This window comes from Prosopis cineraria, unplaced genomic scaffold, assembly GCF_029017545.1.
Source record: "Prosopis cineraria cultivar Desert tree isolate PC_DT_omini unplaced genomic scaffold, ASM2901754v1 PC7, whole genome shotgun sequence".
NCBI classification, from domain to species: domain Eukaryota; kingdom Viridiplantae; phylum Streptophyta; class Magnoliopsida; order Fabales; family Fabaceae; genus Prosopis; species Prosopis cineraria.
In genome coordinates, this window is record NW_026555338.1 from 24,553,607 (window position 1) to 24,625,695 (window position 72,089).

The 72,089-nt window shown below is 30.2% G+C and overlaps 4 protein-coding genes and 1 pseudogene across 17 annotated transcripts in view; all 5 read left to right on the forward strand.

Moving 5' to 3' along the window:
* The first annotated feature begins 5,384 nt into the window (after positions 1–5,384).
* LOC129315836 (E3 ubiquitin protein ligase RIN2) lies at positions 5,385–48,856 on the forward strand. Of its 3 annotated transcripts, none has more exons than XM_054959926.1 (13): positions 5,385–5,522; positions 6,001–6,429; positions 7,888–7,965; positions 9,822–9,908; positions 10,016–10,137; positions 10,724–10,820; positions 11,349–11,454; positions 13,602–13,771; positions 13,871–14,008; positions 14,102–14,169; positions 14,251–14,478; positions 16,183–16,558; positions 48,757–48,856. In XM_054959926.1, exons 2-13 carry the CDS (start codon positions 6,184–6,186, stop codon positions 48,811–48,813), a joined length of 1,773 nt encoding a protein of 590 aa, XP_054815901.1. In that variant the 5' UTR covers positions 5,385–5,522; positions 6,001–6,183; the 3' UTR covers positions 48,814–48,856. The 3 variants fall into 3 exon arrangements, with proteins under 3 accessions (XP_054815901.1, XP_054815900.1, XP_054815902.1); XM_054959925.1 differs by lacking the exon at positions 48,757–48,856 and adding an exon at positions 18,215–18,764; XM_054959927.1 differs by lacking the exon at positions 48,757–48,856 and adding an exon at positions 18,215–18,764 and having other exon boundaries at positions 13,602–13,759.
* On the forward strand, positions 21,816–24,802 carry LOC129315838 (probable RNA 3'-terminal phosphate cyclase-like protein). 5 transcript variants are annotated; one of them, XM_054959936.1, is made up of 7 exons: positions 21,846–21,924; positions 22,110–22,331; positions 22,428–22,577; positions 23,247–23,425; positions 23,526–23,701; positions 23,832–24,048; positions 24,414–24,802. In XM_054959936.1, exons 2-7 carry the CDS (start codon positions 22,127–22,129, stop codon positions 24,621–24,623), a joined length of 1,137 nt encoding a protein of 378 aa, XP_054815911.1. In that variant the 5' UTR covers positions 21,846–21,924; positions 22,110–22,126; the 3' UTR covers positions 24,624–24,802. The 5 variants fall into 5 exon arrangements, with proteins under 5 accessions (XP_054815912.1, XP_054815914.1, XP_054815911.1 ...); XM_054959938.1 differs by having other exon boundaries at positions 22,110–22,267; XM_054959940.1 differs by having other exon boundaries at positions 22,110–22,202.
* On the forward strand, positions 39,829–43,940 carry LOC129315837 (UPF0481 protein At3g47200-like). Of its 7 annotated transcripts, XM_054959933.1 has the most exons (5): positions 39,829–39,969; positions 40,228–40,345; positions 40,677–40,744; positions 41,852–41,955; positions 42,565–43,940. In XM_054959933.1, exons 4-5 carry the CDS (start codon positions 41,902–41,904, stop codon positions 43,810–43,812), a joined length of 1,302 nt encoding a protein of 433 aa, XP_054815908.1. In that variant the 5' UTR covers positions 39,829–39,969; positions 40,228–40,345; positions 40,677–40,744; positions 41,852–41,901; the 3' UTR covers positions 43,813–43,940. The 7 variants fall into 7 exon arrangements, with proteins under 7 accessions (XP_054815908.1, XP_054815904.1, XP_054815903.1 ...); XM_054959929.1 differs by having other exon boundaries at positions 40,228–40,744; XM_054959928.1 differs by having other exon boundaries at positions 39,834–40,585.
* A 6,241-nt stretch (positions 48,857–55,097) lies between the features above and the next one.
* Positions 55,098–58,031, forward strand: LOC129315839 (probable RNA 3'-terminal phosphate cyclase-like protein; annotated as a pseudogene).
* Positions 58,032–70,974: 12,943 nt separating this feature from the next.
* LOC129316408 (UPF0481 protein At3g47200-like) overlaps positions 70,975–72,089 on the forward strand; it is a 3,053-nt gene continuing 1,938 nt past the window's right edge. Inside the window, exon 1 of one of the 2 annotated variants that reach the window (XM_054960821.1) lies at positions 70,975–71,354. Coding sequence is in view for 1 of the 2 variants with exons in the window: in XM_054960822.1 (XP_054816797.1) it covers positions 71,280–71,354 (75 nt within the window). In the remaining variant the exon portion in view is untranslated. The remainder of the gene's footprint in view (positions 71,355–72,089) is intronic. The other variant, XM_054960822.1, reaches the window with a different exon arrangement.

Genomic DNA, 72,089 nt, shown 5'->3' on the forward strand with positions numbered 1-72,089 from the left:
ATATTAAAAACTAATATTAAATTTGGATCATTTATGTTAAATTTAAACTGTCTTGTGATCAGATTTAATAAAATATTTTATAAGTTATTATCTCAATATTTTTTGGATGGTGCAGATTTAATAGTAAAATTATAAAATTTTTAATAATAAATTTAAACTATTCATATTAAATTTAGATTGTTCAAATTGGTAATCAAATTAAATTCAAATAGTCCAGATCTTTTACGAGGGAGCCATTGAGAGAGGGAGGGGCAAAGGAGGGAGGGTGGAGAGGAGAGAAGCTGACTCCATAATCATGACTGTATTTAAGCCTTTTATTATTATTTTTTAAGAAGTGTGGAGATGATAATATAAAACAAGTTAAATGAATTAGCTTAAATAAGCATAAAATATAGTAGGTCTAAACTTATAAAAATAATACTCACTCCGTTAAAAAATATAAGGCATTTTTAACCGAATCTCACCTCAATAAAGTAGTTACTTATTTTCAAACTAACCCTATCTTTATATATTTATTCCTATCAAATTAAACACCCTAAAATAAATAAAGTAATTTATTTAATAGGGGTACTTTAAAAAAAGCAATGATTACACATCAAAAGATTAAAAATATCTTATATTTTTTAACATCCAATTCCTCAAAATATGCCTTATATTTTTGAACGGAGGGAGTAGATAATTTGAAAGCTCGAACCTATTTAAATAAGCCAAAACTAATTTGATTAGACTTGACTATATAATTTCTTTAACATAAATTTGGACTTATTTAGATTCACCCAAATAAATCTAATCCAAATCGATCCGTCCTGCCTCGGTTATCAACTCTAAAAGTGAAGGGGCTAAAGCTTGGATGAAGCGAGAGAAAGGGAAACTAGTTCTTAAGCATATACAAGCGAAGTCAACCCAAATTGCAATTTTCTTCTTAATAGAAGGCACGGACGAGAGCAACATTTTCACATAGTTCTTTAGAACCAAATTAATGAGAGGATGATGAATATGCCCTGATGGGAAAAACTCATGAAACTGCATTTAATTTAAGTTTAACTTTAAAAGGAAAAAAAATAGTATGGTGTTCCTTGCATTACATTGACGCTAAATAAGTTGAGTTATAGAGGCTCATTATAGCTATAACATACTTCTAGATTCAAAGAATATCGATAATGGAATTTGAACACATGGTCATGTGAGTTGTGAGATAAATCCTCACCAACTGAAACAATATTTATTGATATAAAATACAATTTTTTTATAAATGAAGATTTATACACTCATGATATTTTTCTTAAGATGAAAATGATGGTTTATTTATGAATATGGAAACGGTCATCAATGATATGATACTTTAATTTAGAAAACAAATTTTAAAATTTAAAATCACAATAACTTGAAAAAAATTATCTTATGTAAATATTATCTATTGAATATGATATGAGACACATAATTGAATATTATATTTGTTGGCTAGATTTTCAGTGAAGGGGTTAGAGCATTATGACCTTTTGAATGTGTGTTAAGCGTGTTAAAGAAGCAAGTTCTCAAAAGAGTGAGCTACGATTAGACTATTACACAAGTTCCTAAAGTCCTTTATTACAATTTTTTTGGAGAGTAATAACGTGCCAGAACAATAAAGTGGTGTACCGTGCTAAGTGTGAAGCTCAATAACATTACTAATATCTTGAGTATAATTAGGTGATCCGTGAAGATGGAGGGGAAAATACAATTGTAAAACCAGCCTAGGGAGCTGAGTTTATACGAGAAAAATAAATCATGATAGACAAGATTAAGTGAGGTAGGGTCAAGAGTAGTGTGTTTGTGTTGGGCAAGATTGGTGTAACTTTAACAATGTCGAAAAAGCCTTTGTTATGAACTCGTTGGCTATTTACAGAGAAATAGCAACGGTGTGCTCTTTTTAAATTCAATTTTGACACTTTCAGAAGCAGGTAATTGTTCATGCCTTTGAATTCTTGAGTTGCACTTCATCGTGAGTGTGTTGAATGTGAATGTACCGATAATCTTGAGGAGTGGTCAGAGTAGGTGCGACCTCGTCAATCATTTTCTCAAAACGTGTTGCTCTACTTACTCGTACGTACGAAGCTGGTTTGCTAATGGGTCGAACATACTCCCTTGATGACGTTGGCTTCAACGAATTATCTTGCTTGGGTCAAGGATGCTAATTTTAGTTCAAACAATACTATTAATAAATGATAGCATTCATTTATCAAATTGGGTTAAGTTGATTTAAGTTTTTTTCCCATTAAAAAATTACTCATTTTTTGAAAAAAAATATATTTTATAAAATTCTATGATATTCGTTTAACCTTCTAAAATAATTATAAATTGAGAAAAACGAATTTTCTCTTTAAGAAGCTATTTGAACAGCTTATAAAAATAATATGGTATGATAAACAAGAAAAATGTCATAAAAATATGGAGATTATTGGAGATATTATAATATTTTTAAATAACTAACAAATAATTTATTTTTTTATGAAAGGGGCAAAAATACCCGCAAATTAGGAATATTTTTTGTTTATATCAATGAAAAATTAGTCAACTTTTACTTAAGTGTTAGCTAAACGATCAATATTTAAGAAAGTTGATAAATTGGTCACTTTTGTGCTAATTTTGATAATGTTATGGGTATTTTTATTCTTGGTCGACGATTTCATAGATATTTTTCCCCTTTATTAGTTCACACCAGCAAAGATTGACTCGTAGCATGCATAGTCAGCATTTAACGGCGTTAGGTCAAAGTTAATGGTTTAATCACTTTTACATTCACTCATATAATATTATGGGTATTTATACCTTTTTTTTACTTTAAAATACTAGGTGTCCTTGACTGATCACTTTATAGGCATTTTTGCCCTTTTATCCCTAAAAAAATATCACAAAGTCTTAACACCACTAAATAATAGTATTCAAGTTTTATTACTGTAATTAAATGTAAAATACTTTCTGTTTTTTTAATAATTTTTCTATAAAATAAAAATATTTTAAAAAAATTTCTAATGATAAAAGTGCATGTTTAGTCTTCTAATTTGATCTCTTAATTTTATAAAGTGTCTTGTTATCCTTCAAATTTTAATGTTGTTAATTTCATTAATGAAAAATGCTGATGTTGTAACTTTAAATTATGATAGAGAATTCACAAATTATTGTTTTTAGTCCCAATAATTGTCATTTTTAAAATTAAATTAATATTTTAGCCTTTGTTATCTGAGGATGTTTTGTTTGCCTTTACAATTACAATGTAAGTATTTTGTGTTAAAAAAAACTAACCGTTTTAGGATGAGAGAAATGGAAATATATTTTATAAAATTAATAGATCAAGTTATAATTTTATGAAGTAACTAACAAATTATTTATTACACTTTAGATCTGGTAATACTATAGGCTTTGAATTTATTAATGTTGAATCATGTATTTTGATGATTATAAAACTAAGAAAAATGAATTTGTTACTTGTACATATCAATCTTACATTTATTAAGTATCAAAACCTTCAAAAACATGATGAATAAGAGAAGACTTAGACTTTACATGTTTAATTCTTTTATTTATTCTATTAGTTATTATCGTGAAAACTATTGAAAATCACAATTTGAAAGATAATTATGCATCCATTAGAACTTGTCATGGGCTCACAAGTCTTAGATTTTCATTGTCAAATACTTAAAATACATCCGTGCCTAAATGTCTAATTCACACTTGTTTTGGTATGAGCCTATGTAGGAATCAGCCTACCATAATGTATTCTAAGATTTAGTGAATCTTCTTTAAGCTTAATTTGTTTGAATTAGACTCTAGAAATTTAGCTCAACACTATTGGTCAATTCACACTTGTCTTGGACTAGACTCAAGCATGTTTGAGCCTTCACAAGTATTTTAAGCTTAGTTAGATCACACTTAACTCAGGTTTGAGTTTATGCTTGAATAAGGCCATTGCACTCAGGCTTGCTTTTGTGACTTAATTTTTACTTGAGTTAGATCTTGTCCATGTTTGAATTGTCCTAAAGTGTCAATGTGAAATGTGCTTTAAAGTAATCTATACATGATACTCTAGTAATCTACACCTGAATGAGTTCTAACATTTAATTTCTTTCAAGCCTAATTTAAAGAGCCTTTAGCCTGAACAAGCTAATTTAAACTTTTTTTTAGAAGTGACTCAAGTGTGTTTAACTATCAGAGAGTACATTTTCAATTCATGCTTGATCCAGTCTATACTCACGTGTGTTTGAGCTCACAGTGAAAGCAAACACACTTAAATTTTCTAGTCTTCATGCTTGAAGTATTTAGAAGTGAACCAAACTTTTGTGCCTAAAGTCAACCCACGTGTGTATCTTTACTAATCCATGTGTGAATCACTCTTTGACAAGCATTTAGTGCTATTCATAGAAAAAAGTATTTTTTTTGGTAAATTGCACTTCTACATGTTTCTAACGACTATACTTCTCTAGTCAAATTTATGGGGTAGAGAGAGAAGAAAAATTTGATCTTATTCATAAACATTTGTCAATTTTCAATGCTTTTCTTTATATTTTTGCCCTTATTGAATGCTTTAAATAAAAACATCAGTAATGAAATTTAAAAATATTTATTAGGGATAAAGGTGAAAACTTATTAAATTTCAAGACAAAGTTAATGAGGTTTAAGGTTTTTCTTAATTTTGGTGAAACATACTAGAAATAACTTATAAATAAAATCGGAAGAAGAAATCCTTATCCTCAGTGTTTCTAGCATTTCTTTTGACACCAAATAATAAATAGGATTTCATTTAAATTAATGGGTAATTATAGAAGTACATTAAGTATCATAACATTCAATTCTTACCAATTTACTATTAGTTTATATGAAATTTTCTCTCACATGATATAAAAGTATTAAATATATTATCTATTTTTTTGTGAGAGTTTTCTTGAATAAGTCAAATTGTTTATATCATCTATTTGAAAGAGAATACTTTAAGAAAACACCTTCATCTCATTCTTAAGTGAATTAGAAAAAGTGTTTTTTGTTTTTGTATAGAGAAAAGATTTCTCTGTAAAGATAAAAATTGTGAGAAAAAGATTTTTTTGTAATCAAAAGAGTTTATCCTTTTATGCAAGATATTCGCTAATATAATAAAAGACTTACAGTGATTTATAAATATTTGAATCAAACTAGTAATTATACTGCAATGGCAAGTACTTCCCGAAATTTGTGTTTTTTTATGAAGAAATCTCATAAGTGTTGTAAAGACATGATGTAGGTGATGTTAGTTTGAAGATATTTAATTAATTTATTAAGATAAGATTAACTTAAAAATCCCAAATTTTTTGGACAGGAGCAACTATTAATTAATAATTATTGTCATTTCCTATCTATCGGTCTACCACTTTCCCGCAAAAAACTTAACACGCCATATAAAAGCTGTCCCTTGCGCGATTGCGCCTTCACACTCATTTTTCCAACCTCTGACTATCTTAATTCTTAAATTCTGGTGCGAATGGCTATCATTGCTTCTTCCTAGATCGAATCAGGTTCTTTTCTTTTTCCCTTGATTTTCTGATTCATTCCTCAGTACAAGGAAGCAACGTGTTCCCCCCCCTTGCGTCAATTTTTCTTTGCACGTTGAATTAAAAACTAATTTCATCTTTTGTCTTGTAAATTCTGAATCTTTTGGAGTTTAATTTCACGGGTTTTGGCATTCCTGTCGGTTTTAGCGGTTTCGAAGATTTATCGATGGGTTTTTTCCCAAATGATCATCTCGTCACTCTAGTTGCTTCTTTGAATACGTAATCAAAGTTCGGACCTGTAATGGAGTTCTTCTATAACATCGTTATATTGATGCTTCTTCTTCCGTGGGTGTGGATTTAAAGGGGGAAACGTTAAGGAATCAACTTCTTCTTCTTCTTTTTTTCCCCTCTCTGGGCTTTTTAAAGTTTCAATTCTGTGTCAGTACTCATTTTTGTAGCCCCTTGATACGATTCACTCACTCCTCTTTTTTTTTTTTGACAGAATGTCCAATTTCGTCCTGGAGGCCTATGGTGATTAACATTGGAGTTAGTGATGGTGGCATATTAAGCTGACTTTAAGCTTTTCGCTATTGAACCATGTCTAAATTGGGCAAATGGCTGCTATGATAAACTCAGATGAAAATCCAGGAGATCAGTGTTGGCTGAGGGGCTGAGAGCAGTACTAATGTCTTCGAGGTTTATAGTAATTTCGGCTGTTTTTACAGCTTTAAGTTTCGCGGGTGTGGAATATGGTTCGGAGTTGTCATTCAGTAAACTGAAATCCGAAGGCATAATTGGGAAGAATTTGATTCACTTGGATAAGGAGAATGCCAATCATGTCGTTGAGTTGGTTTTGGGGTCGTACACCACCACATGGTTACTTGCAAATTTTTTGATCAATGCATTTATCCTACTCAATCTTTGTCTCAAGGTAAATTTGCAGTTTGAACAGATCAACTATTTTTAAATGGTCATACATTATGCGGCAGATGTGAATTTTATTTATATGTTCTGCACTTCTGCATGAGATGATTTCTTCTTCTCCATGGCGATAAGCCAGTGATATGTTTCCTGTAACATATTGATACTTTGCCGAGTTGGCAGTTTAATTTGGCATTGGATTATGCACACAACTTATTGATCATTAAAATCCAATGCTATAAACGTTTCCAATCTATCAGGGTACAAATTTCTTGGGTCCTAATAGAATCCGTCCTTTTTGTTTAAATTTTGAGAGTCCCAGAAGAATGTGATGGTTAATTGGTATCACTTGTTATTTTGCTGCCTGCAAACTAGAGTTTTATTGGCAAATTAGTGCTGGTAATGCTTTACTCAGCAGTGCATCTATGTTCCTTTCTCCTTGTGTTTGACATATGCAACAACAACAACAAGTCTTATCCCACTAGATGGGATTAGCTACTTGAATTATATGACGTCATTGTATTTTATCATTTATCAAGCTTTTAGAAATATTATTAATTAAGAGGTCTTGGTCAACAACTTTTATAAGTGTTCTTTTTGGCCTTCCTCTGCCCCTTTTAAAAAGGCTCAAAATTATCCGTTCCACTTTTTTCACTGGTAGGTCCCACAGCCTTTTTTGTATGTATCTAAACTATCTTAAATGATTTTATACCATTTTCTCCTTAATAGGTGTTAGTGTTACACTCATTTTTTCTTGTATGTGCTCATTTTGGATTTTATTTTTATGTGTATATCTGCACATTTATCTCAATATTCTCATCTTTGCTATTCTAACTTTGTACTTTTGCTATCTCATTAAAGCTCAACATTAACTACCATGTAACATAGCTGGTTTTATAGCAGTTTGATAAAATTTTCTTTTAAATTATTTGGTATCTTACGATCGCTAATAACTCCTTTATCTTTTTTCCAATTAAATCATCCAGCTTGTATTCCATACGCAATATCCTTATCAATTTCCCTATTATGTTGAACAATAGCTCTCAAATGTCTAAACTTTTCCACTTGAGGTATAATTTGATCTTCCAATATCACTTTGAAATTACTATTGATTGACCTCTTATCAAAACTATAATGCAGATATTCCGTTTTACTCCAACTGAGATGGAAGCCTTTTGACTCCAATGCTTTCCTCCATAACTCAAATTTACAGTTAATCTTTTCTCTTGTCTCTGTAATAAGAATTGTATCATCCGTGAAAAGCATGCATTTGGAGATTTCCTCTTGAATATACTTAGTCAAAACATATAGAATTAGGTCAAACAAATAAAGACTCAAAGATAATCGCTGATGTAGTCCAATCCTTATAGGAAAGTCCATAATTTAATCCATGATCTTGTAGATCACCATAATTCTTTTGGTTAATATTGTACCTAAATAACGTTATTCTTCCTGTCTCCACTTGCAGACTGTATTTTTCTCCGAGTTGTATCCTGCTGAAATTCGGAAGCTGGTTGAATGTCTCATTAATTATGTCATGTACAAGGTTAATTTCTTTTTCTATGGATTTTAGTAATTTTTATTGGAGGTGTATGCGGGTTTGAATTGGAATCTGGTTGAGCATCTCGTTAAGCATGTCATTTTCTAGGTTAACATTTGTTCTATATGGATTTTGATGTGCTTTGCTTCTAAATTTTATTGTGCATTAACAGCTGATGTTTTTCAATGAAAATTATTGCATTCACACTCTTTCTTTTGGATTTTCAGATGTTTATACAGTCTGGTTTGAAATTACATTGAACTGGCACTCTTCTTTCAGTGATGAAAACTTTTTTATTTATGACTTGGCTTCAGAGATTCATTTTTGTTAAATAAAGGTAAACCCTGATGAAGGCAGGAGGTGTCCTTTTTGATCTCCTCGAAAATGGTTGTTATTTTAATAAGAAAACTGCCATAATCATATAGACTGTTTTAGAATTGATAAAGAGGTAAGGGCCCTAGGGTAATTCTTATGGCAATTTGGTTGAGAAGTTGGGAGTTTTATGTAGTTCTATAAATGAGTTGACTCTAGAACGTTGTCTGTGCTGGGAAGCATTTTGAAGATTTTTTCCTTCAGCTGGGATTGGGTTCAAAAAAAAGCATCTTAAGAATGAATGCTTTTTAAATTGAAGAGGTGAGATTGAAATATTGCATGAAATTTGGGTTCGAGATGTATTTTCTAAGCATTTGAAAAGCTACGATATTGTGTTTCAATAACATCAAGTTCATATTGAAAAAAGTTCTTATAGGTTCTTTAGTGAATGTTTTGTTCCTAGTTTCATTTTGATTTAGATTTCAATTCAGAAAGCAGTTAGAACAATAGTGTAAGAAATGTTATGACATGATAAAATAATCTGAAGGAACCCTTTTCCCTACTCTAGACTAGGGCATGCTTATAAATTTCAAGTTTAATACCTGTGATTCCTAACACCTCTAAAACTTGCTTGAAATTTCGCTCTCAACTTCCTTATCTTTGAGGATTATTAAACCGATGAGCAACTTAGAGTCATTATTGGAATATTATATGTACCTTGCATTAGCAATATATGAAATAGAATTGTATTTGAATTCTCTCAGGATTTGTTTTTGGGGTATAATTTTCCTGCAGTTGGACTTTAAATCAGTTAGTAGTTGGGGTGTCATAAACATTTGTCACTTACATTCCCGTTTGCTAGAAGCTGCCATTTTAGTTATTTGCTTTTTTTTTTTTTTGAATCTGAAGAACTACCTAGCTCCTTGACCAAAATCAAAAGCAAATTTACCACAACTGGGAAGATAATTGCCCATATGTAATGTTTCTAGGACTTTAGATTTCCTTCATTCTGATGGGCTCAAATTGTAGATGATCACTGACAATGTAAGTGTCTTTAGGACTGATGGCTTCTGAAATGTGTTGAGAAATAGCAAATACATGGCCAAATCTAATATAAGCATATTTTACTTGTGGATTGGTTGGAAATGATGGTAGCAATCAATGAAGATCTAGAGGACTATTGCTGAATTTTAGTTTCCTTTTGCCGGGATGTCTGACATTCTAGTTACTAAACTGGGATAAGATAAAAAGAATTGCTTTTCCAGAATGTGTCCCTTTTTTTTTGTTTTTGTTTTTTTGTTTTTTTTGCAGAATCTTCAGATTTTTGATTATCATCTCATAATGTTGAAATTGTTTTTTGATGCGAAATTACTACAACCCTTTTGTTTTTGAAATGGAAGGAGAAGTTTTTAAGCAGCCAGTATTGACAAAATACGATGTTGACTTTAAAAATGCTATTGTAATTTGGAGATTTTATGTTCAATGATCCTGACCCTGTTTAATTATTATTATTATTATTATTTATTTATGTTTAATTGGTGATTGAACAGGGGACATTTCTACCAATGATAGTGCCTCCAACAATATATCAGGCCGGTCTGTGGTCTAGTTGGATGATAGTGCTATGTTCTTTAAAGGTATATGATGCCAAAATGGATCATATGAGAAAAGATCTGTTGCATTTTGATGCAAACAAAATCAATCCATGTTACTTATTCTGACAGTTCCTCCTCATATTGCATAGATGTTTCAAACTTTGGCCAGAGATCGTTTAGAGCGATTGAATGCATCTCCATCTGCCAGGCCTTGGACTTATGGCCGTGTATATTCAGCATTATTGTTGGTTTTCTTGGTTGATTTATTTTGGTACTGCTCGCTGTTTTTATTCCATTGTTGTATTTTATCTTTACTGTTAACTTGATCATCATTATCATTGTTATCATGATTGTTATTTTTATCATGAAATTTTATTGACCATAGATGTGATATAAGATTTGGCTGGCTAATATGCTTGTCGAATCAGAATTTCATTCTGTATATAGTAAAGCCTCATCTTAGAAAACTCATGAACGAGCTCTCAAAAAATTAGATGTATCTCAAAAAGGTTATATATGAATTTTGAAACATTTTTTCTGTATTCAAATCTAGGGTTGTAAATTGGATGCAAAAACACTCAAGTAAACCATTTTTTTTTTTTTTAGTATCCTAAGGGGCTCTTATTTACCTCGGCGATTCTATGGAGACAGAATGCAATTTTTCTGACTAGCTTCCATTGAGTCTCTCCTTCCCTGCACAAGTCTTTCTTCTCTTCATTTCTGGAAGCTGGATTCTTCTCATGATTGCTATTGTCAACTTTGGGTTTCTCTGACCGTCAAATCTGTGTGGTTTTTAGGATGACACCTTTTCTATGTATAAATGCTTCTGTTTTTCCTCCACCTTTTAATGTTGCCAGGATAAGGCTATGTCTGATGATATATAAAACGCACCCATCCTCTATGCTTCTGTTGCTATTCTATGAGCCTGTCAGTATTGCTTGTGAGACCCTACAGGTACAAGACTCTTTACAAGTTTGAGGGTGCACTTTAATGGTGTGTTTGGATTAATGGGGATTTGGATACACAAAAATTTATGAATTTAGATTTGATTCAAATCCAAATTCATTTCAAATTATAATTCTTTTGTAATTTGAAATTTCTTTTACAGTTTAGTCATTTGAAATTCTAATAATTCAAGCATTTCATTTTTTTCACGTTTTCACTGTTGATACTCATATGACTCTTGTATCTGTTCTTATCTCTTGTCGATTAAAAAATAGAAATAAACTCATCTTTTCCAATTTCTCATTTTCATTTTGAATCTCAAGTCTCAACTCATCTCTCCTTTTCATTTGAAATTTGTTAATCTACTCAAAGAAAGGATTTTAAATGCATGGATTTGAAACATGAGATTTGAAATGCAAGATCTCAAATTTAAAGTCCAAATCTAAATCCATCAATCCAAACATTACCTAAAAGTGTAGTTTCTAGTGTGATTTTGATACTTGGTTAAATGATATTGTTGTGTGATATGAGTTGTAGGCTATTTTGTTACATGGATTTCAATTGCTTGATATATGGCTCCATCATTCAGCATGCAATAACACTGATAGTGGAAGGTCAAAACTGTTTGACACTTTAGCAGCAGGTACCATGGATATTATTTTTCACGTATTAATGTGGTTGTATTAATTGCAGTCAACACAGTTGGGTGGTAATGAGGATTTTGCCTCTTTAATTTTCCAATAAAAAAGTACTTATTCACGTGGAGAATACAATTCCAGCAAGGGATGACAGTTAATCCTCTGAATACTCTGGATTTAAGAGTAATTTTATGTATGGATCTAGTTGCATTAATTGCAATTAACACAGTTGGGTGTTAGTCAAGAATTTCTCTCTATTCTTCCAATAGAAAGCGTCTAGTCATGTGGATAAAACAATCTAATATGGGAGGACAACTAATCCTCTGAGTAGTCTGAATTTAATACTAAATATTCATTGACTTAAAACAGTATCTCAATCCCTTTGTAAAATCGCAAATAATACCTTCCTAGAACACATATACTGAAAACAATAGGGAAGCCAGAAAGTAGTTCTGTTCTGATGAAGATTTGATGGTAGAAGCTTTGTTAAAAAAACTCTTAATTTGATTATTACCCAAGACACCACAAACCTGTGATTACAGTGTAAACCAAAGAAATTTATGTTCCTTATTCTGCCCAAAACCATTGAAATCTAAAAGTTAAAAAAAAAAAAAAAAACTGCACATCACTTGAACACACCCAATGCTCATTAAAAATACCAGACAATGTAATCTCAATCTGCCATGCCACTTCCCTTTGCTGAAAAAAGATGTTTTATAAAAAAAATTTGAAGTCTACCAGACAGCGTAATCCAAATCTTCCATGCCGTTTTAATGTGCTGAAAGAAAAAAGAGGTTATTTTTTATTATTTGAAGTCTGATAGCACATCACAGAACATATGGAGATGCAGCCGTTTTAGGCCTTCGGATCTGAAACAAAGCATCTGTATTAATTATATCTAATATTATGGTCCAAGCAAAAGCCTTTACCTTTTAGAAGGTTCCTGAGTATTATAAAAAGAATCTTTTAATGTGGGAGGCCAGATTTCTAGAAAGGCTTGTTCTCAGCACTTAGGCTTTTCCTTTTCTGTTATGTATTCTCTCTAAAAATGGAAACGTTTGGATAAAAAATTGAAATGTTATCTCCCTCTTCTTCCCTTCTTGAGGAAACTTGATAGAATACCTATTATGGTGGGATAACGGACAGTTTGGGAAGTTAGAGAAATAGTAGGAATAAATATTAATTTTAAGTAATTTTTGATATTTTCTATTTAATATATTATTTAGGCTGTTACCTGTTTTGTTGAGTGGCCCTTAAGTTTAGGAGTAATGGGTTATGGTATTTGGTGATTGAGTTAGTATTTATTTATTTATTTATTTTTCAGGCAGTTATGCCCCATTATCTGAGTTAGGGATTAATGGGAGTATTTTCAGGAGTTATTAATCATTTTTCTGTCGATAAATATTGAGGCAACGTGTAGAAATCATCAGGAAATACAATAATTACTTATTTATATTAGTAGAGATTCTCCTTAGCTTTGTTAGTTGTGCGAGTTTAAGATTCTTGTTCATCTTCTACTGAAGATTTTCCTTCTCTTTATTAATTTAGGAAGTTAGATTTTGATTTCATATTTTAATAAATTTTTATGTTCCATTTTTCTCTTTATATCTTGGATCCTATCAAAACTTTTATCATGTCTGTGTTTGTCCTGTAAGTTTTATCTAGTGTGGTAGTTTTTTCCAGTAGTATTAAGTTGTGATCTTTTGTATCATGAGTCATTCTTTTACGATCATAAATGCTAAAATGCAACTCAAGTTTGTCTTCATGAACGTTATAAGCCTAGTTTTTAAAATACTGTTACAGTATGGTTGCATGTTGAAAAGAAAATTGGTTCAATAATTAATTAGTGTGATTCCATAATTACTTCTTCTTTTTTTAATATTTTGGAGTCATGTGTAACCCTGCATGTGCTTCACTTGACGGGGATGTCTGGGTGGTAGATGTTTTCTTTTTTTATTTATTCACATTGATGTCATCTCAAGATTGGCCGTGTTTAGTTAATGCTCTGCTAAAATTATTTCACCAAGAAAGCAAAAAACATTACTGCTGACGTTGTATTTTTCTTATATTGCAGCCTGATTCACCTTTCTCTTGCATGCTTGTGTCATTTTAATTGAAACTTAGATTTCCTAACTTACAACTTTGACTGCAGGATCATTAATGGAATGGAAGTGGAGTCTTATTCGGAATTTGGGATTCTTACTTGACATGGCAACTTCTTTTACAGCTCTTGGCCACTACTTGCATATTTGGTGGCTTCATGGCATAGCTTTCCATCTTGTGGATGCAGTGCTATTTCTAAACATACGAGTAAATATTTGTGTAAATATTTTATTCGTTCTCTGCATGGATTGGACTGTCCATTCAAATTTGATTTTTAGATTTGCAGGAAATTTTATTATATGATCTTATTTTCAACAGACACTGCTAAGTGCGATTATAAATCGCGTAAGAGCCTATATCAGGTTAAGGACAGCTTTAGGTGCACTACATGCAGCTCTTCCTGATGCAACAACTGAAGAGCTACTAGCATATGATGATGAATGTGCTATTTGTAGGGTATGCAAGACTGCTAGTTTTCTAGCTACTTTTCACTAGTTGACTTTAGAGATTGAAATGCTTTGAATAATCTTATAATTGTTCTTTTGGCAGGAGCCCATGGCCAAGGCTAAAAAGTTAAACTGCAAACACCTTTTCCATCTTGCGTGTTTAAGATCCTGGTATGATACTTTTTTATGCATTTTTGTTCTTCTGTTTGAGTGAATCTTAATCTGATACTATCAACCTCTAATTGATTCCAGGTTAGATCAAGGGTTGGCAGAGATGTATACTTGTCCGACATGTCGAAAGCCACTCTTTGTTGGTCGGCCTCAAAATGAAGCAAGCTTCAATATGCGGGAAACATCAAGTGAAGAACCACATGTAAGCCAAATAGGTTCAGGGCTTGATCAGCCAAACGCTGGTAGACATGCTATGGCTGCTGGATTATTTCCCAACCAGACGCCAAATATGGAAGGCATTTCTTGGAGGTTCAAATTTTTATACAATGCTTTTTGCTTCTGTCTATTTTTAGTTTCCAGTTGTTAATTTTATGTGTTTATCAGAATGGCATTTTTAAAGTTCAAAACACTATATTGGGACCTAAAGTATGCTTAATGTTTCTTATTGGTCTCTAAAGCTTTTGTTATTCCAGATAAATTTGGACAATGTTCTGAATAAATCATGAATAATACTCCCTCTGTTCAATATTATAATACATTTTTTTAAAAGTATCATGTCTAAAAATATAAGGCATTGTGGGTCTTTCAATATGCAATTGATAAGGTTTTTCCAAAAATATCCTTAATTAGAGGGTGTAATTAATAAAATTTTCTGATTGAGATGCCTTATTAAATAAAGGTAAATATGGTAGAGTGTGTAATTTTAAAGACAATTAACTAACTTATTGGAGGAGTATAATGTGGTTAAAAGTACATTATAATATTGAACAGATAGAGTACCTCTCTTGACTGATTTATGTTAACAATATCACGTGTGTGTCTCCCTAGGGTAAAAGGACCAAGAGCTGAAAAACAGTTAAGCTTATGAAAAAGAACTCTAATTGGTGGCATTGGGGAAATACTCCTTTCGTCTCATTTTATAAGACATTTTTTTAGTAAAATTGTGAATGCTGATGAAGCCAATTAAATACAGTTTGGAATCTTAATTTTCTGTAAACTTTCAAAAATACCCTTCATTTAATAAGGGAGATAGAGAGAAAGAATATATTTAAGGAGAGAAATAATAATTGGAATATTCTTCATTAATGAATTGTTATTTTTCTCAAAATCTCTTATGCTATGGGACGTCAAATCACTCCAAAAAACATCATGTAAAATGGGATGGAGGTAGTATTATTTTGCTGCTGAACTCTGCTTTTTCTGGACAAATCTGTTGCGCCTGAGAATTGTCGAAGGGCTGCCATCAAATAATGGTTCAAATCTCATACCCCATAAAGTATGGGTTTGAATCTACTGCTAACATATGAGTGGATAATTTGTAAGTATCTCAAGTGTTCTTTGAGCTATGAGTCTTGTCCTTACCTTGATAAGCCTTTGATCCAAACTTTACCCAAAAAAAAAAAAATGAAGGGCCAATTCTATAGTTGGACAGATCCACACCTCACAATGTAACTGAGATGATTGTTTCTCTGAACTCTGAAAATCATACATTGTGGAGCCTATGGTCTGTATTGTCTATTCCTAACGAGGACAACTGCCCTAATAAAAGTTCACTTTGGAGCGTCATCTTTTGCACATGAGAGGAAAATTATGAGCTGTTCATTTTCAAATGAAAAACTGTGGGAAGAACTGCATAGTACATGAGCCAGAATTGTCCAATGTCCACACACACACACACGATGATGATGACAGCAAGTAGCCTTATGTTACTTGGTGAGGTCGGCTTAATGTCCATATATGTATATATAAGCCCTAAATGTCATTTTTTTGTCCAGATCCAAAAAATGTTTGAATGCACAATGTTTTAGTTTTCACTAATGGAAAATGATTTGTTCAAGATGACTAAATACACTGATAATATCATAATATGAGCAACTGAAACTTCAAACTTTCTATGATACATTTTCCCCCTAAAATTAGTTGAAAATTTATGCGTTTTGTTGTGGTTCACAAAAATGGCATTTTGATGAATTGATTCACCTTTTTGGTTTGGCTTTACATTCTCCTATAAAGGGGTGCAGCAGGACTGGACTCAACTTGGTTGCATTCTTGGCCGAATCAAGGTGTTGATGGCGCTGGTCCCTCTACTGCAATCAGATCAGTTGGATTGGGAAGAGTTCAAATGATGATGAGACATCTTGCATCTGTTGGAGAAAATGCTCAGAATGCCCTTGAAGATACTGCTTGGAGCCTTTGGCCTATGAATACTTCTCAGGCTTCTGGAAGTGGTTCACGGGTTCCTCCGAATGGGAGGTTACCTGGAGGGTCTGATAATCTACATATGAGGAATGCCCCACGTTTTGCAAATGATAATCTGGCAAATATACTGGCTATGGCTGAGACTGTTCGGGAGGTTCTACCTCATATACCAGATGACATAATTTTCCAGGTATGGTTTGTCTCAAGATAAAGTGTTTTAGTATTCAAAATTATTACTCCCTCTTTCCTTATATAGAAGGTGTTTTTAATCAAATCTCACATACTAATAAAAGTTATTTAATTGAAAGCACATAAAACCATAACAATTTAACAATTTTGGCTCTAATAATGTCACAATTAACATTCATGGTAGTATGTAAAGCACATAATTAATATGTCTTCCTTTTTTCAAGGCAATAAGGGAAAAATTGTCTAATTATTCAAAAAAAGCATGACATCCCTTGTATTTAAGGACAAAACAAGCTTCTAAAAAAACACCTTATATATTGGGATGAATGGAGTTGGTTGTAAGTAATTTTAAGATTTGGGTTTGGAATGCTTGATGGCAATTGAGTGCAGTTTATAATCCAGCTTTCCACTTTGTTTTGGTTGTGAACAGGCTACGAGTGGCCCACTTTGTGTAAAATTTGCCTAATACCCAGATCGTTCTATAGATCTTCTGAATTTCATCCTCTTAATGAGATCATCAAGTATTATTGAGGTCAATTAGGTTGGCACATGTTTGATGTGACGAAGAGACCTATTCTGGGAAACCATGTAATGATAATTTAACTCTTTGTTTTGATGGGAAGAGAGTATGGGAGGAAAGAGAACCAGGAGAGAAAACATGAAAGAAAACATATTTTCACTTGTCTGGAAAAGGAGAGAAAATTAGTGGGAAGGAAAAGTAGGGAGAGAAAATAAGGTGTGGGTCCCACCACCCTTGCCTTGAAATTTTCTCTCCACATGTGTAGAGATGTTGGAAGACAGCATTTCCTGTGGTGCCCTCCCTGCTTCTCGACCTCTCCCACTTTCAGACCTTTGCACCTTCGTTTGCTCCAGCGTCGTTCTGATTATCTATAGTTCATTGTCTGGTTGTCAAACAGTGCAAACCAATCTGATTTACTTTAATATTTTGCGGGACTGCATGCTAATAATATATATATTTATATTTTACCGAATTATTTGATTTTAAAATATAAAAAATATGAAAATATATTTTTTAATTAAGACGGGAGGGGCTTCCCCTCCCCTTCATCATGCCTTAATCAAACATGGGCATGCCTTAATCAAACATGGGCAGGGAAACCCCCAACCCCCAACCAACCATAGGCTCTGTAACTACCATACTTGTAGGCACTGTCTTTGATGGGGTTCATATGCGTCTCTGTTATTTAAGTATTGTAATTGGAATTTTTTTCGTACTTGTCTTTGTATTAGGAAACTCTTCTCTCAACTTTTTCATCATGTCTAATGTTATTTTATTTTAAGCAGGTTGGTCTTATGTATTTCTTGGAGTCTGAAAAACTTGAGTTGTATTCTTTACAGCTTGTGAACAGCGCTGCATGCTTAGATTTGATATTGATATTGATGATGATGATTGAGTTTCCTGTATTTTTACTAAAATGAAATAAAAAAGGATGGTAAGATGGCATTTGTCCTGTGAAACTCTAATTATGGTGTACTTACACTGTGGAATATTTAATGCACGATAAGTTTGTGCATTTGCTCGAATGTTTCATGTTTAATGGAATCAGTAGTTCTTGGCATTCTTGTTTATGTTAAGAATTAAGATTATTGCTTGTCTGGATATGTTTTAGAATCTAAAGCTTTAGAGATACTACAGGACTTGCAGCGGACAAATTCTGTGTCAGTTACAGTGAATAATCTTCTCCAAATGTGATGTATAGTTTGATATATGGAATAGGATCGGAGAGAGAAAGTCAGGGAGGTGGGTCCCAGTTTTTCTCTCTCATGACTTTTGTGTTGTCTTTCCCTCTCATGCGGCGAGATTATAAATTTGCTGGAGATAGTTGAGGCAAGATATTTCTGCACGCAAGCATTTGGAGAATTTGAAGTCAATCTTTTGAAATTAATTCAGATGAAATAATGAGGGAGAGAGAGAGAAAAAATGTGGGACCTATTTGCATCTCTGTGTTATTTCTCTATTTAATTCAAGTGAAGTTCAATTAAAAAAATCTCTAGGATGCTTGTAACTTTAGGTTTTTGAGTTACCAATGTCCTTGGAAATTTATAGGTTACATTTTTTGTATATAGGGTCAGCAAATATACTCAAGAAAGATTGCATGAGTATAGGTTCTGTTTCCTCCTCTTCTTGCATTAATTAATAAAAATGATTGTGATTTTTCCATGATGCCTAATTGGGTGTCATTTAATTTAATTATATTATATAAGAGAAATTATATTTGATCATGTTAATGTTGGTTTAATTGCCAAATGGATACATGTATGGAAGATATATTTATGAACTCTGGATGAAAATATTGAAATATTGGTTTTGATATGGGAAAGAAAAAGAAAGGCTCCTTGTGTGGTACAAGGCAAAGCAAATACTCACTCCATTGTTCTATCTATAAGAAATTTCTTAGAATTTTTTTTTATTTTTAAGTATAAGATGTTAGTATATTTTTTTAATAAATGGATCATTATATTTTTAATTATATCGGAAAGGAACAAAAAAAAAGGATTCATAAATTCATTTTAAAAAAAGAGATTTGTTTATTATTTATAATAATTAGTTGTAAAGGTAGAATATTGTTATGCTTTTAAGTGAATAATTAATTTTTATTGATTTATATAATTCAATTAAAAGGGATGGAGAGAGTAAAAGATAAAAAGAAATCAATGTTTATATTCTTTTTAGATTATAATATAAAGTATTTTTTAAAAATTTTATTTATTTAAAATTATAGGGTATTGGATAATTTTTACATTTGTATTTTTTAACCATACTCATACTTTATTTATTACTCTTTTTTTTTAAATCATGCATTAAAATTTTAATTATTATTATTAAGGTTTTTATGTAAAGTATTTAATGGGGGTATAAATAAAAAGACATGAATATTTTTAAAAATTTAAAATTTTAAATAATATTATTTGTAAATAGTAAATTAATTAAGTATGACTTATATTGTAATTTGTAGGAAGTATTTTATAAGGATTGGTATGGTGGAAGGAAAAGGAGCTAAGTGTCTTGCATGGTTTTTAGTGCATTTAAGGTCTCTATAGTGAGAGTGATATTTTGTTCCATAGTTGGCTTTAAAGAGTTGTCATGCTTGTGTCACAGTACACATCACAGCAAGAGGTTTCTCTCACCATGCCATGTCTCGCAGCAAATACAACAAAGTGGACTATATTCAATTTGCCATCATTTGATGTATGCTTGTGCTGGATTCTTTTGCAATGTTTCTGTATTTCTTTTATGTATATTTTAAATTTTTATTTGAACTTAAATACTTTTTTAAAAAGATTTTTTTAGGATCTCAGTTTTAACTATTTTTGAATTCAAGCCCTTGTCTATTGTGATGACCTAAAATAGTGTTTTATTTCATTTTCATTATTTGATTTTGGTGACTTAGGAGGTTAAACATATAGCTTAGTTTCTTTATCCTTCAAGTACTTGGAGTAAGTTAAATCCTTCTTTGTTATGCATGAAACTTAGCAGTAACATTTCTAAAAAAACAACTGTGTTAATGATCTTCTAATTAGGGTTATGCCAAGTAATAGAACCACTTAAATATGGCATATTTTAATTTTCTCTTCACACTAAAATTAATTTTTAAATGTTTATTTATTTATAATTTTTTTAATAAATGATGATATTTATAAGCTATAAAATATAATATTTTATCAATTCATTTGATATCCGTGCAAAGCATGGGCCACATACTAATTATTCTTAAATTAAAATTACTTCCATGCATGTCCACATTGCATATCTTTTAATACTTAATGGAACAATATTGTATCACTGTAACTTTAAAATGATCATGGTGTTTTGTGAAAAGTTTAAGGGTAAAAATATAACTTAATTCTTTTTTTTAATAAATGCCATGAGGACTTTTCATCTTATATAGTTATCGAAAATTTTATTTTATTTTAGATAACCATATATTTATCTTTAATATTCTCATGCAAGCTCTGTGAATTTTTGTTTTTTAACTAAAAGAGTTTGGAAGTTAAATCATAAAATTCTCATAAGTTGTTAAAAAGATTGGTTGAGTATCTTTCCTAAATTTAGAATGATAGCTGTGTAGAAATTTAAAAGGGTTTTCTCTTTAGGTTGTATATATTCTTCCTTGTAAATTCCTTTGTGAATGATGGTATCATTTTCCATTTAAAAAATAAATTTAAAAGGGGATGAAATTTCTTTTTTTGCTAAAAAAAAGGGGATGGCATTTTTGTTTAGTTTGAGACCAAAAGATTCTAAAATTTTAATAATGGAATAAGTCATTTAGTAATTTGATATTGTTATTTCAAAATTTGGTATTAATATTTTAAAATTTGACACTACATTTTTTTTTTTGGGTCAAAATTTGACACTGAAACATCAAAGCTCGACAAATCGTTTGTTATTTGATATTTCAGAATTTGATAAATAAACAACTTTGAAATATTATTGTCAAATTTTGACATATTGGAATATTAATGTCAAATTTCCAAATTTCAGTGTTAAATTACATTCAGAAAAGAAAAATCTTAAAATTTTGTAATATCAATATAAAATTAATTAACTTTTTTTTGTATAAGAATAACCTTTATTTTTTTTTACTGAAATTTCAAAAATTTTTGTCCTAAATTAAACTTAAATATCATTTTATTCTTTACATATTTAAATTAGTAACTAAAATTATATTTTCTCTTATAAAAAATTCTTGCAAGAATTTGATACATTACGTCATTCATGTTTCATGCAATAAAAGTACATTAATTCAATTAAATAAAATATTATATATTATTATTTTTAACGACTTTATTTTTGAAATAGAATGTCTTCTTAATTTCTTACATTTTCTCTTTATTATTATCAACAACATAATGAATTTACATTTATAGTCATCTGAATTGCATGTTTTTTATTTGATGGAATATGAACAGTGTGGTGCATTGGATTTATATAATATTTTACTTGTATAATATATATAAATGCGTCAAAAGGAGTTGGATCTAACAAAAACATTAGTGTTTCATAAGATAACTAAATAATGTTTGAATCCATTTGTAAGAGTTGTTTGCCGACCTGCTTCTCAATAGAAGAACTTCTTAGAGCAATTAAAAAAAAAAACATTCATATAATATTAATATAATTAATATAAATATAAAATATACTTGGTTGTAGTTGTCGGGTCATCTTGATGCTGGCGGGCCGGATCCTGGAGACCCTGTTAGGGCTAATGCTATGTATAAGTTTACATGGTTGTTTAGCAGAAGAAGCTCGCAGTCGCGCGAAGAGCTAAACCGTTCTTTGCCTCATCACAGTTTACCACACCGATTGGCCGTTGCTCGTCGCTTGCGTCAGTCGAAGAGAAAGTGGTGAGAGGGGTAGAGGGAAGGAACCAGTGCTTCCACCATTAGTTTTCAAAATCTTGATAGTGGTCAAGGAATTGGCATTGAATTGAAAAAAGTTTTGGCATTTATTCCTGATCGAATCTGTGACGCACATAAACGAGAATTTTACCATTCACTCCCACCTCTAACACTGAAGTTTGCAATTGTAGAGAGTGTGGAATAGAGAATGGGGGAGACGGATTACAAGAGGTTGAAGGGATGTCAGAGCTTCAGGCAACGATTAGTTCTTGCCACCCTCTCAGGTACTTCGGTTATTATCGAGGATATTCGCGCAGACGAGACTTTCCCAGGTCTTCAGAAACACGAGGTCTCTTTTCTTCGTTTGCTAGAGAAAATCTGCGATGGTTGCTATGTCGAAATCAATGAACCTGGTAATTTCATCTTTCCTGTTTTCTTGTAAGATTTATTTTTTTGAAATTCTGGAAATTGGTCTTGTGGGGTCTGAATTCGGTTTTATTTATGGATAGCTACTAAATTGAAGTACAAGCCTGGGGTTATTATGGGTGGGAAGAATCTTGCGCATGACTGTGGTGTTAGTCGTTCCATTGGTTACTTCTTGGAGCCACTGTTAATTCTTGCTTTATTCGGAAAGAAGTCCCTCGAGATTAGACTCAAAGGTAATTTCTTGTGCCTTTTTAAACATGATGCATTTTACTGAATGACTATAAAATGACCCAAACCGAAGAGAAATAGTGGAGCATATGCATAACTTATATTGGTAAACTTTTGGCAATTGAGTGCCATTTGATGTTAAATTCATTGGAGATAAGTTGGGTCAATTATTTTTCCCCCTTTGGTAATCTTGCGATATTATCTCTGATGAGTGATCGCACATAGTTCTAAAGTTATCATGAGGTTGTAGGATAACTGAGGAAATTATGTTTGTTAATTTGATTGGTAAACTTTTTGGTAATTGAGTGCCAGTTGATGCTAATTCATTAGATAAGTAAGGTAATTTGATATATATTTGTATACAGTAATCTTGTGAAATTATGGCCTATGAGTGCATAATTGTTATTGGGCGCTAGCCGGACTTGGACTGGTGTAGTTATGGAAAGTAGCTATTAGTTTCAGTTCCTCTGGCTCTTGATGATGGTTGCACGATATGCTGTTATGTTTGTACTATGAGTTGGTAACCTCTAAATTACAGGGATAAATGTTAACTAGATTTTTTTTTTTTGGGAAAAAATAAATATATGAACTAAGTGATATACAAGAGTCAAAGCAACAATAATGGGATAGCCAGATGATCTGTTAGTTACAACTGTTCAATATTATGTTATCAGGAATTACAAATGATTCTAAGGATCCATCAGTTGATTCCTTCCGTTCTACCACTTTGCACATACTGAAACGCTTTGGAGTCCCTGCTGAACGGTTGGATCTTAAAATAGAGTCTCGTGGAGTTCCTCCAGAGGGTGGTGGGGAAGTTGTTCTGTCTGTTCCTATTGTTCAGAGTCTAACTGTGAGTATCTGAATTCATTGCTAATTTAAATGATTTATGATTATATGATCTTATAAATTTAGTAAGTTTTATTTGTGATCTTACATGTTCTTCCTAGCAGGCAGTTTCCTGGACTGATGAGGGCATGGTTAAGAGGATTAGAGGAGTTACATTTTCCGCCAGAGTGTCTTCTCAGTTTGAAAATAGCATGATTCATGCTGCCCGTGGAATCTTCAATCGTCTGCTTCCAGATGTACACATCTTTACAGATCACAAAGCTGGTTCACAGGCTGGAAAGTATGATTTCTTTGATTCAGTATATACTTTAATTTTACAATTTGTTTATATATTTGTTAGGCATTTGGGGAATCCCAAGTTTGATTGCATAACCTTGTCTTTGTTGGGCGATCTCCTCTTAATAACATAGGTCACCTGGATATGGCATTTCACTTGTTGCGGAAACTACTTCTGGTTGCTTCATTTCTGTTGACACTTCTGTTTCTCGTGATCATGCTGAAGAAACTCCCGACTTCACAGATGATGAGAAGAAAGAACTGATACCCCCAGAAGACATTGGTCAGCAAACTGCTTATGCTTTACTCCAGGAGATCCAGCAGGGCGGAGTAGTGGATTCAACGCATCAGGTCTTATTTCTTAATTAAACTGGCCCTTTTCACTCTCGATGGCCAATCTTTTTTATTTTCCTTTGCTTTAAGAAGTTCCGAGGAATGAAACATTTGAATGGTTAGTTGTTAATAGAGTTCAATGACATTGTGAGATCTTTGCAGCCAATCTCACTGAATGGAATATGGCCGCTTCTTGTTATTGCTTTGAGAAGTCTTGTTTCTGTAGTTTAATGCATGTTTAGCCAAAGTAAGCCTAGCTCCTAGATAATTGCTTTTCCTTGATGCTGGAAAAAGTATACAAGGTTCCACTCTCATTTTATTTTCTTGTTCCATTTGCTCGGACCAATCTCTTTCTTTCTGTAATATTGTTCTTTGGTATGCAGGGCTTGCTATTTCTTCTCTGCGCGCTATGCCCCCAAGATGTTTCCAAGATTCGTGTCGGACAGCTATCACAGCATGGGATAGAAACACTGAGAAACATAAGGGAGTTTTTGAATTTAAAGTTCGTCATAAAGCCAGATCCAAAGACTCACACAGTAATTCTTAAATGTATCGGTTCTGGCTTGAAGAACCTTTCAAGGAAGCTGTCTTGAAGGTGATGAGTCTATTCTATGCATTAGTATAACGTGCCGATTTTTGTTTTCTACGAGCTCCTAGGACTTATGCTAGAGCATTTTTGACCAACTTACTATAGTTCCTTTTTCTATTGGTAGTTCACATTTTTTGGCTGCAATATATCAATCCAATTGATCAAAATATCTTCTATTGATGATTTTTTCTTGGCCACCCTCTTTAGTTGTACTCATCAAAAAGTGATGAGAAAATTTTCTTGGCTAGGAAAAATTATGAAGTTGACATTTACCCTTGGTTGAAAAAAAATAGAGATGAAGCAAAACTAGGAGGGAAAACTCTTAAAAATGGTAAAAAAAAAACAATTGTTTTTTTTTTGAAATCTCTCCTTAGTTTTCTCTCCGCCCTATTTTTTTCCACCTTTTCTCTCCATCCAAATCAATACTTGAGTTTTGGCCAAAAAAAAAAAATCAATACTTGAGAAGATTTTTTTTTTAAATGGATTTAAATGACTTACTATTCTATTCTAAGCAATGTTTTAAAAATTAAACCAAATGATGAACCAAAAAAGTCAATGAGTCACAATTTTTATGATTTAACTGGTTAAATTGGTGAGAGGATAATTTAATAAAAAATATTTATACACATTAAAAAAGAAGGTCAAAATGGTTCAATTGTTTTGGGTCTCAAAGAATTGCTTGGGTTAAAGCGGGTTAACTTAGATCAATTAGAATGAGCCAAATGTTTTGATAGGTTGTGTATTCCTCCCGGGCACTTCTGTTGGCAAGTAAAATAGTCTAATATGATCTGTATAGTGCTTTATCTTGACATCTGTGTTAGGCTCTAAAGTTTGTGTGTTAAAACACTGAAAGAAATCGCATGAGAGCTCAAAAAATGGAGGTCACCGTGATGGTTAATGGGAAAGGCAATATCGTATGGCTCTTCAATAACAAAGATAGGAAGTGGATTCTCAAGTTAAACTAAATCATACCCTACAGCAGCAATCAACCATGGTTGTGATAGTTTAGCATCACTATGAATATCATTAGCAAAATTACAGAACCTCATGAAGAGCTCAATGATAAAACTAGCATCCACTAACATCAGTTTCGCAAGTTCTTCACTGAGTTTGATGTTCTCGAAGTAAGATGCACGAACTTTTGGCTCTGAATGTTTTGCAAAGCCAACCAATTCATCTAAGCTTGACTTGGCTCTTTGTGTGAATGCTTTGAACAAAATTTGTTTGTGTCCATCATCTCCTGCAACCTCAGATCACCATAATGAAAAGGGCCAATCGAAATAAGTTTTGGAGTATAAGCCTCTTCATTCAAACGACGAATCTTATGGGGCATCTTGTAAATACAGCATGTTGGCAGCAAGCGACCATCTTTCCTATCTTGTATCACTGTTTTGACATCAACCATCAATTCATCTTCCATCTACATATCAAGTTTTGATTATTCTAAAAGCAATCAGCATAAATACAAATGGTTTTCTCTGTGAACTTCAAAAAGAAAGTAAGGAAGTTATTAAGAAATGGCTTTGACAATGAACAGAAGTACAGGATACATACCTGTTGATCCAAATGAGTAGAGGATAAATATGTGGAATTAGGCTTCGAGAGGATTGGTTGCATTTCCACCATTTCAGAGGTGGAACTGGAGCTTGGAGGGTGGGGCGCCAAATTGAAAAAAAAAAAAAAAAAAAAGCTCCCTTCATTAAAAAATATAATGCATTTTTTAGGAGTCGGGTGTTTTAAAATGTAAATATTACAAGGTGTAGTTAATTTTTTTTCTAAAATACCCTTAATAAAGAAATATATTGTTTTAATTTATTCAAATAAAACACCCTACTAAATAAGGATAAATATAAAAATATGATGTTAGTTTGAATACATATAACTAATTTATTGGGAGTTGAGATTCGATTAAAAATATTTTAAATGCTTAAACTGTGGGAGCATAATTTTCAACAAACTAACAATATCTATTATTTTATTTAGTATGTTAATAGTGAATAAATAAAATATCAAGTAATATGTTAATAGCTTAATACTAAATTATGTACTGTGTGAAAAATGTAAGGGGAGCTACTGGGAAAAAAAAAATAATATAGTGGCTTGGGGCATTAAAGGGTCTTAGGAGTTAGCCCCCTCCACCATAAACCTGGTCTGCGTCTGTAATTTTTTCTTTGTGCTTTATGTCCTCAATCTATCAACAAAAAATTAGAGTGCAAATTGTCAACTTGTTAGTTACTTATATACATGAAGCTATTTTGATCTTCTAATTATAAGATTCTTTTGATTGCCGTGCAATATTGAATAAAGTAACTTCAAGCTATGAGCGAAAGTAATAAATTTTATTTTAGTCATTTAATTTTACTCTGTTCCACGTGAGTCCTTTAAATAATAAAGTGTGTGAGAAAAAGGGAGAACAAAATTATCAATCTCTATAATTTTATTAAATTTTACTTTTATGTAATTTTTTAAATATTTTTAATCCCTGTAATTTTAGAAAGATTGGGAGATATTTGTTTTTAGGTCCCTATAAGGATTAAAAATAGGAAAAATGACAATACAATTTTTTTAAAATATATAAATGACAATTTGATTCCTCAAAATGATATAATTTCTCTGGAGGCTCTAAAGACTTTTTTATCATTAATAAATTTATATAAATTATCAAATTATACTTGTTGAAAATAAATGATTAATAATTTTTTTTCTTATATTTGCAACTTTTATTTTTATATTCACAATAATATAATAGTAAATAAGGAATTTAACATGTGAAGTTGTCATTTGCCATTGCATTGTTGCGAATCATTTATTTTCAACAAGGACAATTTAATAATTTATATAAATTTATTAATGACAGAAAAGTCTCCAAAAACTTTAAAAAAAATTATAGCATTTTGAGAGATCAAATCATTATTTATATGTTTCAAATAAATTTTATTTTTATTTTTCTTAAAAATATTAAAAATATATATATAGACTAAAATAAAACTTGATAAAATTATAGAGATTTATAATTATGTTTTCTCTAAAAAAACTTTCAAGCGCTACTACTGAAAGTGCTTGGTTCAACTAGCTTAGGATATAGAACCATATAATGGGCCAAAAAAAAAAAAACTTTTTAAACATTCGGATCCCTCCTATTCTAATTATATTGCAAAGTTAGAAAAAAATATAAAATAAAGATATATTTTTTTTAGATTATAATATAGGATATTGATAACTACTTCACAATTATAAAAAAATATTAGGTGAAACTAATTTTATTCTCATTAAATATTATATACAAGTGCCTTAATTATAACAATTAAAATTCTAATACATTATTTTTTTAAAAAAGAGTAATAAATGAAGGATATAGTTAAAAAAATAATTATAAAAATTATCATATACTTTATATTTTGAATCAAGTATAATTTTTAAAAGATGTTATATTGTGCTACGAGAAAGGAGTGGAATTTATGTTATTATTTCAATTCGGCCCCTTTTTATTATACAAAGTTACTGGCAGACGGTACTTTTAATTTTGATGCCCATCTCAGTTTATAAGGTGCTTTTTTAAATAAAATTATTTATATACACACATTAATAAAATTCATAAAATATAAATTATAATATTAATTTTTAATAAAAAATTTATTTAAAGTGTGAAATAATAAAAAAATAATATTAAAATAATTATTATTAACGATAACTTATACTCCTTCTGTTTTTGAATATAGGATAATTTCAATCAACTTGCATAATTTAAAAAATTAGTTAATCATAATATTTATATTTAAAATTGAAAAGTTTAGACTACAATGTCTATGTAATTAATGTTTATTTTTTCTCAGATCTAATGAGACTATTCATTGTGAGGGGTAATTTAAAAAAATATAATTAATGTTTTTTGAAATTGTAGTTTTGCTTCTAATAAAAAAACAACAAAGAAACAGAAGTTAATTTATGTTACACTTAATAAATTAAAAAATGTAAAATATTTTTAATTAAATTTTATTTTTAATAAAGTAATTAATTATCTTGAAATTAACATCCTCTTTTATATTTATACTTATTTAATATTTTATTTTATTTTAAAATAAATATAAAGTGATTTATTTATCATAAATAATTTAAAAATATATTAATTATATTTTAAAATATTAAAAAGGTTTAAGGTGTATTTTTATTTTTAAATTTTATTTCGAGGAGTAATTTTATCCCTATACTAATAAGTGTGACAATTTTATTCTTGAATTATTTTTTTAAGGAGCAAAAAGCTTTCTACAAGGTGCTTAGCACTCCCTAAAAAAATAATTCAAGGGTAAAATTATGTCACTTATCAATATAGGGATAAAATTGTTTATTGAAAAAAAATTTGGAGATAAAAAAAACTCTTTTCATTCAAAAGTGTAAGGTATTTTTTGAGGAGTTAGATGTTAAAAAATGTAAGATATTTTTAGTCTTTTGAGGTGTAATCATTGCTTTTATTTTAAAAGTGCCCCTATTGATAATGAATTTATATTTATTGTAGGATATTTAATAAGGATAAATATAAAAATATAGGGTTAATTAAAAGTAGGTAATTATTTTATTAGGGGTGAAATTTGGTTAACAATGTCTTATATTTTTAAACGAAGAGAGTACACTTTAGCCCTATTAAAAATACTTCTCATTTTTTAGCAAACGCTTTTTAAAAAATGTCTATATTTTTTAACCAAGAGAATATTTTTTTAATATAAGGCTATAGAAGAAGACAAAATCAAGTCATATCTAAAATCATAAGGTTGATGCAATAAGGAGATGAGTTATCTAAAACCATAATATCAAAGCTATCTCCAAATGTCTGTGGACTAGCAAGTTAGCACATTTATTCACTTTTCTGTAAATGTGATTGAAAGTGATTTTTCAATTTTTCATAGTGAAATTCTTAATTATCTTGATATATTCAGAGAGAGGGTGTATGTTAAAGTGGTTATGATCAATGAAGGATAAGGTTTCTATAAAATTAGAATAAACATTAATTTTAGAGAACTTAATGTTCCAACAAAACTTAAGGGCCTCTTTGATAACTTAAGACAGAAGTGCGGGAAATTAATCGATGGGAGGAGAGAGCCATTCGGCAAGCTTTTTGTGAGTACGTAATGTTTTTTCAGACCTTGCTGCTTGTGTGTGTCCTGTTTATTGTATTTGTGTGTATGCATGTTTTTGATGCCACCTATATACTATTTTCTTTTTTGTCACTTTCTTGCTAGCCCTTGCTTAATTGTATGAACTAAGTGTGTGTTTTATACGTATACAATTGTATATTTCTATATATACATATATATTTTGGTGAATATACACAGATGCACCTATATATATATATTAGTATATTTTAATGCTTGAAGTAGTTTTTTTCCCTGTGTAGGCTTGATTAGATGGCTTGACTTTGATGATTTGGAACAAGCTTGGAAAAGTTGGTGGGAATATGGCCATTGAATTGGATTTGGTGTCAGGAAGCAATGGCTTAACAAGAATATATAATAAGACAACACGACTCACTTGTTTAAATGGCTTTTTAAGAAATTCTTGCAGGCTCACAAATATCAAAGGCCACAAACTACATTTACAAATTAAGATCAAACCATGCCCAAAGTGTTGTGTGAAGTGATGCTAGATGTAAGACATTTGTTGTGCACGTGACATATACAGATATGCCCTTGAGCACTAACTAGGACACTTAACGAGAGATGGATCACACGTCTTAAGTAAATTTAATAAGTGTGTGTATGAGGTTGCTTGGAGGAATAGCTCTCAAGATGCAATGCTGAAGAAAATGATTGGTTAAAATCCTTGTACCAAATCAAGGAAATAAAATCGGGCATCATGCTATATGAAGATGGCTTTAACACTTGGCATGAGTAGCAGTCAACTAAGTGACACTGAACCCAAACTTATTGTTCGTAAAAAACAAACAATCAATCAAGGCGGAGTGTTGCGAGGTGTGTCAGAGACGCATGGTCTCAACAGAATGGAAGAACCTGACTTTTAATCAAACACGGGGAATCCGGACTCTCTTACCATAGTTCACCCAGATGTAAAAATGCAAAGTGAAGAACACTAATGTAGATGCAGAAAAACAGAGATGTATTAATTAAAGAAATAGGTGGCGGGCTATGCTGACCGTACAACGAAAAGTAAAAACTAAAACTACATGATAAAAAAGTAAAATAAAATAGCAGATGCGGAATTTGAGACTGATAGTTTGTTAATGCTGATGATGATCTGATAATGATTGTTGAGAGAGAACTCCTCTATTTATAGATGATTCTGGCTTGGTGCCCAAGTCCCATGATTTGCCACTTTCCTTGAATTTCGAAAGCATTTCCTCCATCTTGTTCACTCATTATGGGTAATGGTCTTGACTTAATGGTTAAAACTTTATAAATATTCTATTTTTTTTCATATAATTATTTAAAGCTAATTAAATTAAGTTGGGCCAGGACCTCCATGTTCACAATTTGGATGCAAATACTTATGATAAATGAATTCTTCACACAATTTGATCAAGTGGTGTAAGATAAAAGATATGACTCTGAGGCTCACTATAAATAATCAAGAAAGATAGTTCAACAATATTTGTCTTGTTCCAACGTGAATGGGATAAACAAACTGTTGCTCATATAAAAGAAGTAGATGAGTCTAGAGTTGTATATGAGTATGTCATAACAATTAGTAAGAAAGTAAACTGGAAAGTAAGTGATGATATCAATGACCAATCTATTTCCTGTAACTGTCGTAAGTTTTGAACGATGGAGGATTTTATGTTGTCATGCACTGAGGATTTATTATCGTGTGATAGTGAGGATGCTCCCAATCAATATATTACATAAATCTATTCCAAAAGTGAGTCCTTGTGAAATAAGACCCTCTAAAAAGTAACTCACGTACAAGTATGCCACCCCCATGCTCATCCTTTACATGTGACTGAACTCCCCTTTATTTTCCTCCCTCTAAAGATTTGAAATTAAACTTACTTTTTTCAATCATAAAACGTGACGTAATTCATTGGTTTCTTCAAGTAACCCCTGATCAACAATGAATGTGCTCTTATTTGCCAAATGCCAAAAAGCCCTTGGCCCCTTCTATGACCCACTCAACAGGCTCCTCTCTAATTCATTCTTCCACTTTCAGTCGCTCGTGCCCTTTCTCCTCTCATTTCCTTCCAGCCAACCATCCCATTTTTAAAAAGATGAACTATTAGGATTTACTGTGAAATTGAACGACTCTGATTGCCAATTTAAATCGACGCCGTTGGAGTTAATATGAGTATCAACCATGGGATCAAATAATAAAAAGTGGACGGTTGACATTTAGACTAGGATAAAAACCAGGATATTCACACTAGAAGACATCCTGATCCCTCCATGGGAGCATAATAAAAAATTAGCCACCTCCAATTTGCAAAATGATATTGGTAGGAATAAGTCAAGCGCTCAATAAAAGTTTACAACTTGACTTACTTTAGATTCAATCCAACTTATTTATCAAATAAGTTTAGGCCAAATTCAAACTTTTAATTAGGTTTGTTTAATTAAATAGGCTAATTAGGTTTATTTAATTAAATAGGCTAGGCTTATTTTTTTTAAGGCCTACCCTAAGCCTAACAAGCCAGCCTATTTAATCAATATATTTTTTTTATTTCTAGTTATTTTTTCAATCATATTGGATTTATTGATTAATTTTAGTGATATTATTTTATTGTTACTCCCTCTATTTAAAAATATAAGGCATTTTTTAAAAAGTTGAATGTTAAAAAATGTAAAACATTTTTATTCTTTTGAGAGATAATTATTATCTTTTTTTTAAAGTACCTATTTAATAATGACTTTATATTTATTGTAGGGTATTTAATAGGGGTAAATATGAAAAGATAGGGTTAGTTTGAAGGTAGATAGCTACTTTATTGGGGTGAGATTCAACTAAAAATTTCTTATATTTTTAAACGGAGAAAGTATATGATATTGTAGTTGGTAAGTTTTTTCAATTATTATATATTTTAATTGATAAATTAAGTTATATATTATATATTATAATAGTTTTAAGGTATATTTAAGATGTTTAAAGTAAAATGTAAACCTATTTAAGAGACTTACTTTTAAATAGGTTTTTAGGTAGGACAGGCTTTAAGTACGCTTAGGCTTGAACTAAGAAAAAAGCATTATACAAGCCTCAAATTGGGCTCAAACTTCTAATTTACTATATAGGCTCAAGCCTATTTTATCAAAATCTAATTCAACTTAACTTATTTTCATCCTTAATTTTAACATAAGGCAGGGAAGAGAGAAGTTTTTTTAATTATATTTATAATTAACACCAATAGTTTATTGCAAGTTTTTTATGCTCCATTAAATAAAAAAAATATTATTAATATTTATATTTAATAAAAATAAAGTTAAAATTTTATTAAATTTTATAATTTTTCTTGATTCTCGTTAATAAGGATACATATCACCCACTCCTGATTTCGGGGCCATTGGACATACCATCACCATTGATTCTTGTTACTTACCGCTGCTAACAATAGCAATAATTTTCCAAGTCTCATTTCTTTTTCTTGCATAGTTGCTGTCACTCTCAACATGGACATAAATGATAGCTAACAAAAGAATTGGGTGAATGAAAGAAAAGTCATGTTTGAATGGGGTGGATTTCTCTCCTTTCATTTTTTTTTTTCAATGTCTCTCCATTATAAACCTAAATCATTCGAATTAAATATATATTTTTAAAAATTATCAAATTTTAAATTTTAAATTTAATTTAATGATTTAGATCTGGCCTGAATTTTTCTCTCTCTCCTTTGCAGGTGAGAAAATTTAAGTCCCTGTTCGGATGGAACCACAGAAAAGGAGGGAATGTAACATGACTTTAGAAAAGTGATTTTTAAACTCAAAATATGCCACATTGGATGCCTTTTGCTATGTAAACATTTTTTTCATTTATTTGAAAATGCATTAGTTGTTTTTTTTTTTAAAAAATTGAAATTAACTAAGCATTATTTCATTGTTATGCATGTCATAAAATGATTATATGTGGTAAACTAAACATGATGTGATGAAAATTAGGGTCTTAAATGACAGAAATGGCAGCTAATAAAAGAATTAGGGTCTTAGTTAATACTTTTTAACAATCAACATTGAAATTTTAATGGCAATGACAAAAATACATCATTTTAATTATTTTAAAGATAAAATTATTTTGACTAATAATTTAAGATGCTAGGTGTTCATTATAAAATACTTTATGAGTAGAAATATACTTTTACACAAAAAGTATGATATAATTATTTAAATAGAATGCTTATATTTAACTTGATTTAGTGTACTATAAGATATGAGTACAAGGAACTAGTTTATTTTTTTTATTAAAAATATAAAATATTTTTAATTGAATCTCACTTTTAATAAAGTAGTTACTTATCTTTAAATTAATTCTATCCTTTCATATTTATTGCTATTAAATAGGGTGTTTCACCTAAAATAAATATAAATGATTTATTCATAAAGGCACTTTTGGGGAAAAAAAGAAGAAGATAAATATTGCACTTTAAAAGACTATAAATATCTTATATTTTTTAATATTCAAGCTCTTAAAAAATATATTATATTTTTAAATAAAGGGAATATTATTTTAGAAAAAAATGACAATTAGGTTCCATAACACTAAATTAGTAATAATTAAGTTCTTGACAAATTTTTTTAAAAATTAGTTAAAAATATAAGTCTAGATAATTATAAATTTAAGAGTTTTAATTATAAGGCTAAAATATATTTAGTCCTATAATTTTATATAAAATTTTAATTTAATCCTTTAATTTTGTAAAGTATCTTTTTAATCCTTTAATCCTAACATCATTAGTTTCAAATGATTATTTTTTATGTCAATCATTATTATTTTTTAAAAAAATTAAACTTTATATTTCAACACTTGATAATATTCTATCAATATTTAAAAGTTAAATATAAAAATTTGTGGGATAAAACTAACAATATTAAGGTTAAAAAACTAAAAAAAATACTTTATAAAATTAAAAAATTAAAATAAAATATTTTATAAAATTAAAGAATTAAATGTGTACTTTAACCTAATTATAAATAAATATTTAAATATTAAATGTAACTTTTGAATTGTAATATAAAATTTTGTTTGTAATTATTTGAATTAATATTTATAATTTATTTTATAAAAAAATTTGTTGAGGACCTGTCAATCATTGATGTAAAATTCTAGGATCTACTTGTCATGAATTTAAAATTTTGGGATCTAACTACCATTCTCCTATAATTTTATAAAGACAAAAAAACTGAAGAAATTCAGGAAGAAAAATAGAACGAAAGAAAGAAGGGAGATTTTCTCAATGACTAAATTTATAAGTTTTTTTTTAATTCCTCATAAGCCCTAATAATGAATACCTAAAATGTAACTTGTAGATTTATACTGTTTTAGTAAATAGTAATAAATATAGAGGCATTGTATTATTTGTTTTATCTTTTTTTTGGCCAAAATATTATTTGCTTTATCGAACAATGTTTTGTGGTTGTCAAGCATCAAATGATTTATAAATTTATTATATATAAGTTACTCCATCTCTTTTTAAATATAAAAAAAATAATCAATTTATAGATGTAGTTTAAAAAAATTAGTCAAATATAATAATTATATGTGAGATTAAAAAATGGGATTAAATTACATCTATAATTAATGAAAAAAATTTATATAAAGAAAAAGATATTGATTTATAATGGATAAATATAATTAAGAAAAATGTGATAAATACTTCTTAAAATTTATAATTTCGTTTATAAATAAAAATAAAAAAAACATTCTCTCATATATTTTAAAATGGAGGGAGTTTAAGCAAAGCCAATGATGCATCTTTAGATTATTTAGCCAAATAATTTGACAGTTGGATGTAGCAATGACCAAATCAAACAATTAAATTAGGGGAACCAAAAAAAGGTTACGCAATTGAGACAGACTTTAATAACTAAAATCATGGTTATTAAATTTTTGAGTTAACTCTTTGAGTTTAATATTTTTATATTTTTAATTTATAAAATTATATTAACTCATTTATATATTCGAACTAAATATAAATTCAGTTAAACTCTTGAGTTTACCTCCGAGTTTATTGTTTTTAAGTTTTTAACTTATAAAATTGTGTCAATTAATTTATAAATTTAGGCTAGATGCAATCTTAGTCAAATTTATCAAGCTTATCAAATTTTTTTTTTGAGTTGATTGAGTTAATTATATATTATAAAAAATTCAGTTCATAAAAGTTATAGAACCTAGTTCAAAAGAAAAAAACTTGAAACATAAAAAATAATATTAATAAAAAAGAAAATAAAAATATAAAAAATAAGTTTTCTTATTTTAAAATTTTTATATCTTGTATATAATAATTTATCAATATAAATGGGTTTAATTTCAATTACCTTTATTTTTAATATATTTAAATTAAATTACGACTATATTATAATGGATATTTATTAATAAAAGTAAATTCTTACAAGTTTACGGTTTGAGCTTACGATATAAATTTACATTGTTTATCACAAATTTACTTAAACTTATAAGTTTAACAATCTTGACAATAGTTGGTATAATTAATGGCCCAATTAAGCATAAAAGTTTAGATTAAATGCACCGAATGGTCCTCCATACCATACAAAATTACTAGTTGTTTGGCAAACTTAACCAACAATATACAGCATGATCTAGGCTTCTTAATTAATTACAAGTTAGAACCAATGCATTTTTAAACAGAAAATGAAACAAGAAGCCAAGAAAAATATCAAAGCAACAGAAATCAACTATACGGCCATCCAGTTTTCAACCAGCCCTACTTAGGATAAATGAAAGCATTAAAATCAATTAGCAAAAAAAAAATCATTAAGATCCAAAACATCTTAAAATGAATGATATGAAATAATAATAATATAATTAGTCCCTCTTGTGATAAAATAAAATTAAAATCTTTGATGAGAGATATATATATATATTTAATGTCTGTGATTGTTTTCGAATAATAAAAAATAATAAAATAAAAGGAAAACAATATTATTCAATATTCAAGGGCAGGTAAATGAACGCAAAGTCAAAGTCGTACAAGAAATGAAAGTGAATAAATAAAAGAGACGAGGATACTTTCATGACGAGACGTGGCACATGATCAAAGCAAAAAATCAAGAAAACCGACAACATTTTAATATTTTTCAACGCATCAAAATCTTTTCAGCAAGAAGACCGCAGATCCCGCGGTCCAGCTAGATTTTCCTCCTTGATCTTTCAAAGATAATGGATATACAGATAGCAAATGAGACAGGAGAACCCTGGAATCACTCACAGCGTGGATCACGATTCACGATAAGATAAGAGAAATATTTTAAAAATCTCACTTAACACAATTAATTCTTTTCATATGCATTAACAGTTAAATTTAGAAGAATCATTATTGCTAGATTCATTAATAAATGTGTTGTCATTTTTTTAAACTTTAATTATTAATAAATATAAAAATAATTAATTATATTGAATTGAATTGATATGTAATTTTCTCAATTAAAATTTAAATTTTTACTGTCTTCATTCAAAAAATATAAGATATTTTTAATAAAATTTTGCCCCTTAATAAAATAATTACCTGCTTTTAAACTAACCTTATCTTTTTATATTTACCTCTATTAAATACCCTACAATAAATATAAAATCATTCATTAATAAAGGCACTTTAAAAAAATAATAATTATATTTTAAAATATTAAAAATATTTTATATTTTTTAATATCTAACTTTTTAAAAATATCTTATATTTTTAAATAGTGGAAGTATTTTGTATAAGATTATTTTTAATAAAAGAATATCAATGTTGATAGTAAGTTATCAGCTTCTCTTATTACTAGCCACGTGGAGTTGAGGTGACATTAGCTAATAATAATAAAATAAAATATTAATAAATTTTTTTAATGCAATTATTAGTGTACGCATAATGTCGCGTGAGTTTTTAACGTTCTTTTTTAATATAATATGATAACTTTTACTAATATAAATTTATATAAGGGGTTTTGTGTAAATACCTTGAAGTTCAATTTTTTTTTGTATATTTTAACCAAGTCTCTGAAATTTGTAGGGGTTTGAATTGATATTTACAACTTATTTTTTTTTTTAAAATATAAATATTATTAATTATTTTTTTAAAACTTTTTTATATTTTAGGCTTATTATTTTGATGTTTTTAATGTAAGATGAATTAATATATATATATATATATAAAAGAGGAACGATTCAAAATTTCAAATCCTTATAATATATCATATATAAATATATATAATATTTATATATTTAAAAGGTCAATTATAATATTTATGTGAAGGGTATCAATTGTTGTAAATTTTAATTTTACATTAATGATTTTATCTTTTAAATATAACCTTTGAAAGATTAGTACAAAAGTGTTCTACATCTCATGTTTTTCCTCCACACACCCACACCCACGCCAACCAATTTAATATTTTAATTCGATGGCATCATCCATTTTTTATTTAAACATTGCCCTAAGATCACAGCTATAAATATTTTTTAAAACTTGATTGGATATTGAACTAAAAAAGTCAACGATTTATAGTTCGCATGGTTTAATCAGGTTAAACTAATGATCGAACCAATAACTTAATAATTAAATTAAAAAAACCATATGTATAAGAAATAAATATGAAATTATTACTTAATTTAAAAATAAAGTTAAATATTTTAAGTTTACCATAACTTAACAAGTTATATGATATAATATAACATCAAATGATTAAAAAAATTAGTTATTTTATAAAAAAATTAATAAAAAAGAAAAAAGGTATTTTTTTAACAGTTTGCTTTTTAAAAACCAAACTTAGTTCCAAGTTTGACCAAGTCATTAGCCTAATTGACTTTTAGATGATTTGTTTTACTTGACCAAGTCGTTAGCCTGACCGGTCGATGGTTCAACTGATATGATTGGCTGGTTTAATTTAATTTTTTAATCATTGCTTTATATAATGAAAAATATTACCTTTAAAAAATGTAAAGCATTTTTTACCAAATCTCACCCTCCAATAAAGTAGTTACCTACTTTTAAATTAACTTTATTTTTTTATATCTATCTTTATTAAATACCCTATAATAAATGTAAAGTCATTATCAATATGAATACTTTTGAAAAAAAAGGCAATGATTGCACCTCGAAAGATTAAAAATGCCTTACATTTTTAAACACTCAACTCCTCAAAAAATGCTTTATATTTTTTAATAGATGGGGTATTTAAGAACTCCTAGAAATTTTTTATATCAAGAAAAGGTTTCAAAAATATAAAAATTTACTGCACTCCCCAAATACTTATATGAAAATAAGATTTAGTGAGAAAAAGACTTAATTAGCCTGTTAGTTATTTAACTCAAGTTAAATCTATTACAACTTGTTATAAATTTTTAACTTATAGCTTAGCTTGTAAAATCCATTAGCTTACTTGGTAAGAAAACATAGCATTTCATTATGTTGAAAAAAGTAGCGTTATGAGAATTGTTGGGGATTTAACAAATGATATTACATATTATTTAATAAGTTAAGCACCAATTTATATTTTTTCTTTATTTCTATTAAGGGCAATTTAATAATTTATCTTACAAAATTATTTTCGTTTCAATCTTAACAATTTATTATATATTTTTTAATTCAGTCACATCTATGGTTTTAATATTAATATGCTCTCCCTTGATAATATTAGAATCTAGAAAAGCCAGCTCAGCTGTGTTCTTATATTATTCCATTTAAACCTTGCACCATCTACATGAAGTCGCGTTCGCTACGTCAGCATTTCAATTAATCCTTAAATTATAAGCCTAAAATTATTTGAAATTTTAAACTTGGTACATTTTATTTTTAAATATTTAAAATCATGACAATCTTTGTTTACAAATAATTTTGATTGTTAATTGATTATAAAGATATAAAAAATAATTTAAATAATTACAGAAAATAACTGAAAGAATAAAAAAGGATATAAAAATTATAATTTGTCTTTTTTATATTATTTTTAGATTTTTTTCTATGTTAACAGAGATTGTCTAGTTTGATGGAATTCATTCTTCTTTGTTTTTATTTGCCAACTCCTTGGTGGACAAAAAAATATAAAAGGACCCCAGATTCCAGTCTCAAGTATCAGCTAAGCTGCTTTGGTGAAGAAGATCAGATCTTACATTCTCAGATTCTTTTCCAAGAAATGAAGTCGCAATGCATGACCATGTTTGATATTACTGAAGAACAGGAGGAAATTCATCAACAACCTCCCCAACAAGTAAGATTGCTGCAGTTTGATGCCTATATATGTATGGTATTATAGATTCTTTAGCATTTCAATTAATTTTTACTTACCAAAAGATTTGTGAGAGATTACAAGAAATCTGCGCTATCGAATGATCAAGTGTACATGTAGTTGCCCTCTAGTTTCTTCTCAGTTTGGATCTCATCTCAAGCTTATGTTCCTCTTTCCTCCTCTTTTTTTTTTTTTTTTTTAATGCAAAGTTGATGATTGCTCTTCTAAATCAAAATATAGTTGGCAGATCATGTGATCACGGACAGGGAAGCAATGATTCAGCGAAACCAAGGGGGTGTCTTGTTACCTAGATGCTGTTTCTAGCTACAAGGTGCCTTGTACGATCCGTGATCAATATGTAAACGCTTATTCCTCAAATTTTATTTCATTTGGCCCCATTCATAATGATGATAATAGACTACCAGATATGCAAAGGCACAAAGAAATCTTCTTTGCAAGAGTTGCCCCTAAATCTCAGAAAAGCTTGAGTGATTTGGTTAATTAGTTATTTCGCCATATCTTCAATGCAACAAGTTCGTGATTCTTACTCAAAGGACATCCACCTCAATTACATGGAACTTGTAGAACATGAGAGAAAGTATGGCGATAGGATTCACATCCCTCCTATTAATTCCTCTTATTTTGTTATATACGTAACTGCATATTGTTTTCTAAATCAAATTTGATAGATGGAAGAAGATGATGTGATGGTTGACATTGAAGCATTGATTCAACGTAGTGAAGAGATGATCATTTGGTAACAGACTGTTGTATTTAGCGTTTCATTCAGTTTCAAATTAGCTTATTTGACGCTTTTTGTTTTTTTTTTTTTGTTTTTACAAATGATTTCCCCCTTTTTTTTTTGAATTTTTTAGTCTATTTTTAATTTGCTTTTGATATTTGTGTTGTATGTATTCAGTAAACTGAAGTGAATTATAAGTTTTTGTTTAAATATTCTGAAGTGGTGCTAAAGAGTGCTGTAGGAGAAATATCAGTGATGGAAAAATTGAAGTGTATGAGACCTAATTCATTCATTTTACCCATTCTATTTTTTCCCTATATGTATTAATGAATTATTTATTGAAAAGGAAGTTAGACTTGAATTCAAAGGGTGTCAATATTTAATCACTTATTTATGTAAACGATCGAAGTAGTTTGATGTTCCAATAACTTTTGCCAGTGAGAAGTTGAAATAATTGATGACACTGTTTTATTTATTTAATGACAATAATGAATTGCAAAATAAAATGTGCCGAAGTTTCACAACTCTAGGATCCGGAAAGAAATTGCAATTATACATAATTTAATTATTAGACTTTTTCCACTCAAATTCAAATGATTTTGTACTATTAATTTCACTTTTCAAAATACCCTTTAAATATTCTTTCTCAAGAATATTACTTCCTTGCTACGCGGAAGCAAATTTTTTCAGGATAAAAAAATAAAAAGAAAATTTCTTCTAGATTGTGGGGGGATGAACTACATGTTATATATTCTGTAATAGAACATCAAGAAAATTCATGACCAAAAAAAAAAAAAACAAAGAAAGAACATCAAGAAAATTAAGACTTGCAATTTCAGATATATTTAGAAAAACAAAGGTTGCATAACTTCTCGTCACTCCACATTAAAAACACAAATCAATTTGGAAGAACAAAGTTGCTGAATCTTCCACTATCTTCCAATCGTGTGAATTCTTTGCTTTTGAGTTTATTTGCTTTTTCTCTTGGTTGCAGCTTGTAAGATTACAAAAGCATACGTGCATGTCTGCTTTCAAAATTATTAGCTTGTTAGACAATTATATCGTACTAGCTATATATAAGAATATATTGAACTCTACAAATTGAAAATTTGCACTTCACAGTAGCAGTATATAGGAAGCGCTTGCTCGCGCATACTGGGATTCATTCAAAGATGGAAGACATGAAGAAGACAGGCTTGAAGAAGAAAGACTTGACCTCTGCTCAGGTAAGATTGCTAATATTTGATGCCTATATGTGCTATTAGCCTATTTTAGCCTTTAATTTGTTTTTTTTAAAATTATATCACTCGGTATCCTAAAAAAATTGGGGCTATTACTACCATCTGTCCAAACCAGTAAGGAGCCACATTGAGTTGGGTGGGCAAATGCACCCTGTCGTTTTTGGGGAATATTAAAATTTTAGTTATAAATTTAAATATTTTGCATTTGGCCTTGAAATTTTAACTATTTACCCTTAAGTAGTTTTAATATTTTGCACCCTGCCCTTGTGTTCTAAGATATTACACCCTTTCATCTAGGGGTCTTGGCTCTGCCATTGGCCAGACAAACCTGAACCCCCATATGGAAACATTATTACCACCAATGGCCTCATGGGTAGTTGAGAATGCATTCGATATTTTTGTTTAATGTGACTGCTTTTCAGGACTTGAAATTACTTATCAAAATAAGCTGAAAACATATTTTCTTCTTACAACCCCTCATGTTTAATTCAGTTTCTTCCAATCACTTTCTTTTTTGTTAAGCTTAAACAAACAGGTCCTTGATTAATTTGCATACCTAATTGCTCATTTCTTTCAAAATCAAATTTGATATAGATGGAAGATGATGTGATGATTGACATTGAAACACTGATTCGAGATAGTGGAGATGGTCTTTTGTCACCAGACTGGTGTATCTCTAGCGTGTGTCATACGATGCGTGATCTAAGACCAGACGCCTACACCCCAAAATTTGTTTCAATTGGTCCCTTTCATTACCGTACGAATAAGAGGCTGCGAGATATGGAAAGGCACAAGCAAGTCTTCTTCAAAAGATTTACACAAAGAACAAAGACAAGCCTGAATGATTTGGTTAGTTTTGTGAAACGTTCAGTGCCGAAAGTGCGTGCTTGTTACTCAGAGAACATCAACTTCGGTGACATGGAACTTGTGAAATTGATATTAGTGGATGCTGCTTTCATCATTGAATTTTTGTACAGGTTCTATAAGAGAGAGGACATGTTGAATGATGCTAAGCTGTCACAGCTTCCACTTTTGGAAACTATACCTCTAGATTTGGTTTTACTTGAAAATCAATTACCATTCTTTGTTCTTGAAGAGCTATTCAATATAGCGTTTCCTCTTGGCCTTCGTGGTAATCTCCCTTCATTTCTTGAGCTTGCTTATGAGTTATTTTGTCCGATGTTTGACCTTGAGAAGCCAAAGCATGATCCTCATGAGAGGATCAAGCATTTTACAGATTTGGTAAGGTTTTTGTTCGGACAAAGAGAACCACCAACATTGAAACCATTTTCTTCGACTACTGAAGTTCTTTTATACACTGCAAAGGAGTTGCAAGAATTTGGAGTAAAGTTCAAGGCCAGTAAAAGCAAGAGCATCTTAGACATCAAGTTTTCAAGGGGTGTTCTTGAGCTTCCATGTTTTGTGGTGAAGGATCTCGTGACTAAAGCTTTGTTTCTAAATATGGTTGCTTTTGAACAGCTCCATTGTCCTCGTGCCTCTTACATTACAAACTACATTAGTGAGTGGAATTGCCTTATCATCACAAAGGAAGATGTGAACGTTCTCGTTGATGAGAATATAATCCATAGCTTCAAACCTGATACCGAGGTTGTTGCATTATTTAGAATAATGCAAAAGAATTCCTTTCAATCAGTGATGATTTCTGAATATATTGATCTTTTCAAAAGGTTAAATGGATTCTGCAAAAATCCTTTGCGTCAGAATAAAGCAACTCTGAAACATGATTATTGCAGGACACCATGGCAAATCGTGGCCTCTATTGCTGGAATCATACTCCTTGTCCTCACCATTGTTCAGACCATATTTTCTATCTTCAAGTAGCTAGTTTGGGGTAGATTTGAAGAAGCTTGTACATTTTCAAGTGTTGTGTTATCAAAATATGTTATCATTCAGTGTACTACTTATAAAACATCTACGAATGATAGAGTTCTCAAACTCAAAATTAGACATGGCAGGTTTTGTTAATTAGTTTTTTTTTTTTTTTTTTGCCTTATTGGTTCTTCAACTTTACCGAATATCAATGACGCATTATAAATTACACAGACTTTTGTGGTGCTAACGTCAAACCAAGCATACCTTTAAACCTCCCGACTTGTGAAGATTTTTCATCATAAAACTTTGCGGGGCATATTATTCTTCCTTTTCATTTTTGTACTAGTGATTCCACAAAATGTGTCTATATATAGCTCCTTGCCCTTAAAAATGACTACATATACCAAACAAGACTATTTGTGGTATCTTCGTCAATAATGGAAGGGAAAAACTTATCGATGTCCTCAGTAAGTTTGCACCGACGATGTCTTTTCCCCCCTTTCAAAGAGATCAATAAGATGTCTTTTCCACATTTTATTGATGTCTTTTATGTTTGCCATTATTTTATAAAGTGTCTCAATCAATGGTGAATAATTAAATGGTTTATTTATTAGGAATATTTAAAAAAAAACTCATTAATTACATATTTAAAAACTAAAAAGTTTCTAATATCTTTTAAACACCTAATCTCATAAAAAATGGAGTACATAAAAAGGGAAAAAGTCATTACAAAGATAAAGTCACCAATGAAGAACTGATCAGTAAAGCACTAACGACGTAGTGCCTAAAACTTTTAACTTAAAAATCATGATCCTATATATTGTTTCATGAACCGACATAGCTTAGTAAGTAATAATCAAGGATTATTTAAAATAACCTTTGCATGAAGAGGAACATCTCACTACAAAACAATGTTGCTTTTGAGGCATTTTTTTTTTCCTGCTATGGAGACGTTTTAAAACACTCTTAAAGGTGATTGCGGTGTTTTTCAAAAACGCCACAAAACAAGCGTGACCACTACTTTGGTGTCATTTTCCTAAAATGCCAAAAACCACAAAAGACACCTCCTAAGGGAGCCTTTTTTTTTTTTTTTTCAAACTGAAACAACGCCTCTAAAGAAGTCGTTGAGCAATGATATATTTGAGATAATTTTTTTCTGCAAATGCCTTACAAGGGGCATTTATGAGCAAACCCCTCAAAGGAGGCGTTTGAAGAAAACGCCTCCACACCTACAGAAGATGTGTTTATTTGTAAATAACCCATTCAAAATGTTCTTCAAAATTTTTTTAATTTTATTTTTTAATTTTTCAAAATATGAATTTAATATTCAATAAATAAATTTGACTTCAATCATTTTTAATATTTAATTTACATAATTGAAATTAATATTCAATACAAATCATTTAATTATTTTCAGTGTCGTTCATTTTATTTTATTTATAAGAATTAAATTATCTTGTTATTAAATAATGAAAAACAATAATTAATGTTAACATGATGATAAAATTACAAATGTTAACTATTAAAAACATGAAAATAAACAAATTAATATGGTACGATGATGCTGACTCTTTGTAGACAGAGGCTCCGCTAGGTAATTGGCAACCTTGAAAGCCTTCTTGATGGAGAAGAGAAAGAAGAAAGCATTGTAAAGACATTTCAAATGTAGAAAGTGCACGATTATGAGAAGAGGACGACAATATTTACAAAAAAATGATGTAATAAATGCCTCCACATGAGGCGTTTGAAATGCCTTCTTTAAGGGCATTTTTAGCTACAAAATCAATGCCTCCATAAATGCCCCCTGTGGCGACGTTTCATAATAAATGCCTCCTGTGTAAGCATCTCTTGTTCAAACGCCCCGACAGAAAGCGTTTCCCATAAAAATGCCCTAACAAAGAGTGTTCCTTTCAATTAAATGCTTCACTATATTAATTTTTTATATTTTTCTTAATTATTTTTATTTATTTTATTTTAAATTATTTAAATACAGTATATAAATGAAAATATATTAATATAATAACATATATATGAAACAAAGTCCACCATAATATTAACCACGCATGATAAAAATACATAAGTCTTAACAAACACGTTAATTAAATCTACCATAACAAGAGTCACAAAATTTTAGTTAAGAATATTCAAATCGTACAAACAACATTATCTTAAGAGCAGCCTAGGATACTCATTGCCCATGATCACCAGGGGATGGATTCGAAGATTGACCACCTTGATTCCTCCTCATGAACTCATACAACTCTTCAATCTAACTTTGCATCCAATCCGCCTTCTGTTGTAATGTGGCAATCGTTTCTTTTTGAGTCATATTCTCCTATTCTAATTGTGCCATCTTTGCATTCAGGGCATATATATCCTCCACCGAATTTTACCCTCAAAAAGCAAGAAGCAATCTAGTCATCATGGATAAGGTGGAGCCTATACATAAGCCGCAAACACGTCCAAGATGCTCAGAGCCAATCACTTGTGTATAAATTTCATATGACATGTTGTCTGCTTCCTGTTCATCACACAACCCTACCTGCAATTGCTTTCTCACGTATTTGATCATGTAATATATTAGCATTTAAAGTTTAGTACTTTGGTGATGGAGATGCAATTGTTATAATAATTAAAAATTTGCACCATACTATTCTAGCTTGTGCAACTAAAAGTATAGTGCCATCCTTGTGAATATAGGTTGCCACAAATAGATCTATACAATTTAACTATTTTTCACCAATTATTTCCTGTAAATATAAAAATTGAAATTATTATGTCAAATTAAACATGTAATTTATCATAAACTTGTATGAATTAATATAAATATAACTAATCAACTCCTTCTTTTTCCTAGCATTGGTTTTATGAGATTTATATCCTAATGACAATAAATTCTTCACATTCAAATATTTATTTATAAACAATATTTTATTTATTTATAACTTAAATTTTTACCTAAATTTAATCTAATATTACATTTAACCAAAATCACTTAAAATTAAAAAATTGAATATCATAAAAATAAAAAATACTCATGCAACAGGAAAAAAATAACTACATGGAAAATAACTAACACATGGAAACAATTTAAATTTTTTTGAGCAAGCACATACCTATACTAAAATAAATAACTACATGAAAAAAATTAAATTTAACCATAAAAATTTTACTAACCTAGACTCACAAGCTTTCTTCATAGATATTTTGAGTAGGATATTTCAATAATCTGCAAATATCTAACACAAAAAATTTAAAAAAAAATACATCACAAATAAAATTTTAACCAAAAAAAAAAGAACAAAAGGTGTTTTAGTATTCAAAATTATTACTCCCTCTATCCTTATATATATAAGGCATTTTTAATCAAATCTCGTATACTAATAAAAGTTATTTAATTAAAAGCACATAAAATCATAACAATTTAATAATTTTACCTCTAATAATATCACAATTAATATTCATCGTAGTAGGTAAAGCACATAATTAATATCTATTCCTTTTTTCAAGCCAATAAAGGAAAAATTGCCTGAATTATTCCAAAATAGCATGACATTCCTTATTTTTAAGGATAAAATAAGTTTTTAGAAAATACTTTATATATAGAGATGTAGGGATGAAGGGAGTAGTTTGTAAATAATTTTGTTTAAGATTTGTGTTTGGAATGCTTGATGGCAATTGAGTGCAGTTTATAATCCAGCTTTCCCCTTTGTTTTGGTTGTGAACAGGCTACGTGTGGCCCACTTGTGTAAAATTTACCCAATAACCATATCGGTCTATAGATCTTCTGAATTTCATCCTCTCAACAAGATCATCAAGCATTATTGAAGTCAATTAGGTTGGCGCATGCTTGATGTGACGAAGAGACCTATTCTGGGAAACCATGTAATGATGATTTAACTTTTTGTTTAGATGGGAAGAAAGTATGGGAAGAAAGAAAACCAGGAGAGAAAGCATGAAAGAAAACATATTTTCACTTGTCTGGAAAGGGAGAGAAAATTAGATAAAAGGAAAAGTATGATAGAAAATAAGGTGTGCGTCTCGCAATCCTTGTCTTAGAATTTTCTCTCCACAAGTGGAGAGATGTTGGGAAGAAAATGCTATTTCCTGTTGTAGCCCTCCCTGCTTCTCAACCACTTCAGCTTTCAGACCTTTGCACCTTCGTCTGCTCCAGCGTCGTTCTGACTCTCTATAGTTCTTTGTTCTGGTTGTCAAACAGTGCAAACCAATCTGATTTACTTTAATATATTGCAGGACTGCATGCTAATGATATATATATATATATATATATATTACCGAATTGTTTGATTTTAAAATATAAAAAATATGAATATATATTTTTTAATTAAGACGGGAGGGGCTTCCCCTCCACTTCACCATGGTTTAATCAAACATGGGCTTGGAAAACCCCACCCCCCAACCAACCATAGGCTCTGTAACTACCATGCTTGTAGGCACTGTCTTTGATGGGGTTCATATGCGTCTCTGTTATTTAAGTAATGCAATTGGAATTTTTTTCCTACTTGTCTTTGCATTAGGAAATTAAACTCTTCCCTCAACTTTTTCATCATGTCTAATGTTGTTATTTTATTTTAAGTAGGTTGGACTTATGTATTTCTTGGAGTCTGAAAAATTTCAGTTGTATTCTTTACAGCTTGTGAACAGCCCTGCATGCTGTAGATTTGATATTGATATTGATGATGATGATTGAGTTTCCTGTATTTTTACTAAAATGAAATAAAAAAGGATGGTAAGATGGCATTTATCTTGTGAAACTCTAATTATGGTGTACTTACGCTGCGGAATATTTAATGCATGATAAGTTTGTGTATTTGCTCGAATGTTTCATGTTTAATGGAATCAATAGTTCTCGGCATTCTTGTTTATGTTAAGAATTAAGATTATTGCTTGTTTGGATATGTTTTAGAATCTAAAGCTTTAGAGATACTACAGGACTTGCAGCGGACAAATTCTGTGTCAGTTACAGTGAATAATCTTCTCCAAATGTGATGTATAGTTTGATATTTGGAATAGGATCGGAGAGAGAAAGTCAGGGAGGTGGGTCCTAGTCTTTCTCTCTCATGCGGGACTATAAATTTATAGGAGATAGTTGAAGCAAGAAGAAGAAGACGATAAACAGAATTAGTACTCACTCTCACAATGTGTGAGGTGTTCCTAAAAGCGATCATTATATAGGATAGGTTTGTTACAACCAAAAAATACATGAGAGGAAAAGTGCAAACTGTACAAATAAATAAATAAAAGATAAAAGAATTTCTAAACCCTAAAAGGCTTTAGGCCCAATGCTTAATTTCTGGGCTTCTTCCGCTAAGCTTTTCTTATTGCTAAGTTGGGTTTAATAGCTTCTTCAGCATTCCCCTTCAAACAAGAGGCGATTGTACAAAGCCCGAGTTTGTCTTTAAGATACACAAAACGAGCAAAAGATAAAGGTTTGGTCAACAAGTTTGCTACTTGATTAATCGTAGGCACATAATGGATAGAGATTTGTTTGCCATGAACCAAATCCGGAACAAAATGCATATCGATCTCAACATGTTTAATACGTGAATGCATAACTGGATTAGAAGCTCAAGCTGCAGTATTGAGACTATCGCACCAGATTGTGGAAGGCCGAGAAAGAAATAAACCAAGTTTAGATAATAAAGAACAAAGCCACACCAATTCAGCTGAGGTATGAGCTAAAGCACGATACTTAGATTCTGCATTTGAACGAGCAACGACTTTTGTTTCTTTTAGGACCATGACACGAGAGCATTTCCCATGTAAACAAGATAGCCACCTACTAAACAACGATCATCAGGGCATGCAACCTAGTCAGCATCTGAATAAGCAACAAAATCAATGATTTAGAATGACTTATTAATGATAGATCCTGAATAAGCAACAATTTTTAATTTTACCCTATGTATAAATGACTTATTTTCAATGATTTAGAATTTAACATCAATATAACTCCAGTCAACATTTTTTCTTGCATTTATGTTAATAACACCTTTCTATTAAAAATTCATTGTTGGGAAAATTGCTACTAAGTCCTTGCGTTAGTGTCAAAATTGTGCTGAAGCAACAAAGAACTTGAGTACAAGCAAATAGGCTTGAGATTTCATGGCTATCTGCTTGCACTCTAAACTTATTTGCTTGCACCCTGGTCCTTTAGTTCTCTGGTATAATTTTAGTTTCAAAAAGGGACTTACTAGCAATTTTCTTATTATTCCGTGTTTCATTGTACTTATCATTCTCATTTAGAGTGGTAATGTTCACATATTGCTGCAATAGATAAGATGGAGGGGACCGCTTTGTATCTAACAATTCTTATCTCTCAATTGAATTGCTGTTATCATCGATCATTTTCTTTTTAAAAACAAATATTATTTTGTTGTTCAAACTTATTATATTGCATTGTCTGATTTGCCAAATCATTTATGCTCGTTGGAATTTTTTGCTTGTTATCTACTTGAAATTAAAGCAAAGAGCACAAATCATAGATCTAAGATGCCAGTCACACCAAGTGTCTTTGTTTCACTTTTACTCTTTATTTTATTTTTATCAAAAATTGTGATCATTTTAATTTTTTTATAGCGTTTTAATTTTAATTTTTTTATTTTTTATAGCATTTGGAGTGGTAACAAGTTGTGTTGGATCCTTCTTTTCATTTGAATGTTGATAATCCAAAAACATTACACCAATTAAAAGTTTAGGATATCAATTACTCACAGGCAAACTTTTAGGGTAAAATTGCCCTTTAAACACTCAAAATAACAAACAATATTGGTCAAACGTTATTTCAGACTGACATTGCACTATTTTTTAAATTTCTAAGGTAACATTGCACTAATAAAAAGTTAATGATATCAGTTGTGAAAAAATCCAGTTATGCCAATTCTTAAACTATAAGCCTTAAGATCAATATCGAGTTATCATGGGAGAAAGTTAAAATAATACAATCTTATCTTCAGCACAGAACATTATAAAACAATTCTTCCCTCATTGCTGAGTTTGGGAATTTTCACAACATCATTCATAACAAACTCGGACAATAGAACACTCAAATATTAGTACGATACATGCTTTGAATCTACTCTTCGACTTCACTACTCGGAGGATATAGAAAATATGGTCTACACAACGGAGAAAATAAGGAGAATGATTCCGACAATAGAGATGACAAAATGCCACGGTTTACGACAATAATCATGTCTCAGCCTTCTTCTTGTGCCACTAATCTTCATAAAAATCATTCAACCTTCGACCTATATTAATATATTCAAAATTGAAACCCGACTGAAGGACATTTATGCAGAGACCATTAACTGATGTAGCAACGTTGTTTGTATCACCTGTAGTGATCCACATTTTTTTCTTGTGAATGAGAACATCCACGTCATTATGCGTGTTGATTAGGCAATCCAATAACACAACTTGATAGATCCTGTCTGAATCAAACTATTAATGAAGGGCATAATTTTTATATATACAGTAGGTGTTTCGGTAGTCGTAGGCACAATAGTGGAAGAAGAAGGTGTATGTGAATTTGAGGTAGAAGATGATGAAAACAGAGATGCTATAGAAGAGAGAATAGATGGAGCGGTCGAAGAGACAAAGGCTGGTGAGCTAAAGGTTGAGAGAATGGGAAAGGTCGCCATGGAAATTGTGTGCTCTGATATCAAGAAGGAGAAAACGATAAACAAAATTAGTGCTCACTCTAACAATGTGTGAGGTGTTCCTGAATGCAATCATTATATAGGATAGGTTAGTTACAACTGAAAAATACATCAGAGGAAAAGTGCAAACTATACAAATAAATAAATAAATAAAAAATAAAAGAATTTCTAAACCCTAAAAGTCTTTAGGCCCAATGCTTAATTTCTGGGCTTCTTTTGCTGAGCTTTTCTTACTGCTAAGTTGGTTTTAGTAGCTTCTTCATCAGGGCAAGACATTTCTGCACACAAGCATATGGAGAATTGAAAGTCAATCTTTTGAAATTAATTCAGATGAAATAATGAGGGAGAGAAAAATAAAAAAATATGGGACCTATTTGCATCTTTGTGTAATTTCTCTATTTAATTCAAGTGAGGTTCAATTAAAAAAATCTCAAGGATGCTCGTAACTTTAGGTTTTTGAGTTATCAATGTCCATGAAAATTTATAGGTTACATTTTTTGTGTATGGGGTCAGCAAATATACTCAAGAAAGATTGCATGAGTATAGCTTCTGTTTCTTTCTCTTCTTCTTGCATTAATAAAAATGATTGTGATTTTTTCATGATGCCTAATTGGGTCTCATTTAGTTTAATTATATTATATAAGAGAAATTATATTTGGTCATGTTAATGTTGGTTTAATTGCCAAATGGATACATGTATGGAAGATATATTTATGAACTCTAGATAAAAATATTAAAATATTGGTTTTTGATATGGGAAAGAAAAAGAAAGGCTCCTTGCCTTGTGTGGTACAAGGCAAAGCAAGTACTCACTTTGTTGTTTTGTCTATATAAGAAATTTTTTAAAACTTTCTTTTATTCTTAAATATAAGGTGTTAGTATATTTTTTTAATAAATAGACCATTACATCTTTATTACATTGGAAAGGAACGAAAAGAAAAGTATTCATAAATTTATTTATTATTTACAATAATTAAGTGTAAAGGTGGAATATTGTTATGCTTTAAATAACTACCTTTTATTGATTTACATAATTCAGTTAAAAATATCTCATATATAGGGATGGAGGGAGTAAAAGATAAAAGGAAATTAATGTTTATATTCTTTCTGGATTATAATATAAAACATCTTTTAAAAATCTTGTTTAAAAATATAGGGTATTAGATAATTTCTACATTTGTTTTTTTAACTATACTCATACTTTATTTATTACTCTTTTTGAAAAAAAATCATGCATTAAAATTTTAATTACTATTATTAAGGTTTCTATGTAAGGTATTTAATGAGGATATAAATGAAAAGACATGAATAATTTTAAGAATTTAAGATTTCAAATAATATTATTTGTAAATAGTAAATTAATTAAGTATGATTATATTGTAGTTTGGAGGAAGTATTTTATAAGAATTGGCATGGTGGAAGGAAAAGAAGTTAAGTGCCTTGCATGGTTTTTAGTGCATTTAAGGTCTCTATAGTTAGGGTAATATTTTGTTTGAAAGTTGGTTTTGAAGAACCATCATGCTTGCATCATAGTGCACATCACAACGAGAGATTTCTCTCGTCGTGCCATGTCTCGCGACGAATGTAACAGATTAAACTATGTCCAATTCACCATCATTTGATGTATGCTTGTGTTGAATTCTTTTGCAATGTTTCTGTATCTCTTTTATGTATATTTTAAATTTTTATTTGAACTCAAATACTTTTTTAAAAAGGTTTTTAAGGATCTTAATTTTAACTATTTTTGAATTCAAGCTCTTGTCTATCGTCATGGCCTAAAATAGTGTTTTATTTCATTTTCATTATTTGATTTTGGTGACTTAGGAGGTTAAGCATATAGCTTAATTTTTTATCCTCCAAGTACTTGGAGTAAGTTAAATCCTTCTTTGTTATGTATACAACTTAACAGTAACATTTCTAAAAAAACAATTGTGTTAATGATCTTTTAATTAGGGTTATGCCAAGTAATAAACCACTTAAATATGGTATATTTTATTTTTCCCTTCACACTAAAATTAATTTTTAAATGTTTATTTATTTATGGTTTTTTAATAAATGATGATATTTATAAGCTATAAAATATAATATTTTATCAATTCATTTGATATCTGTGCAGAGCATGGGACACATACTAATTATTCTTAAATTAAAATTTCTTTCATATGTCGACATTGCATATCTTTTAATACTTAATGGAACAATATTGTATCACTATAACTTTAAAATGATCCTGGTGTTTTGTGAAAAGTTTAAGGATAAAAATATAACTTAATTTTTTTTAATAAATGCCATGACAACTTTTCATCTTATATAGTTATTGCAAATTTTATTTTATTTTACATAAGCATACATTCATCTTTAATATTGTCATGCAAGCTCTGTGAATTTTTGTTTTTTAACTAAAAGAGTTTGGAAGTTAAGTCATAAAATTCTCATAAGTTGTTAAAAAGATTGGTTGAATATCTTTCCTAAATTTAGAATGATAGCTGTGTAGAAATTTAAAAGGGTTTTCTCTTTATGTTGTATATATTCTTCCTAGTAAATTCCTTTGTGAATGATGGTATCATTTTCCAATTAAAAAATAAATTTAAAAGGGGATGACTCTTTTTTTTGCTAAAAAAAGGGGATGGCATTTTTGTTTAGTTTGAGACCAAAAGATTCTAAAATTTTAATAATGGAATAAATCATTTAGTAATTTGATCTTGTTATTTCAAAATTTGGTATTAATATTTTAAAATTTGACACTGCCTTTTTTTTGGGGTCAAAATTTGATACTGAAACATCAAAGCTCGACAAATCGTTTGTTATTTGATATTTCAGAATTTGATAAATAAACAACTTTGAAATATTATTGTCAAATTTTGACATATTGGAATATTAATGTCAAATTTCCAAATTTCAGTGTTAAATTACATTCAGGAAAGAAAAATCGTAAAATTTTGTAATATCAGTATAAAATTAATTAACTTTTTTAATAAAAATAACCTTTGCTTTTTTACTGAAATTTCAAAAAATTTTATCTTAAATTAAACTTAAATATAATTTTATTCTTTACATATTTAAATTAGTAACTAAAATTATATTTTCTCTTATAAGAAATTCTTGCATGAATTTAATACACTACGTCATCCATACTCCATTCAATAAAAATACACTAATTCAATTAAATAAAGTCTTATGTATTATTATTTTTAATGACTTTATTTTTGAAATAGAATATCTTCTTAATTTCTTGCATTTTCTCTTCATTATTATCAACAACATAATCAATTTACATTTATAATCATTTGAATTGCATATTTTTATTTAATGGAATATGAATAACATGTTGCATTGGACCTATGCAATATTTTTTTGTACTCTTGTATAATATATATACATGTGTCAAAAAGAGTTGGATCTAACAAAAAGATTAGTGTTTCATAAGATAACAAATTACTGTTTGAATCCATTGTAAGAGTTGTTTGCCGACCTGCTTCTCAATAGAAGAACATGTTAGAGCAATTAAAAAAAAAAACATTCATATAATATTAATATAATTAATACAAATACATAATATACTTGGATCTAGTTGTCGGGTCATCCCGATGCTGTCGGGCCGGATTACACGGCCACTGCGTTGTTTAGCAGAGGAAGCTCGCAGTCGTACGGAGAGCTAAACCGTTCTTCGCCTCATCACAGTTTACAACTGCTCGTTGCTTGCGTCAGTCCAAGAGAAATTGGTGAGAGGGCTAGAGGGAAGGAACCAGTGCTTCCACCATTAGTTTTCAAAATCTTCATAGTTCTCAATGAATTGGCATTGAATTGAAAAAAGTTTTGGCATTTAGTCCTAATCGAATCTGTGACGCACATAAACGAGAATTTTACCATTTACTCCCAACTTCAACACTCGAGCTTGCAATTGTAGAGAGTGTGGAATAGAGAATGGGGAAGACGGATTACAAGAGGTTGAAGGGATGTCAGAGCTTCAGGCAACGATTAGTTCTTGCCACCCTCTCAGGCACTGCAGTTATTATCGGGGATATTCGCGCAGACGAGCCTTTCCCAGGTCTTCAGAAACACGAGGTCTCTTTTCTTCGTTTGCTAGGGAAAATCTGCGATGGTTGCTATGTCGAAATCAGTGAACCTGGTAACTTCAGCTTTCCTGTTTTCTTGTAAGATTTTTTTTTTAAATTCTGGAAATTGATCATGTGGAGTCTGAATTGGGTTTTATTTATGGATAGCTACTAAATTGAAGTACAAGCCTGGAGTTATTATGGGTGGGAAGAATCTTGCGCATGACTGTGGTGTTAGTCGTTCCATTGGTTACTTCTTGGCGCCACTGTTAATTCTTGCTTTATTCGGAAAGAAGTCCCTCGAGATTAGACTCAAAGGTAATTTCTTGTGCCTTCTTAAACATGATGCATTTCACTGAATGACTATATAATGACCCAAACCGATGAGAAATAGTGGAGCATATGCATAACTTAGATTGGTAAACTTTTGGCAATTGAGTGCCATTTGATGTTAAATTCATTGGAGATAAATTGGGCCAATTAATTTCCCCCCATAGTAATCTTGTGATATTATCTCTGATGAGTGATCATACATAGTTCTTCTGAAGTTATCATGAGGTTGTAGAATAGCTGAGGAAATTATGTTTGTTACTTTGATTGGTAAACTTTTCGGTTATTGAGTGCCAGTTGATGCTAATTCATTATATAAGTAAGGTAATTTGATATATATTTGTATACAGTAATCTTTTGAAATTATGCCCTATGAGTGCCTAATTGTGGACTGGTGTAGTTATAGAAAGTAGCTATTAATTTCAGTTCCTCTGGCTCTTGATGATGGTTGCACGATATGCTGTTATGTTTGTACTATGAATTGGTATCCTCTAAATTACGGGGATGAATGTTAACTAGATTTAAAATAAATAAATAAATATATGAACTAAGTGATGTACAAGAGTCAAAGCAACAATAATGGGATAGCCAGATGATCTGTTAGTTACAACTGTTCAATATTATGTTATCAGGAATTACAAATGATTCTAAGGATCCACCAGTTAATTCCTTCCGTTCTACGACTTTGCACATACTGAAACGCTTTGGAGTCCCTGCTGAACGATTGGATCTTAAAATAGAGTCTTGTGGAGTTCCTTCAGAGGGTGGTGGGGAAGTTGTTCTGCCTGTCCCTATTGTTCAGAGTCTAACTGTGATTATCTGAATTCATTGCTAATTTAAATGATTTATGATTATATGATCTTATAAATTTATTAAGTTTTATTTGTGATCTTACATGTTCTTCCTAGCAGGCAGTTTCCTGGACTGATGAGGGCATGGTTAAGAGGATTAGAGGAGTTACATTTTCCGCCAGAGTGTCTTCTCAGTTTGAAAATAGCATGATTCATGCTGCCTGCGGAATCTTACAATCGTCTGCTCCCAGATGTCCGCATCTTTACAGATCACAAAGCTGGTTCACAGGCTGGAAAGTATGATTTCTTTGATTCAGTATATACTTTAATTTTACAATTTGTTTATATATTTGTTAGGCATTTGGGGAATCCCAAGTTTGATTGCATAACCTTGTCTTTGTTGGGTGATCTCCTCTTAATAACATAGGTCACCTGGATATGGCATTTCACTTGTTGCGGAAACTACTTCTGGTTGCTTCATTTCTGTTGACACTTCTGTTTCTCGTGATCATGCTGAAGAAACTTCCGACTTCACAGATGATGAGAAGAAAGAACTGATACCGTGAGAAGACATTGGTCAGCAAACTGCTTATGCATTACTCAAGGAGATCCAGCAGGGCGGAGTAGTGGATTCACCGCATTAGGTCTTATTTCTTAATTAAACTGGCCCTTTTCACTCTCGATGGCCAATCTTTTTTATTTTCCTTTGCTTTAAGAAGTTCTGAGGAATGAAACATTTGAATGGTTAGTTGTTAATAGAGTTCAATGACATTGTGAGATCTTTGTAGCCAATCTCACTGAATGGAATATGGCTGCTTCTTGTTATTGCTTTAAGCAGTCTTGTTTCTGTAGTTTAATTCATGTTTAGCCAAAGTAAGCCTAGCTCCTAGATAATTGCTTATCCTTGATGCTGGAAAAAGTATACAAGGTTCCACTCTCATTTTATTTTCTTGTTCCATTTGCTCGGACTAATCTCTTTCTTTCTGTAATATTGTTCTTTGGCATGCAGGGCTTGCTATTTCTTCTCTGCGCGCTATGCCCCCAAGATGTTTCCACGATTCGTGTTGGACAGCTATCACAGCATGGGATAGAAACACTGACAAACATAAGGGAGTTTTTGGATTTGAAGTTCGTCATAAAGCCAGATCCAAAGACACACGCAGTAATTCTTAAATGTATCGGTTCTGGCTTGAAGAACCTTTCAAGGAAGCTGTCTTGAAGGTGATGAGTCTATTCTATGCATTAATATAACGTGCCAATTTTTGTTTTCTAAAAGCTCCTAGGACTCATGCTAGAGCATTTTTGACCAACTTACTGTAGTTCCTTTTTCTATTGGTAATTCACATTTTTTGGCTGCAATATGTCAACAATCCGATTGATCAAAATATCTTCTATTGATGATTTTTTCTTGGCCACCCTCTTTAGTTGTATTCATCAGAAAGTGATGAGAAAATTTTCTTGGTTAGAAAAAATTATGAAGTTGACATTTACCCTTGGTGGAAAAAAAATAGAGATAAAGGAAAACTAGGAGGAAAGCTCCTAAAATAGTAAAAAATTATTATTTTTGGAAATTTCTCCCTAGTTTTCTCTCGTCCTTATTTTTTCTCTCATTTTTTTCCACCTGTTCTCTCCATCCAAATCAATACTTGAGTTTAGATTTTTTTATATATTTTTTAAATGGATTTAAATGATTTACAATTCTATCCTAAGCAATGTTTTTAAATGGTTCTTATGATTTACTTGGTTAAACTAGTGACATGATAATTAAATAATATATATATATATATATTAAAAAAGGGGAGTCAAAATGGTTCAATTGTTCCGGATCTTCAAGAACCACTTGAAATAAAGCAGGCTAACTTAAGTCAATTACTAGAATGAGTCAAATGTTTTGATAGAGAGTGTATTCCTCCTGGGCACTTTTGTTGGCAAGGAAAATAGTCTAACAAGATCTGTAAAGTGCTCTATCTTGACATCTGTATCAGGCTCTAAAGTTTGTGTTAAAACACTGAAAGAAATCACATGAGAGCTCAAAAAATGGAGGTAGGTCACCACGATGGCCAATTGGAAAGGCAATATCGAATAGCTCTTCAATAACAAAGAAAGGAAGTTGATTCTCAAGTGAAACTAAATCATACCCTATAGCAGCAATCAACCATGGTTGTGATAGTTTAGTGTCACTATGAATCTCATTAGCAAAATTATAGAACCTCATGAAGAGCTCAATGATGAAACTAACATCCCCTGATATCGGTTTCACAAGTTCTTCTTCACTGAGTTTGATGTTCTCGGAGTAGGATGCACGAACTTTTGGCTCTGAAATTTTAACAAAGCCAACTAATTCATCCAAGCTTGACTTGGCTCTTTGTGTAAATGCTTTGAACAAAATTTGTTTGTGTTCTGCATATCTTGCAACCTTGGATCACCATAATGCAAAAGGGCCAATTGCAATAAGTTTTTAGAGTATGAGCCTCTTCATTTAAACGACGGATCTTATAGGGCACCTTGTATACATACAGCATGTTGGTAGCAAGCGACCATCTTTGCTATCTTGTATCTGTTTTTTGACATCAACCATCAATTCATCTTCCATCTATATATCAAGTTTTGATTATTCTAAAAGCAATCAGCATAAATACAAATGGTTTTCTCTGTAAACTTCAAAAAAGAAAGTAAGGAAGTTATTAAGAGATGGCTTTGACAATGGACAAAAGTACAGGATATCTAAGAGGCTTACTTTTAATTATATTTAAAATGTTTAAAATTAAAATGTGAGGTTTACTTTTATGTAGGCTTTTAGGTCAGGTTAGACTTTTAAGTACACTTAGGTTTGAGCCGGAAAAAAAGTCTTACACAACCTTCAGGTGAGGCTAAGGCTTCTAATTTATCATATAGGTTTAGACTTATTTAGTCAAAATTTAGCTTGATCTAACATATTTCTACCCCTAATTCTGACGTAAGGTAGGGGGAGAGAATTTGTTTAATTATATTAGTTTATTACAAGTTTTTTTATGCTCCATTAAATAGAAAAAGTATATTATTAATATATATATATATATATTTTAATAAGAATAAAGTTAAAATTTTATTAAATTTTAAAAGTAAATTAATAAATTTTATAATTTTTCTTGATTCTCGTTAATAAGGATACAGATCATCCACCCCTGATTTTGTGGCATTGGACATACCATCACCATTGATTCTTGCTACTTATCGCTGCTAGCAATAGCAATAATTGTCTAAGTCTCATTTATTTTTCTTTTCTTGTTTTTCTTTTTTGGATTAATACTGAAAACGAAACAGTCTACAATACAAACAAGAGTCCAAAACTAAAACAAATGATCATCCTTCTCCTCTAACAGTTAAGCAAGGGGGAGGTTGATCAAAAATTACAAAGTTTGAAAATAAACTATGAGAGTATTTGGCGAGAAGATGAGCATGAGCATTGTCCTCCCTATACTTGTGGGTTATCACAATTTGCCAGTCTCTATGATATAGTAATCTTGCTTCCTCAACAATATCTGCCAAAGGGTGGTAATTTTTGCAGCCTTTCAAGATCATGTGTATGGCTTCCAAGCAATCCATGTAGACATTAACATGACTATATGCCTTCATACAACATATATTCAAGCCATGTATCTGATAAGATTCTGGATAAGATTCAAACTTATTCACGAAGGAAGAAGCAAAAGATAACTTAGGATTAAATTCATTTAATTTAGTATTTTAATTTTAGATAACTAGATAATTAGTTTTAGATATTTCTTCAGATTTTATTATTTAACTTTTTAGATTCAGATTTTATTTAGTTAGATTTTATTCAGTATTTTAGATTTTAAAAAATTTTATTTAGTTATTTAGATTTTATTCATTATCTTAAATAGTTATCTAGATTTTATTTTAGATTGTATTTAGCATTATAAATATGACTAGCAACCTTGAAGCTAGCATATGAGAAAATTAATAAACAGTCTTTCAAACCCTTTGGAGATTCTTTCAAGCGTGACTATTGAGAAAAATATAGAACGAGATTCTTGTTCTATATCATCTTAATAGATTTATTCTTATTATTTCTTCCGGTTATTGTGAGCCCCTATCAGTATCATACTAATAAGCTCAGCAATACTAAGGGGTGCTGAGTTTATTTTACCACTAAAACCACAGACCCATTGGTCACGCAAAATGCCCCCACACCCAATGCTTCCATCTCTCCAAACAGACCCATCCACTTCAAGGCTGACATCATAATCTGTATTTTCATATGTTGTCCTCTTAGTGGTGGTAGAGAGTGCTTTTCTAGTGATTAGGTCCCTGTCCGCACAAGCTCGATAAAAGGTAGAAAGACTAGCTGGACTTTGCTCTAATTATTCGGAGCCAAAAAGCTTATTACATCTTGACACAAATATATCCCAACAAAGGTAACCAAAGAGAAAGTTCCAGGGGACTTTTTTTGTATTCATATTACCAACCTCATGTGTTAAATCCCATCTTACCCAATCAGCTCCTTGCAAGTTGAAGAAGTCTGGCCATGACTCTGATTTCACCATCACCTTCCATTTTTTAGCAGCATTTGTACAGTCCCTCAGAAGGTGCATGGCATTTTCCATCCGATCACATCCTGAAGGGCAGCTTTCGATTGTATTCAATCCTCTCCAAGCTCGAAGTTGTTCCGTGTGTACTCGATCATGACAAAAGAGCCACATAAAGCTCTTAATTTTCTCCGGAATACTCCAACGCCAAAGCAGCTTCCAAATAGAGTTGTTGACATGTGAGTTACCTGCAAGCAAAAAATTGTAGGTAGATTTAACAGAAAAATAGCCATTCGGAGATGACTTCCAAAAAAAATTATCCTCTCCTCTCTCCTCATGGGGTGGGTACGCTCGCATGAGACGATCAACAATATTTGGGTTAAACCAGAGCTCCAACTTATTTCGATTCCAATCTCCTCCAAGGTTCACAAAATCTACAACTCTCTCTTCCCTGTCAATTAAACCTTCTTTGCCAGGAATAAGATTAATAAGAGGTACATTCATCTCTAACCAATTATCATACCAAAAATTTGTTGATCTACCATTACCAATCTCCTTACCAATCCCAACTCGAAACGAATTTCAAGTAGTGCATATTCCTCGCCAAGTTAAGGATGCATTCTGCCTACATCTGATCTTTGGCCAATTTCTTGGACCGCAATGATATTTAGCTCTGAGGACTTGAACCCATAAAGCATTTCTGTTACAAATCAAATTCCAGCATAGTTTCATCATAAAGGCTTCATTTTGCTTTCTCAAGTTCTTAATTCCCAAACCTCCTTCCTTTTTACTTTGTGTCACTTGTTCCCAGGCGACTAAATGCATCTTTCTTTTCTCTTCCTTATTTCCCCACAAAAAGCTCCTGCTGTCTTTGTCAATTTCCTTTAACAATCTCTTAGGGAGTAACATAGTATGCATGTGGTAAGAGGGTAGGGTAGAGACTATAGATTTAATAAGTGTTGCTCTACCAGCAAGGTCTTAGAGTTTCCCTTTCCATCCCCCAAGCTTCTTACGAGTTTTCTCCAAGATAGGTGAAAACAAAACATAGGAAGCCCGTTTCGTTTATGAATTAACGGTATCCCAAGATACTTCCTAAGGTCAGTAGTAAGTCTGACACCCATCCTTTGGCTTAGTTCAATAGCTCTGGAAAAATGAACATGTTTGGAGAAATACATTTTCGTTTTTCCATTATTCATCTTCATCCCTGAGACCTCACAGAAACAGTGTATACATTTCATCATATTGTCTACTTGGTAGGTTGAGGCTTCTCCAAAGAGAAGCAAATTGTTGGCAAAAAAGAAGAGGTGTGAAATTGGAGGCCAGCTTGATTGTAGCTTAAAAGGTGTCCATCTGTCCTCTTCAACAGCATCTGTGACAACATGACTTAATCTTTCCATACATAAGGTAAAGATATTCAGGGAGATAGGATCTCCCTGTTGAATCTCTCTTGTTGGATTACATGCAACAGTTGCTTCTCCATTCCACAGCACACAAGTAGATGTACTACTAGTGCAGTACATTATGATATTACATAACTTTTCAGGCAGTCCCGCTTCTAAAAGAGTATCATGGATAAAAGGCCATTCAAGCCTATCATATGCTTTTTCTAAATCCACTTTCACGGGCATCACTCCCTGCTTCCTTCTGGTAGTTTTCATTGAATGAACAAGTTCTTGGGCAATAATGATGTTATCACTACTTTGTTTGCCTGTTATAAAACTACGTTGATGGTTACCTACTAGCTTGCTCATTAGTCCCTTCAGCCTTCTACTGATCACCTTAGACACTATTTTATAACTCACATTGCACAAAGAAATAGGCCTGAAGTCCTTCATGGTCTTGGGGTTCTCGATTTTAGGAATGAAAACTAGATTTGTACTATTGAGCTTCTTGACTCTGCTTGGCTGTTCAAAAATACCTTTTACGAAATCACAAATTTCATTGCCAATCAGCTCCCAATACTCATGATAGAAAAAAGCATGTAATCCATCCGGTCTGGTTGCTTTGAAGGCCCCCAGATCAAAGGTCGCTTCCTTGATTTCTTCATTAGTAACTCCTGCAGTCAGCATAGCTACTTCTGTTTCACGCAAGGAAGGAAAAGTCGTTCTAGATAGGTTAACCACAGGGTTAGGAGATGCACTATAGAATAAATCTTTATAGTAATCCAATGCCACATTCCTCATTTCGGCTTGGTCAAAAGTCCATATCCTTGAGTTTGTCTTTAAACCTTCAATTCTATTTCTCCTTCTCCTAACTGCTGTAATAGTATGAAAAAATCTACTATTTTTATCTCCCCACTTGAGACAAGAGCATCTTGATTTTTGAAATCAAATTAACTTCTCCTATGCTAACAATTTATTATATTCCAGCCATATCTCTTTCTCAGTTTGCACAAGAAATTGGTTCTCTCTCCTTGCTCTAACTCTTTCGAGTCCTTCAGTTCTACGAATTATATTCCTTTTTTGAGCAGGTATGTTCCCCACATGTTTAGCATTCCAGTCTATGGCTTCTTTAGCAAAATTATTGACCTTGTCCTTCCATGTTCCGTGGCTCCATGCCTTCTTGACAATCTCGGCAAAATTTTCCTCCAAAAGTCAGGCAGCTTGAAACTTGAAAGGGGGTTTATGAGGTCGAAACTCGTATGAAGGCTTGCTTCTCACAAGTAGTGGCCTATGATCACAGCTAAATTTACTAAGGTTATGGACTCTTGAGAGTGGAAAGGTGTCATTCCAAGCTACATTCATAAAGGTCCAATCTGTTCTTTCTTTCACAAGTCCTCTTTCCCATGTGAATCGGTCCGCTACAAAATCCATGACTATGAGACTATCATTTTGAATGCATTCATTAAAAGATTTCATGGATGCCACATTAAAGACATTGCTCCCTATTTTATCCTCCACCGAGAGATAGGCATTGAAGTTGCCTATAACTAGCCAACGTTTATTTTTCTCTTTGGCTTCTTTCACTTTCTTTCTTTCATTCTTTCTTTCTTTATTTATTTTTTTTTTGCCTTGTTTCTGTCACTCTCAACATGGACATAAATGAAAGCTAATAAAAGAATTAGGTGAATAAAGGAAAAAGTCGTAAATGGCCGACATGTTTGGATGGAACCCCAGAAAAGGAGGGAATGTAAAGTGACTTTCGTGGAAAAGTGATTTTTAAACTCAATATGCCACATAGGATACCTTTTGTTATGTAAACATTTTTTCATTTCTTTAAAAATTCGTTAGTTGTTTTTTTTTTAAAAAAAATTGAAATTAACTAAACATTATTTCATTGTTATGCGTGGCGTAAAATGATTAGATGTGGTAAACTAAACATGATGTGATGAAAATTAGGTTCTCAAATGACATAAACGACAGCTAATAAAAGAATTAGGGGTTTTAGTTAATACTCCCTCCATTTTAAATTATAAAATATTTTTAAATAAAATCTTACGTATCAATAAAACTCATTAAATACATTTTATTACTTTATTTTTTAAGACAAAAGTATAAACTTTTAAAAATGCTCTTCATTTAATATTCTATTGATGAAACAATATTGAAAAAAGATAATATATTAGAAGGATAATATTAAAAAAATATCATTAATGAAACTTTATTTTTATTAAAGTGTCTTATATTTTGAAACATTGAATCTTTTTTAAGTGTTTTATAATTTGGAATGAAGGGAGTATTTTTTAACAGCTACCATTGAAATTTTATTTCAAGTTTTTTTTATGTTCCATTAAATTAAAAAAGTATATTGTTTATATATATATATATATATATTTAATAAAAATAAAATTAAAATTTTATAATTTTTCTTGGTTCTCGTTAATAAGGAAATCTTGGGCAAAAGTTCAAGTAAAGACATATCATCCATTCCTGATTTCGTGGCCAATGGAATTCTTGCAACTTTCCGCTGCTAACAATGGCAATAATTTTCCAAGTCTCATTTGCTTTTCTCTTTGACTTCTTTCTCTCTCTTTCATTCGTTCATTCACTTCTTTTTTCCAAGTGAATGGAGAATTCTTTACTATGAAAAATTGTACAAACGGGGACAACGACAGAAAAGGCCAAAAAAGTCATTCACTCATTCTTTTTTTGCCCTGTTGCTGTCACTCTCAACATGGACATAAATGACATCTAATAAAAGAATTTCGTGAGCGAGGGAAAAGTCGTAAAAGGACGCCTTGTTTGGATGGAATGGAACCATAAAAACGGAGGGAACGTAAAGGGAATATCATAAAAAAGTAATTTTTAAACTATAAATACTCCATCTAAACCACAATATAAATATAAATAATAATAATTAATTAATTTATGATTTATAAATAATATTAGTTAAAATTTGAAATTTTAAAAAATGTTCACATCTTTTCATTTATATCCCATTAAATATCCTATATAAGAGCATCGATAATTGTAGTTTAAAATTTCAATACATAATTTTTTTAAAAAAGAATAATAAATGTAGTAGGAGTATAGTTAAAAAAATAAATATAAAAATTATTCAATGTTCTATATTTTGAACTAAGTAAGACTTTTAGAAGATGTTTTATTCGGAGGAAGTATATCACATAGGATACCTTTTGCAATTGAAACATTTTTTCATTTATTTAAAAAATGGGTTAGTTGTTTTTTTAAATATAGGTGAAAATAATTAATTCACACATATAGTTTAGCAAAATTAGTTAAATATAATAATTATCCATAAAATTAAAAAAATGGGACTAAATTATTCCTATAATTAATCAAACAAATTTATCTAATGAAAATAAATATTATTTTATGATGGATTATTTAAGAAAAATGTGATAAATACTACTTGAAATTTATAAATTTTCTTACAAATAAAAATGAAGAGACATTTTCTCATATATTTTAAAGATTAAATTATACATTACTCTTCTGAATTTTGAATCACATACACATAATCTCCTTAACTTTTAAAACTTTATAATGAACCCTCTTAATTCTTATATTTATGCAAATAACTCTATATGGTTAATTGTATACATTAATTATCTATACATAACTTAAAGTTTAGAGGGTTATCCATATATCAATTAAAGTTTGAGGCTTAAATGCACACAAAAAATAAAGTTTAAGAGGATATATAATTAATGGTTAGTAGTTATTTACATAAATCTGAAAGCTCAATGAAGTTTATTATTAAGATTTAAACATTAAAGGAGTTATTTGTACGTGGTTTAAAATTTAGGAAAGTTATGTATAATTTAACTTATTTTAAAATAAAAGGAGTATAAACAAAGCCAATGACGCATTTTTATTTTTAGAATATTTAGAAAAATAATTTGACAGTTTGCACTACCAAATCAAACAACTAAAATAGGGAGAACCAAAAAAGGTCATGTAATAGTGAGAGACCTTAAAAAATGTAATTAGTATAATTAATCACCTAATTAAGCATTAAAGTTTAGACTTAAGATTAAATGCACCGAATGGTCCTCCATATCATACAAAACTATTAGTTATTTGGCAAACTTAGCCAATATTATACACACTTAAGATACAGCATCTTCTAGGCTTAATTACAAGTTACAACCAATGCAATTTTAAGCAGAAAATGAAACAAGAAGCCACGTATATTATCAAAGCAACAGAATTCGACTACAGCCCTCCAGTTTTTAATCAGCCCTACTTAGGAAACATGAAAGAATTAAAATAAATTAGCAAAAAAATTTTAAGATCCAAAGCATCTTAAAGTGAATGATATGAAATAATAATAATAATAATATAATTAGTCTCTCTTGTGGTGAAATAAAGTTCAAATCTCTCATAGGAGAGAGATTCATATATTTAGCGTTTGATCACCTCTCAAATATAATTGCTTTTTAATAATAAAAAGTAATAAAATGAAAAGAAAGCGACATTGTTCAAAGGGCAGGTATATGAACGCAAAGTCGCACAAGAAATGAAAAGTGAACGAATAAAAAAGATGAGGACACTCGATGATGAGACATGGCACATGATAAAAGCAGAAAAACAAGAAAACCGACAATATTTTTTGAACCTGTCAAAATCTTTTCACCAAGAAGACAGCAGATGTCAGGGTCTAGTTTTTCCTCTTTTGATTTTTCAAAGAAACGGATATATAAATAAAAAGTGAGACGAGAGAACCATGGAATCACTCACAGCGTGCTTCGGCAATTAAGATTCGAATCTCTATCTCGTATGAGATTATTTTTAATAAAATTAATAATATCTATGAGTAACAGAGAAATGAAACTAGACAAGATCACTTAAGATCCATATCAATTAATAATGTGGTGGGCTTGCCAAGCCATGTAGATAGTATAATTATTAGCTTCTCCAATTACTAGCCACGTGATAGTTGACGTAACATTCATAAAAAATACTAAACTCTAAAAATTTATAAATTTTATTTTAATTTCATAATTTTATTGTAATAAATTTATAACTTATTTTTTAAATTTTAATATATTTAAAGAATAAAAATATAGTTTTTCTATTAAAATTTAAAATAAAAGTTACAAAATTATTATAATAAAATTATAAATTTAAGAGCTGAACTTACAAATTCTTAAAGTTCAGCATTTTAAAATTAGTTAAAACTTAATTTAAATTAATTAATCTCCTGAGAATCTATATGTCATTCTCCTTTTTTAAATGCAATTTTTAATGTACATACAATGCCCATAAATTGTTTAATGTTTTTTTATTTTTGAACATAATGGCACAACTTCTATTAATATGATAATTAAAAAATAGTCAGTAGGCGCGATAAAAAAAATTGAGAAGGTTAATTTTAACCTTTTAAATGTAAGGGGGTTTTGTACAAAATGCCTTCAAGAAAATTTTGTATATTTTAGTCAATTCTTGAATTTGATATTTACAATATTTTTTTAAAAAATATTAATATTATTAATTAGATTTTTTTAATTTTTTTTCACCTTTTAGACTTTCTATTTTGATGTCTTAATGTAAGATGAATTTTTATATATGTGTGTTTATATATATAAGCTAACGGATGAATGATTCAAAATTTCAAATCCTTATAATATATTTTCTCTATTTCAAATTATAAAACACTTTTAGACAAAATTTTACGTACCAATAAATTTTATTAAATACATTTAACAATCTTATCTTTTTAAAATAAAAATATAAACTTTTAAAAATACCCATCATTCAATATATTGAAAAAAAAGAACAGAAGTTAATTATAGAGAGAGAACGGATAATATTGAAATTGGTACATTTAATAAAATCTTAATTTACTTAAAGTGTCTTATATTTTGAGATGAAAAGACTCCTTTAAAAGTATTCTATAATTTGGGACGGAGGGAGCATCATGTATAATTTTTTATAATTTTTATTTATTTAAAACATCAATTACACTATTCATGTGAAGGATATCAATTTTTGTAAATTTTAATTTTACATTAATTATTTTATCTTTTAGATATAACCTTAATGATGTGCTTCACTCACAGAATAAGATAGGGAGGAGAGAAAATAAAGAGAAAAAAAAATGAAGAGATGCAATTTTTTCTCATGTGCTTGGTTAAGTGAGAGAAAACAAAGAAAAGAAAAAAATTATTAATTATATTAATAATAATAAATTTTTTATTTATAAAAATATTTATACTATAAAATTTAATATTTTAACATATTATATATAATAATTTTTATCATATATTAGTGACTAAACAAAAATATAATTAAAAATTATGTTATCCAATATGGACAAAAAATTATTTTATCTAATTCAAAATTTTATTTATTAAATTATTAAATATATAATAATCTTAATATTTGAAAGTACAACCAAATATAAGATATTTAATAAAAAATTAACTTAAAAATTTAAAATTAACATTTATCTAATTAGTCTAAAAATTAAATATACTGCTTGTTTAATAAAAATTTATGATCAAAATGCAATTATATTATAAATATCATGATAAAATTAGATAAAAGCAAGAGGTGAAAATAAAAAAAAATAGTGGGTAAATTTAAAAATAAAATTTTCTCTTCAAAATTTTTTTATATTTAAAGAGAAAAGTTAAAAATAAAAATATATAACTCTCATATGTTATTTTCTTTTTACTTTTCTCGCCTCTTCACTTTTCTCTCCATGATCAAGTAGAAAAAAATATTATTTTTTTCTTACTTTTCCCTCCAACTTTTCTTTCTCCCTAACTTTTTTTTCCTTCCAAACATAGTATAATAGATTAGGTACAAACTGTTCCACATCTAATGTTTATTTTTTCCCCTTTAGATAAATGCCTTTGAACCACTATTTTGAAAACCGGACTGGACCGGCCTGTCGAACTGGTTGGACCATCGACTGGTCCGGTTTTTGGTCTAGTTCAAAGGAAAAAAACTGTTTTAAGAGTTGAGCCAGTTTAAGCTATTTCGAACCGGCAGTCGGATCGTGAACCGGAATCAAGCCACGAATCGGATCCGGTTTTCAAAAACCGAACTGTTCAAAAAAAACTTTTTTATTTTTTATCAAATTTTTTTTAAAAAAATGACTAATTTTTTAATCATTTGATATTTTATTGTATCATATGGCTTGTTAAGTCATGATAAACTTAACATATTTGATTTTTTTAAGTTAAATAGCAATTTCATATGTATTTCTTATATTTAAATTATTATATACATATATAATTTTTTTAATTTAATTATTACGTCACCGGTTGGACCATTGGTCCAACCGGTTGAACCATGCGAACCGTGAACCGTTAACTTTTTCAGTTCAATGTCCGGTCCGGTTCTAAAAATATTGTTTGAACGCACCCTTCCCTTTAACATTTGGTGGGTGCACGCGCAACCAATTTAATACTTTAATGCGATGGCACCATCCATTTTTTTATTTAAATATTTTCCTATGATAACTATTACTCCTACCATTAAAAAATATAAAATATTTTTTAAATAGTTGGATGTTAAAACATATAAATTATTTGTAATCTTTTAAAATATAATTATTTTTTTTAAGAATGTCCCTATTAAATAAATAACTTTATATTTATTTTAGGATAAAATACCCTATTAAATAAGGATAAATATAAAAAATAGGATTAGTTTAAAGATAAATAACTATTTATTAGATATGAGATTTGATTAAAAATATTTTATATTTTTGAACAGATGGAGTATAAGTTTATATAAGAAAAAATATCTTCTAAGAACTCCTAAAGAGATTTTATAATAAAAAAATATTTTAAAAATATGAGATTTCGCTGCATTCTCCAAATACTTATTTAAAATTAAGATTTAGTGAGAAAAAACTTAATTAGTTTGTCAATTATTTAACTCGTATTAAATCTATTACAACTTGTTATAAGTTATTAACTTATAGCTTAGCTTGTAAAATCCATTATGTTGAAAAAAATAGCTTGATAAGAATTGTGAGAGATTTAACAAGTCAATGTTACATACAATTTAATAAGTCATGTTAAGCACTAATTTACATTTTCTCTTTATTTCTATTAAAGACATTTTAGTCATTTGTCTTACAAAATTATTTTCAATTCAGTCTCAATAATTTTCGATATATTTTTTAATTGCATCACACTTATGGTACTGATATTAATATGTTTTCCCTTGATAATATTAGAATCTAGAAAAGCCACGCTAGCTGTGCTCTTTATCTTATTTTATTTCAACCTTGCACCATCTGCATGAAGTGAAGTCACACCTCCACTACTGTCAGCATTTCAATTTAAAAACCTGGTTGTCACATGTGTACAAACATAAGCTTGACTTACCCATACTCCCTCCTCACCATCAGTTCTCAAAATTTATCCAATAAATATCTCACTTTTTATATAACAAATTAAATTAAAATTCTATCCAATTAAATTACTGCATGAAGTCACCTCCACTACTGTCAGCATTTCAATTTAAATAGTCCTTTTCTATAATTTTTGAATTTTTTCTATAATTTTTTAGTCAATTATCAAAGTTAACAGAGATTGCCTAGTTTGATGGGATTCATTCTCCCTTGTTTTTATTTGCCAGTCTCAAGTATCTGCCAGCTGCTTCGGTGAAGAAGATCGCTGAACGCGAGAGAAGCTTTCTCAGTCTTTTCCAAGAAGGATGCACGATGGAGTCGCAAGGCATTACCAAGTTGGATATTACTGAAGAACAGGGGAAAATTCATCAACAACCTCCCCAACAAGTAAGATTGCTATTGTTTGATGCCTGTGGTATTATAGGTTCTTTATCATTTCATTTCATTTTTACTTAGCCAAAAGATTTGTGAGAGATTACAAGAAATCATCAGTGCTATCGAATGATCAAGTGTATAGTTTCTCTCTAGTTTCTTCTCAGTACAGTTTAGATCTCATCCCAAGCTTATGTTCCTCTTTCCTCCTATTTTGCTTATGCAAAATTGCTGATTGCTCTTCTAAATCAAAATATAGTAGGCAGATCATGTGATCATGGACATAGAAGCAATGATTCAGCGAAACCAAAGGGGTGTCTTGTTACCTAGATGCTGTATTTAGCTATAAGGTGCCTTGTATGATCCGTGATCAATATGTAAACGCTTATTCCTCAAATTTTATTTCAATTGGCCCCGTTCATTATGCTGATAATAGACTACGAGATATGGAAAGGCACGAAGAAATCTTCTTTACAATATTTGCCTGTAAATCACAGAAAAGTTGAAGTGATTTGGTTGCAGCAAGCTCGTGATTCTTATTCAAAGGACATCCGCCTTAGTGACATGGAAACTGTGAAACTTGAGAGAGAGTATGGAGAGGATTCACATCCCTCTTATTAATTCCTCTTATATTGTTGCATATATAATTACCTATTATTTACTAAATCAAATTTGATAGATAGAAGAAGATGATGTGATGGTTGACCTTGAATCAATGATTCAATATAGCGGAAAGATTTCGTAACAGAT

Excerpts from the sequence above, each read along its gene's own strand:
- LOC129315837 (XM_054959929.1), top strand. The coding sequence starts at position 41,902 with ATGGAAGACATGAAGAAGACAGGCTTGAAGAAGAAAGACTTGACCTCT. Across the intron at positions 41,956-42,564 it reads AAGACTTGACCTCTGCTCAG|ATGGAAGATGATGTGATGAT; the intron begins GTAAGATTGCTA and ends AATTTGATATAG.
- LOC129315838 (XM_054959936.1), top strand. The coding sequence starts at position 22,127 with ATGGGGGAGACGGATTACAAGAGGTTGAAGGGATGTCAGAGCTTCAGG. Across the intron at positions 22,332-22,427 it reads TGTCGAAATCAATGAACCTG|CTACTAAATTGAAGTACAAG; the intron begins GTAATTTCATCT and ends ATTTATGGATAG. Across the intron at positions 23,426-23,525 it reads CTATTGTTCAGAGTCTAACT|GCAGTTTCCTGGACTGATGA; the intron begins GTGAGTATCTGA and ends TCTTCCTAGCAG.
- LOC129315836 (XM_054959926.1), top strand. The coding sequence starts at position 6,184 with ATGTCTTCGAGGTTTATAGTAATTTCGGCTGTTTTTACAGCTTTAAGT. Across the intron at positions 10,138-10,723 it reads TTCTTGGTTGATTTATTTTG|GATAAGGCTATGTCTGATGA; the intron begins GTACTGCTCGCT and ends TAATGTTGCCAG. Across the intron at positions 10,821-11,348 it reads TTGCTTGTGAGACCCTACAG|GCTATTTTGTTACATGGATT; the intron begins GTACAAGACTCT and ends TATGAGTTGTAG.